This window comes from Squalius cephalus, assembly GCF_949319135.1.
Source record: "Squalius cephalus genome assembly, chromosome: 15".
Lineage (NCBI taxonomy): Eukaryota > Metazoa > Chordata > Actinopteri > Cypriniformes > Leuciscidae > Squalius > Squalius cephalus.
The window spans coordinates 15,432,106-15,504,194 of record NC_137136.1 but is presented as its reverse complement, the minus strand read 5'-3'; the positions used below and the strand labels follow the sequence as shown (position 1 = coordinate 15,504,194).

Here is a 72,089-nt window from a genome sequence, read left to right as displayed (position 1 = left end):
CAGCTTAAGGACCCAGAACCAGACATGATGAAAGAAGACCAGGAGTCGTGAGGATCAATCAAATAGAGAAAAATTTACTGAAGAATAGTTTGCAGTTTCATCGGTAGAGGGTCAGGGTCTCATGAGGAGGTCGCAGGCCAGACTCTACCTTACACAAAATCTCACACCAGTTATACCCTTTCCAAGGGCATGAATTACATCATTGCTAACAGGTTAGCTTCTTCTGATTGGCGAAGAGTCCATAAAATCAAAAACACATCTTCACACATGGATCGATGAGAGTAAACCACCATTAGTAAAGATTGTTGTCGTCAAATTCCTAGATTTAGTCCTGGGGATGACCTCGGAGGTCGTGGAAACGCGTCTCTGGGTCTGGTCTGTTGTTGCATACCGAAGTGTACCATAACTCCTAAACAGGACCTGCACAGAACATCCAACGTACGCACAAAGCACAAGGCAGTCACAGTTTCCTCAAGGTTGGAGAGGGCCTGAGCTCACTATCATCAGGACAGACTAACAAAACATACTGATAAAACATTCCCTCAGGAAGAAGTACAGATAATGTTCACTTTAATCATTAGAGAAATACACACAAAAGAAATACAATTCTGTAAATCAAATCAGGTGTCACATAGAGTCTGACCCCTGGAACCCTAACTAGTCAGCTAGAACAGATATATAGTCTACACGTGGTGAGGGTCTTCTCCAAACCCGAATTCTTCTTGTAGCTATTTTCCACTACAAAGAGCCTGTTCTCTCAAGGCCCTCTTTCAGGTCAACAAAGATTAGTCACAAACATCAGAGTGCACCTAGAAAGAAGCTGGTTAAACACTCACAGCAACATGTGGTTAATAGTATATATGAATCATTCATGGAATATAAAAAATTGATTAGTAATTTTTATAGGAATAATGTAAGCACTCAGAAGGATATATATATATTGAAGAGACAAGGGATTCTGACCCCAAGGGTTCTTGATTGCTCAAGCTGTAACGAGGATCGAATTCGTGACCCCAAGGCCAGTGTTCTAACCACTGAGCCTCAACTGTTTATTTCCTGTCCTATCTGTATCTGTAAGGGGTGTGTCGATCTTTTTTATGAGTTTGTGTTATTTACATTTGACTATCAACCCAGTACTATATGGTAGGTCTAGTGTGCCAAAAGGTCACTAATAGTAATTCACTAGTTTCTTTGCTTAGTTGCAGCCAGTATTGTGTTTGTTTTGTTTGATTGGTCAAGACATTGACACTGGTGTGAGCACAAATATAGTTATCGTATATCTTTATAGTTATCCCTCATGCATTTTAGAAGATTTCTTGCATTCTGCAGAGATCTTAGGCCCTGTTTACACCTAAGATGCTTTTTTTTGTTGTTGCAAGTGGACGATGCTAAATACAGGTGTAAACGTTATGAGCTTCTCCACTTTTGACCACTTTCAGAGGTAGTCGAAAACTTATTAAACCGGATTGCTTTTGTAGTGTAGATGCTCATGTGGTTGAATGTGTTTGAACAGCCACCAAAGACTGGCAACACACCAGTGTGTTTTGTAAAAGTGCAACAAAACTAACTGTCAAACTCCACTATGTTGTGCCAAACCACACGGATTATGTTCAAAATTGGCATCATCATTCTTATCCTTTCCATTCGCTTCATAGCTTCATTTTATAAATCGTATTTGTGTGCTGCACTAAGTGCTCCCGTGAAAGGGATGTAGAGTGAGATGAAATCATAAGGGAGACAGGAGACACATTTAAAATGTATGTTAATGGAATGCGTCTCGGCTGACCACTTGTGATTGGATCACTGAAAACATCTTAAAGTGAAACCATGAAATCAAAATGGACAATTCTTGTTTTGTTTTTATGGAATATTGCAGAATTTATTATAATTGATTTATCCATGCATATCATTTTTTTCATTCATGTGCCCTCTTAATCTTTAATCAAAATAACTTCCCCTCTCGTTCGCAGCAACATCTCTTCTTTTGTCTGATAATGTGTTTACTGGCAGGAGGGCGGTACAAGTCACTCACATGAGATCACACCAATAGCAACGACAATAATTTAATCAATTCCCAATGGACAGTCCCACCCTGAATTGTGACTTATTCATGAAGCCATTTCTCTTGGAAATACTTCACAATAGGGAAAAAAGACATTCAAAATTGCTGTGGAACAAAGTCACTTTGTTATTCTAATTGAATGGACCATTTGGTTCACACCTTTACAGACGCATACAGATAGTGCTGACTGCGTCTGAGGCAGTCACAATAATCTGATTAAAGACAACTCAAAATACACATAATCTTTAAGACATGGGTCCACATCACTAGTTTCCACTTGTGAGTCCTTTCTCCTGTATGATTGTATCTTTCCTAGTCATTGTTAGGAAATTCTTTTCTTTTTTTGATTGCTTAAATGTACCTTTCATGTATCATTCAGGCCACACACACTTATAGATTAAAGATTACAGTCAAAAAAATATGTTTACTAGTAACATTAACAGAGAAAATAAATAGGGTCAATGTTGATGTCAAGCTGACTTAAAAAGTTAAATTGATTTGCTATGCAATTTTCTTTTCTTTATATAATCACCCAGCCGTGGTGATGGAGAAAATTCATACACTCTTAAAAATAAAGTTATGTATTGGCATCTATGGTTCTGTGAAGAACCTTTAATGTCAAAATGTTCTGTATAGTTGAAAAAGGGTTAATTGGATTATTAAAATGTTCTTTACACTAAGAAAAAAAAATTGTTCTTTTAAGAACTGTTAACTGAAATGTTCTTTTGGGAATCCAAAATGTGTCTTCTACGACATCACTGTGAAACCCCCCCTTTAGAAACAGAGTGTGTACACTAAAATTCAAAACTTTAGGGTCAGTAGGATTTTTTTAAATGTTTAAAGTCTATTATGCTCACCAGGGCTACATTTATTCAATCAGCAAAAACATTAACATTGTGAAATACTATAATTTAAAATAACTGTTTTCTATTTTAATATATTTTAAAATGAAATGTATTCCTCAAATGGCATAGCTGAATTTTCAGCATCATAACAAGTTTTAAGTGTCACATGATCCTTCAAAAATCATTCTAATATGCTGCTTTGTTGCTCAGCAAAACATTTCCTATTAGCATCAATGTTGAAAACAGTTGTGCAGCTTAATATTTCGTTTTACATCATTATGCCATCTGACCAGATTGGGAAAGGGCCACATAAATAAAGTAGGTTGAGATATGAGCAATCTAAAATAGGTGTCTAGGACACGTGATAAAATATCATAAATCAGATTTTCTAGGACATTGCCACTACACTAACTAGTGATTTATTTTACTGGTTGCAACCAATTGTGTCTGTTTTGTTTGATGAGTCAAGACATTTCCCTGCAGCTTTAGGAAATGGCTACATTTGACCTCTCAGGATGGATGATGATCAGATTACTATCAGTGATGCTTCTCAACCTTTGTTTTTTTCTGATCCTGAGCAGGTTTGAGTTACAGACTATAGCAACTCTAGAATGAGCTTTGAAGAACCTAACAGATAACTAAGCAATCCACGTACGAAGAACAGGCCCCTGCTTGGTTCTTTTTTATTGCATCTGTAAACTTACTTTGATAACTACTCAAAAGTGTCCTTCAGATGTCTTTCAGGCCCCAGCGAGGATCGAACTCGCGACCCCTGGTTTACAAGACCAGTGCTCTAACCACTGAGCTATGGAGCCAGACCTGTTCTGGTACTGTCCTCATTACCATTTGAAAGGTAATGACACTGTGTGTGCGTTTGTAAGGGGTGTGTCTATTAGCATTGTATTATTATTATTCCCAAACTAGGTGAGAAACCATCTGATCTGTGGTTTCTCACTTTTTCCTTCTTCTTGCTCTCTGCTACAAGTAGTTGTAGTTTCTTTATTTCAACATTGTAGTCAATTATAAAAAAAATTACTATCATTTATTCATTATTGATTATACATTTTGTTAAACTTTTATTCTTCATTTAAAGAAATGAAATGATTTCCATCACACTGCTTTGTCTGTTTGGATCTCACTGCATCAGTAAAAATCATTTTTTAGACAACAAAAGTTACGTGTCATTCTGAGCAATCTATTCACTGTTTGTTTAGAAATAATATTGCAATGCTAATAGACACACCCCTGACAAACGCACACACAGTGTCATTACCTTTCAAATGGTAATGAGGACAGTACCAGAACAGGTCTGGCTCCATAGCTCAGTGGTTAGAGCACTGGTCTTGTAAACCAGGGGTCGCGAGTTCGATCCTCGCTGGGGCCTGAAAGACATCTGAAGGACACTTTTGAGTAGTTATCAAAGTAAGTTTACAGATGCAATAAAAAAGAACCAAGCAGGGGCCTGTTCTTCGTACGTGGATTGCTTAGTTATCTGTTAGGTTCTTCAAAGCTCATTCTAGAGTTGCTATAGTCTGTAACTCAAACCTGCTCAGGATCAGAAAAAAACAAAGGTTGAGAAGCATCACTGATAGTAATCTGATCATCATCCATCCTGAGAGGTCAAATGTAGCCATTTCCTAAAGCTGCAGGGAAATGTCTTGACTCATCAAACAAAACAGACACAATTGGTTGCAACCAGTAAAATAAATCACTAGTTAGTGTAGTGGCAATGTCCTAGAAAATCTGATTTATGATATTTTATCACGTGTCCTAGACACCTATTTTAGATTGCTCATATCTCAACCTACTTTATTTATGTGGCCCTTTCCCAATCTGGTCAGATGGCATAATGATGTAAACCGAAATATTAAGCTGCACAATGTCGTGGAAATTTCTTTATCCTAAGACTTTATCAAATAAGAGACACAGCGATACTTCTCAAAAGTGAATAAGCAATGCTTTATTTCTTGCAAGAAAGGCGTTCTACACACAGACAATGTCTAGCATGAGAAGACAAAGTGTCCTCCTCTTTTCAAAGTTAATATAGTACTTTCTTCAGCATCCACACCCTTCCTTAACACCTCTCGTCTTATTTGCTATTGGTGTATCAGCAAACATATTACCCTATATGGCATGTTCAATTCTGCTGATCCTGCTCTTATGCGTGAAAAAAAAAAAAAAACATAGAGTCTGATATGAAAAACAAGTTCGATATGAAAAACAAGTTTGATAAGAAAAACATAGAGTAATTATTCATTAGAACACAGCACACTTCCTTTCCTTTATGTGGGAACACAGCCCACTAGGGACAAGATATCCCACCATATTTCACTCAAGCCTACGTGTGTTATGCAGCTTATATCCATCAATGCATTCAAGATAAGCAAGAATAAAGTTTCCATTACAAAAGCATAAGTAAGAATAAAATTTCCATTACAACAACTCATCAATTCAACATTGATGATAATAGGAAATGAATTGTTGAGCAACAAAGCAGCATATTAGAATGATTTCTGAAGGATCATGTGACACTGGTTATGATGCTGAAAATTCAGCTATGCCATTTGAGGAATACATTTCATTTTAAAATATATTAAAATAGAAAACAGTTATTTTAAATTATAGTATTTCACAATGGTAATGTTTTTGCTGATTGAATAAATGTAGCCTTGGTGAGCATAATAGACTTTATTTAAAAAATCCTATTGACCCCAAAGTTTGGAATTTTAGTGTATTGTAAGGGGGGTACAGTTGTAAGACCCAGGACCAGATATGATGAAAGAAGACCAGGAGTCGTGAAGTTCAATCAAATAAGTAAAAATTTACTGAACAATAGTTTGCAGTTAAATTGGTAGAGCCAGTGTCAAAGTCTCACAAGGAGGTCGCAAGCTAACTCTACCTTACACAAAATCGTACACCAATTATACCATTTCCAAGGGCATTCATTACATATTTGCTACTTCTGATTGGCTAAGAGAACATAAAGTCTAAACAATTCTACACTTATAGATAGACAGTAGGGTACATTGACATTAATCAAGATAATTGTCGTCCGAGTCCCTGAAGGTTCGATGTTGACCTCGGAGGTCGTCGAGAAGGGTCCCGAGATCTGCTGCTACATATCACGAGACCTGCACAGAATATGCAACGCATACACAAAAGCACGAAGAGCATAACAGTTCTAACAAGGTTGTAGAGAGCCTGAGCTCATTGTTATCAGGACAGACTACCCAAAACATACTGATAACACCTTCCCTCCTCAGAAAGTACAGATAATATTCACTTTATTCTCTAGAGAAATACACATGAAAGAAATACAATTCTGTGAAATAGATCATATAAGTCACGTAGAAGTTGACCCCTGTAACCTTAACTTGGTCAGCAGAAAACAGACACAGAGCCATCTGATGGGCCTTCAGGCTTGCCCTCTTCTATTAGTTATTAGCTGTTTTCCCAATACAAAGGACCTGTTCTCAAGGACCTCGTTTAGGGCAATAAAGATTAGTCACAGACACCATAATGCACTTAAAAATATATGAGCAGAAATGCTGACAACAAAAGGATATTGATATAGAGAAGAGGCAAGGGATTCTGACCCCAACCCTTCAGTATGCACACTCTGTTTCTAAAGGGGGGTTTCACAGTGATGTCATAGAAGACACATTTTGGGTTCCCTAAAGAACATTTCAGTTAACAGTTCTTAAAAGAAAAAGAAAATTCTTAGTCTAAAGAACATTTTAATAATCAAATTAACCCTTTTTCAACTATACAGAACATTTTGACATTAAAGGTTCTTCACGGAACCATAGATGCCAATAAATAACTTTATTTTTCAGCTAGTATTTTTAATATAATATATAAATATAAATAATTTAGCATACTATATAACTATAAACCGAATAGTGCATGGTAGGCCGACAGTGAGCTAAAACGTTAAAAACTAGGTTGTAGTTTCAATATTTTATACATTCAATGATGAGGGGTAAAGCTTGGGCACATTTGAACTCAAATCAAAGCAAAGCCTATTAATTGTATTTAATTATATTAATCTGTAATCAATTAATATGTCCTTCACATTCATTAAACAGATTTATAAACCATAATCTATAGATATGTTTGACACCACCAACTTTGAAACTATCAACAAAAAGGCTGCATCTACCACTATTAAAGTATAAGCTAAGCTATATAAAATATCTTGAAAGACACTTTTAAAAACACTACTGCTTGAGTATTGTGTCAGATGAAACGTTTGTGTAATGAAATCCCTACCTGGCTTTGATTTATACAACCTCTAAACATCATATGTAGCATAGGCTATAGGTTATGACGGTATAGGGTTGGCCTAATAAGAAGAAGTGAGAAAAGTGCCCACAAAACAATGAAAATTAATATACGAATAGAAGTGATTTAGGCAATTAGCCTACTCTTCATTACCCGAACATTATTTGCCTTGAATAAAATATGTTTGCTAAGTACGACAATCGACTAATTAATCATTAATATTTATCGTTCATATGACTTTTATTTTGAAGTTACATCTCTCTCTCTCTCTCTCTCTCTCTCTCTCTCTCTCTCTCTCTCTCTCTCTCTCTCTCTCTCTCTCTCTCTCTCTCTCTCTCTCTCGCTCTCTCTCGCTCTCTCTCTCTCTCTCTCTCTCTCTCTCTCGCTCTCTCTCTCTCTCTCTCTCTCTCTGCACTTACTCCGTAAATGTGCCGAACACCGTGACAGGATAACAGCAAGTTGGTGAGTGAGGAGCTATTTGTAATTTAAAAAAATATATATATATTTACAATTTTTTTTTTTTATTACATATTTTACTACACAAGAGAAACTTAATTTAAGAATGGTATGTCTAGTAAATATTCAAAATCTATGTGATAGGCCTATTTCAAAACACAAAAACAAAAAGAGTACACTGTTGATTTTGTCATTCAAAGCTGTACATGATTATGTGATGTACAAGTATTACAGGATTTCAAAATTATTAATAGAAAAGTTCAAAGTTTAGCAAAAAAAAAAAAGTTTATTAGATTTAATTTTTATTTTTTAACTTTTATAATAAAATGGACTGGAAATAAGCTGTTCTAAAATGTACAAGAGCAGATGGAAGTGGTCGATAGCAGCTAAAATGTTCTCAAAATGCTTCAGTGCTTACTTTCTTTGGACATGTCTCTATAGTCTTAGACATGCCCACAGTTTCGATTTCCACACAAACCATATAATACCAACCGTTTTACTCTTGATAAAAGCAACGCTACTCTTTATTTAAATGCAAAGCTAAAGTTAAGTTTTGGCTGAGATCAATTTATTTAAATATTTTCACTGAATGTTACTTTGTTCCATTGTCAAAATGTGTTAATTGTAACTTGGCTTTTAGACACAAGGCAAACACATTTGTCAAAATAGGACAATAGCACTATCTTCTGATCTGAGTTTTGTTCTGTTTTGATAACTTTTTTTAATTTGGTTGCTATAAAAGAGTTGTCTTTTTTCATACATTTGTTGAAAAAATCTCTAAATTGGAGAATGCTAACATAATAAAATATGTAACATTTCTATTCATACAGTGCAACAAGCCATCACAGTCCAATTTCAGAAGTGATTTTCATCTCATTAACAGCTTTTCTCAACCTGAAAGAATGATTCGCAAAAATGAGAGAGGGTGTAATGAAATATCCTTTAAGGGGAAGCACCTGAAGCTTGAAGAGCTTAAACAGAATGATTTGCTCAAACGGAATGTTTACCTCTATAATTCGATTCGACCACAACCTGAGAAGGTGGAGATTGAAGTGTCATACCTTCGGCATAACACTAACCTCCAAGGATACCATGGCATCCGGGATTCTGAAGGGTTTAAAAAGCCGTCACGAAGCGACTCACCAACACGCGATCTGGTATGGTGGAGCCCAGACATTTCAAGACATGATATTTCTATCGCTGAGGAGCAATACTTGAATAGGCAAGACATTTACGATGATGTGAAACCTTTCCTGCACAAGTTTACCTCTTCCCCAGCCTTCCTGTCATCCTCTCGCATGGGGAACTTCCGTTTCAGCATGCCAATCAATGAGTTGTTAAAAAGCTACAAACAACAGTTCTGTGCAGGCCAGAAGCCCAACATTCGCGTTTTTGAGACTGTGGTCTATAAGCAGGAAGTGATGTATTCTATTGTGATTCATGCACCTCATGCACAAGACCTGTTCTCTGAGTATCCCCTGCTTCAGAATACCCAAGATGCAGTGTGTGAGTTCCGTAAAGACACCATTATATGGCGTCCACAGGCAATGAGTAAAACACATCGTTTCTATCTGTCTCGTAACAATCAAGCTATTCGGATACTTGTAAGAAACAGACAAAATTACATGTGGGATAACATCGGAGTGGCATTCCATGTCCCACATGGACAAATCTTCAGCTTCAGCGAGGCAATTCTGATCAAGAGTCTCAGACTCTGTGAGGGCGCTGAGCCAAAACTTAACTCAGAAGAGTTTGTGAAGTGTGAATTTGACCCCATCAGGCCTTAGAGTAAATATGACAAATGATCCATTACCTGCAGTCAGCTCATAAGTATTAAAAGTCCAATTTGGCAGAAGGTTTTTTTAATCACCAATAAGTGTGAAAGTTATGTGGAGGAAATATGTATTTTAACTGCTGTTTTACTATTTTGAGAACATGTCACTATGTATCTGTCCATGCTGTTTTAATAAAACGATGCTAAGGAAATGGATTGTGGCCTCTTTTGTTGTACATTAATGGTTGCTTTTTGATAGGAAGGGAGAGGCAGAAATGATGGTTCTTTATCAGTTTTGCTTTGCTCCCTGTGAATTCCTCTCTGTTTAGATCACACAGCTTACAAAACACAATCATATAGTTGACATTGAGATGTTTCCACTGCATAAAGAAACCAGAACACACTGCACTTTGATATGACTATGAAGGTTTGGCTAACCTTGAACATTTGCTATATATGTACATGTATGATTTACTTTTTGATTTGCGTACTTTTATTATTTTTTTAATTACATTTGTTATGCTGATTAGCTTCTATTTTTTTAGACTGCATTATGCAAATACAGTATCACTCTTAGTTCATTTTCACATGCTTATGAAGATAAGTCTGTATTCTTTGTACTCCAGAAATAATTTTACTGAATATGTTTTAGTCTTTCACTTTCTTTTCACCAGAGAAATTTACTTTTATTTTCCTCTTAAGTGTCACCGGCCCACCGGTGGGCCCAAAATCATTACATATTTAAAACAGTAATATCCTATAATAAACATAAACTAATCTTGACAAACTATATATCATTTGAAAGCTTACAAACTCTAGTTTTCATATTTGGTGAATGATTTCCAAAATAAATTAGAGAGGAGCTGTAATTTATCAATTTGCAACAATAATATTTTCATATTCCTAAGGCGTGTTCAGACCTTTATTTTGAAATAGCAATGAACATGAAAAATCATGAAAGAATGGATGAAACCTCAGTTTGTTTTCATGCCAAGAGTTCAAAAGATATCATCCATTAAATTATTTTAGAAAAAAATATACTAATATGTTTTTAATAACACATATGGAAATGAAGGCGCCCTTATATGGGCAGTAATGGAGTCTGGTTGTCACCTAGTGAAAATGTTTGGTACTGCGCCCAAACAAAATCTCACTGAAAGCTCATTTTTTGAGATATCAACCTAAAATTTGAAACACAACTTATTCAGATTTTTGGCTTTGATTTTCTAGCAGTTTTAGAGTCGGCCAGGTTTTAAAAATATATATTTTATATAAAATATGAATAATAAAATTTTTTAAATTGTACATTTTCATAAACACAAACTTATATAACTTTTTTTTTGTTTCACTTTCTTAATTTATTTCACTTCAACAAAAATCTGCCAAATGTCTTCTTTAAAACAAGACCAATTTTACGTCTATACTCCAAAGCATTCTTTAATTACAACCATTTAAAGTCGAAATGTGCATTTTCATGTATATTTAAAAAAAGGGGGGTGACACTTAAAGGGTTAAAGCAGAAAAAACAAATTGAATCAACGGTTGGAATTCCCCACATTGTGATGTGCAGACATGAGTGTGCACGGTACTTCCGGATATCATTGCATTAGAATTATTAACGACTCGCATATCGTTAGCCTCATAGCATAATTGCCTAAGTCATTTTTTGGCCAAATTGAGATATCTGCCTAACTTTACTGTCAAACCAATGCTGCATCATCCTGCCTTTCTGCCTATGTTCTTAGCCAATCACAACACTTATTAGAATCCAAAAACACTATCTGCCTTAGTCATCTCTTTGACTTAGGCAGTTTTGATACAAACAAAATGGCAGAAAACATGGGAAGACAGATGTCCAGAAGTGATGTTAGCTCTTCTGTTTGATTCGTTTTCATCTGGTAAGAGTTCATATTTCTTCAATTGTCTAGATACTAAATGTAATTTCAGTTAATGAAAGGGATTATAAACTGTATTTTAACTTGAAATCACATTTTTTGCAAGAAGATATGATGAAGTAGCTAGCCAACACTAGCAAAATATTACCTCATTTCTGGTCAGAACAAATCTTTACACTTAAGAAACGTCACCATAAAAAGACATTTAGGCAATTTTAGGCAAGTGAAGTAATTAAGCATTTACTTTTTATTTTAAGTGCAAATAGATTTTTTTTAGAAATTAGACATTTTGACTAGACATAAGTATTTGGTAAGATTTAGATTTTTTTGCAGTGAACCTATGAATGTAACATGATTTACTGTGTTAAAATACTCAACAGCATTTTCTGCTTTATTGTCAGGAAATAAAGATGATACCCTTGTAGTGGAGGAGTTAGAGGATTTAGATAAGAGTAGACCTAAGAAAGAAGGTCATGACGTGGACATGGGGCAACAGATAGAAGAGGAAACAGCCAGTAAAGCCTCCAGAGCTGAATCAGATCCTGATTTAGTGAAATCGATGACACTGTCTTGTCTAGGCACAGAGGCGCGGCCGGTAGTGAGAGGCGCAGAGGCGACAGGGCGAGGACTCCGGGTACGTCCTCCGGATTCTGGCGAGACTGACAGGTCCTCTTCCTCCTAAGTCGGCGAAGGGGCATTGTAGGAAGCAGTGACTTGACTGGCTCTGGATCAGCCGCGCACGCAGGCGTCTGGCCTGGCTCTGGATCAGCCGCGCAGGCGTCAGGCTCTGGATCAGCCGCGCAGGCGTCTGGCTCTGGATCAGCCGCGCAGGCGTCTGGCTCTGGATCAGCCGCGCAGGCGCCAGGCTCTGGATCAGCCGCGCAGGCGTCAGGCTCTGGATCAGCCGCTCAGGCGTCTGGCTCTGGATCAGCCGCGCAGGCGTCTGGCTCTGGATCAGCCGCGCAGGCGTCTGGTCTGGCTCTGGATCAGCCGCGCAGGCGTCTGGTCTGGCTCTGGATCAGCCGCGCAGGCGTCTGGTCTGGCTCTGGATCAGCCGCGCAGGCGTCTGGTCTGGCTCTGGATCAGCCGCGCAGGCGTCTGGTCTGGCTCTGGATCAGCCGCGCAGGCGTCTGGCTCTGGATCAGCCGCGCAGGCGTCAGGCTCTGGATCAGCCGCGCAGGCGTCAGGCTCTGGATCAGCCGCGCAGGCGTCAGGCTCTGGATCAGCCGCGCAGGCGACTGGCTCTGGATCAGCTGCGCAGGCGTCAGGCTCTGGATCAGCCGCGCAGGCGTCTGGCTCTGGATCAGCCGCGCAGGCGTCTGGTCTGGCTCTGGATCAGCCGCGCAGGCGTCTGGTCTGGCTCTGGATCAGCCGCGCAGGCGTCTGGTCTGGCTCTGGATCAGCCGCGCAGGCGTCTGGTCTGGCTCTGGATCAGCCGCGCAGGCGTCTGGTCTGGCTCTGGATCAGCCGCGCAGGCGTCTGGCTCTGGATCAGCCGCGCAGGCGTCAGGCTCTGGATCAGCTGCGCAGGCGTCAGGCTCTGGATCAGCCGCGCAGGCGACTGGCTCTGGATCAGCTGCGCAGGCGTCAGGCTCTGGATCAGCCGCGCAGGCGACTGGCTCTGGATCAGTTGGGCCGATGAGAGGAGGGATAGTAGACGAGGAATTTTTCCACATTCTCCTCCAAAGACAACTTCCCTTACTCTGTTTAGTTTTTTAGGTTGGGGCGTTTTTTAGTTAACAAAGACTCAAAGAAAACACATGGCTAAAATACACTGGGGAAACACATCCGGCAGATAAGACACAGCTGGGGCAAAATTAACGAGCTAATAAATGGGGTGATTAACAGGGCACAGGTGAGACAGATTAACTAATGGAACAGACAAGGGAAAACTAAATCAGAACTAAACTCAAACAGAGACGTGACAGCACCTGAGTGGAACTTCGATTAAGGGTGGAAAAGGAAAACAGTGGTTAAGGTTATACATTAAGAAACAACTTGGTTAAGGTTGGCAATTTACACATCTTGGTTATATTTAGGAAAGTAAAACAACTTTTGTTATGTTATGTTTGTATTTATATGTAAGAGAAAAATGCCTAAGTCATGGCATTTTCTGCCTAAGTCACTTTTATTTGTTAGGCAATTGATGATGGGTCTTTTTCTTTTTGCATACTTGTTCACACATCTGGTTGAATGTACTGTTATAATATCAATAAAAAATAACAATGTGATTTCTAAAAATTTAGTTTTTTCTTGTTTTCCAAAAACATTGAAATATGACTTAGGCAATTATGCTATGAGGCTAACGATATGCTAGAACAAGAACATTAGACACACAGTCGAGTGTTGCCTTTGAGACTGTAAGGTTTTGTTTCCTCACTTTAATCTGTAAAATAAATATATATTTTTTTGTGGGGCCTTTAATTAAAATAACGCACACGGAGCCTACATGGTGTTTATGTTCTTACCAGATATCTGGTATTCCTTTTTACCTTTCCTTGTATGCGCTGATTCATAAGCGACATTCATTTTTAACTTAATCTTCATCATTGTTTATTGTTTATTGTAAAAAGGATCCCCATTAGCTGTCACCAAAGTGAAACGAGCTAGTCTTCCTGGGGTCCACGACAAAAAAGAAATCACATAACAATGTTAATATAAAAACAGCATTATAACATATACATCAATACCACATCACATCATCATAAATTAGTCTGAATAAATTATTACAGTATTACATTCATAAAATAAATATGTCCTTTCCTTACTCACAAATTTAAAAAGTGCATTCTCAGATGGTACCTAAAAGAGTCTTTGCCATTCATTTTACGTATATACAATGGGCAATTATTCCAATGATTGATGGCACGATAAATAACAGTTCTCTTTAAAGCATTTGATTTTGGGCGTGGTAACATCATCAGGCCATCATCCGCAGACCTAGTCTCATGAGAATGTACCTGATCACACCTAACGATTTGGTTATATAAAAAAACTGGTTGAGAAGAATAGACAATGTTTCTAAAAAACTTAGTTGTATTAAAAACCAGCCTTTTCTCCACCGTTAACCATGAGAGCTGACAGTGCATACTAATAGTGTTTGTTCTAATGGGACAATGTAATACTAACCTGGCAGGCAGCTCTATTTTGGGTCGTTTGTAATTTCTTTAGTTGACCTTTAGATATAGATGACCATACAGGGGCACAATAATCCAAATGACATAAAATTAAAGATTTAGCCACCTGCTCCACAATGTCTGTAGGGACATAAGAAAGACACTTCCTCACCATAGAGATACTACCATCTTCTTATCAATATGTTCTTTGTCATTGTTGTTTGAACATCTTTACTCTCATGCACTTGGAGTTCTGCCATTGTTTGGTATCACTTGATGTATTGGCATATGCAGATGCAAGATATCCTGTATCTTTGTAACTGATTAGTAACTGATTTGCTACTTATTCATTTTTATATCCCTTTATCAACTGCTTTTATTGTTAGTTTTCTGCTTATAATTGATCACATGTAAGTTCTCTCTTATTCAGCTCTAATAAAGGTAATCTCAGCTTTATGTTAAAATATACAGTGGTGGTCAGAATTAATGGCACCCCTGGTAAATATGATCAAAAATGGCTGTAAAAAACTTCTAGTTTTATGGCCAGCGTGTTTTGGAGAAAGGCATTTATTTTATAATGTGATTTACCCCCCACTTTCAATTCTTTTACTTCAATGAAAGGTTAGATTTTTGCGAATTTTTTTAATGAAAGATCAAAATGATAAACAATTCAGATTTATTTTTTTACAGACATTTTTAATCATATTTACCATGGGTGCCATTAATTCTGACCACCACTGTATGTTGCCCTGACATTCTTGTGGGTGCCCATTAGGAAAACAGCTTATAATTCATATAAGTGATGTTTTTTGACAATGTAAAAATGCAGAAAGTTTTCTGTGATGGGTAGGTTTAGGTTTATGGGCAGGGTTACTGTAAGGGGATAGAAGATAGCGTACATTTGTACAGTGCAGAGTCCCCACAAAGATAGCGAAACCGAGTTCGCGTGTGTGTGTTTCTGAGGAGGAGATTCTCGCCTAAAAAAAACACCCATGCTTTCGGCGTTTCTCTCGTAGCAGAAGTGGAGAAGTGCGGTCTGAAAACAGCGTCCTCTGGTAGCAGGTAATATCGTTGTTTTTGCGTAAAAAATATTTAATATATGTTTTATGTAATTTTAAATTCATGCACGGGTTTAAACCTATTGTTTAAAGGGGAAAACGAGCGTTTTCTCAGTATCACAGTTTGGCCGTTATTTTTACGCAATGCGATCTAATCGAAACTTAAAATGTTTGCTAGTCATACAAATCTCTCAAATGTGTATTTAGGGTATTATTTGAAAAATTATTCACTTATTGTTGACAATGAGAGATGCGGGCAGTTGTGCAACTGTTAATAATTGCGTTTCCTTTTTAAAATGACTTTAATGAACTCGATTTGTCTTTGTCATGAGGAAACTATAGAGTTGGTGACGCGCAGACGTTCATTTTAAAACTTTCGTTCCTGGGGTTAAATGAGGGAAATAGTGCAATAGAAAACCATTGCACCCCTCGTTGATGACAATTGTATTATTTCATCGTTTTGAATGTAATAGGCTAAATAAATTACTTTTAAAAGCAGATCTGTTAAACAAGGATTTAACAGACCCGACTAAACCAAATCTAAGGTTTTGACTATATGGATTACATATTTTGTTTTAGCTGGAAAGCCAAACTAGTCCTATCACTAGTTAGCAAGAGGAAACACTGAGTGACCTTGTTAAACAGATGATGCTAACCCTACACTATCTGTTCCCCTGTTTCAGAAAGAAAATGAAGCGCAGAAATAACCGCGGTGTTACAGAGACATACTTTGAGGGACAACATTTAAGTCTGTCAGACCTAAAAAAAGAAAAGCCTAATATACAGAACGGGTATCTGTATAAGAACAACATTCCTGCTTATCCTGAATCTGTGGAGTTCCATGTCCAAAAAGTGTCTCATGTCACTGGAGAAGAAGGTCTTAGGGGTATTTTTCTCAATTCAGGCTTCAGACAGCCACCTGAGCTGGTGGCTAGTGATCAACATCATTTCCTCTGGTGGGATTTATCAGTCACATCTGATGACAGATCCTCGGCTGAAGAGCGTTTCCTTACATCATTGTTCCCTCATCGCAGTGCTGCCCAAATTTGCAAGCTGTCACCCATCCTTGAGCACTTCACCACCTCAAAGGCCTTCCAGAAAGAATCTTCCTATGGAAACTTTCGCTTCACCTTTTCATTTAGGCAGCTTCTCTGGCTCTATGGCAAGCAATTCTGTGGTGGCCAAAGTCCAGTTCTGCGTGTTTTTGAGACTGTGCTCTACCGGCGAGAGATTCTCTATAAGATCCTTGTGCACCCTCATGACATACATCTTTATGACCATTATCCTCGTCTTCCTGGTCAGGAGGACGGTGTGTGTGGATACCATGATGGTGCCCTGTGGTGGTGCTGTCAAGCCCCCTCTGAAACCTACAAGCTGAAGCTTGAGGTAAACAAGTTTAATTGTAGTGTTCGTGTGAACACCCACAGAGAAGAATACTATGTGTGGGATCATGTGTGTGTAGCTTTCCACATGGAGCCAGGGTGGGTGTTGCATGTGGACCAGAACAAGCTGTTAAAAAGTGTGAATGCATGTGAAATTTCTCAACCCTGTCTTCTGAGAGCTCCGGAGACTCCACTGAGTTTAAACGAGGCTGAGCATGTATTAGCTAATCTTAAGGCCAGTATGGTCTAAGCTGGTGCTTGAAGCTAAACTCACTGCAGTAGTAAATAAAGTCACTCATGTTAGTTTGATTGAAATTCTTAAAGTGCACAATTGTAAGAAATGTTTGTGAACTCTGTTGTGTACATTGTATTTCTGTTGCATTAATGGCTCCTATCAGGTATAGCATTGTACTTTGCTGTGAAATTAAAAGGTTTTTAACTAACAATTATCTTTAGTGGCATCTTTTTAAAGGACTGATATCTTTTATAACTGCTGGGAACTTTAATTGTTGGTCACAATCTTAATCAAACATTTTGTGTTACTGCTAATTAAACACTTCAGCAGTTATAGGAGGATTTACTTCCTTCTTGCTTATAGATTTCCTCTTGTTTGAAGATTTGAGAAATTAAACTTTGCACTAATCTTTGACTTTAAATGAAAAGATTGTCACATTCATGCAGGAACCCAGATAATGATACACAAGTATCACTTTAACACTTTAAGTGTCTCACATAGTTAATATTTACATTCTTTTTTCTTCATTCTTATTTACAAACCTTTCTAATTTCCACCAGCACACAGCTAAACTGCTAAATACAGATTTGATAGATTGTTTAAATTAGATTTACAGTTTACATTTTTTTTTATTAGGTCTGCAACACTTTTATGACTGTCTTTAATTTACTTTATTTACCATTATTTACACCAACATATTAACATTACTTCAAATAACTTAAATGTCAACTGTGTGTTGAGATGCTAAAGTTTTCCAGTGCATTATAAAGTTAATGTTGGGGTGTACTTTTTGATGCAGGAAACAAAATGAATTCACAATAGGCCTACTGAAAATGTCCTCATCTGCGATATTATCACAGGCTTCAATAAAATAGAACCGTAGTCAGGACCTTATGCTATATTTAATCTGATGTTAACTAAGCAAGACTGTAAAGGACAATACAATGTGTAAAATATCTTAAAGTTGCAGGTCTAATTATCTACTGTTTAAAACAGAATTAGCTTTTCCCAGTCTGGTTCCATTAAGTGTGTAATAGCAGGAGCTAAAATTAAATTATTATCTCTACTTTCCAAGTCCCCAGCTGTTGATCAGTGATCTATTACACAAACTAAAAGGCGCCATTTCAAGTTTCGAAAGTGCGTGGTTAGGTCCATTTTAAACCAGAAGGCGGGAACTGGGCGGAAGCTGCATGCATATTCCTTTCAGCAGAGCGGCAGAATAACAGAACTTGACGAGCGATAACTAAGGTATGGCAAATTTAAAAATGAAGTTGATACTTTATGTTTAAGAGATGTATTGTTCGTGAGTAAGCTGTAGCGCATTTGGTCTCGATTTAGCGCGACACAAGGCAAAGTCGGTTAGAGGCTGTTAAACCGAAACTAATCCCAATGTAACGTTAATTCTAAAGAGGTGAAATGACTCAAATCTCTCAAAAAGAAACACTCAAATAGTGATATTTATCTACTTTCTGAAAGCATTTGATGTTAACCATGACTGACTATGGCTTCTACTGTGTGTGAATGAAAGTATGAAAATTTGAACTATAATGTTCTATACAGAAAAGCCTAAACATAGGTCTGTTTTATTTTTAATGTTCCTTTAAATACGGCAGCTAATGGGCCGAATGACACCTAATGGATGAATCTCTTTTCAAAACCCGATTTGAAAAGAACTCTTAACATAATGACTAGCCTATTTATTTTTAAAGATGCAATATTTCAAGAAGCATCGTGTCTATTTAAACTGAGATTTTTTTTTCAATCTTTGATATCTGTATGTGACGTTTAAGATAATTGTAATAAAGAATCATCAGAATTTAAGTGTTAGAAGTTAAGGCGAGACACGGCAGGCAAAAACATCGATTTTCATGCAGTGGTCAATTTTGAGATTTTGGGCTAGTTTACTCCTTCAATATGTGTTCTTTCAAGCTGTTATAAAGAAAACGTTGAAAATATACATTAAGATGTTATTTTATTACATTTTGTTTACTTGCGGCTGTAAGTTTCTCCCGAATTTACCAGGAAGTTAGCATTACAACGCGACACGCCGAGCTCCGTGAGCCTCCGTCTGTTTACTGAAGTCTGTCATGACCGGTATCACTGTGAAGCTCTGAGTCTCCTGCACAACGCTATGTAACCCAAATATGGGCATTTCCTTTCTATCAGTAACCAATCGTGAATGTCCAAAGGGGGATTTAAAGCTACGACGATTTCTCATTTAGAGCTTTTTAAATCTTTAACTGCCGTTTTCTCAAAATGAGTTTTTGTCATTCTCCAGTAGAAATATCTCAGCCTATGTAGCACCTATGTACACCAAACTTTCCAGTTATATACTTAGCAGTATTCTGAAGATATTTTCAGAGGGATTTGTTAATAAATCATTCCTGGCCTGATTTATGTGACATTTTAATCAAAAAAATATGGTGAAAATCTATTTTTTATGGCTATGGACAGTATATTTTGATTCCCTAGGTAATGAAAGCATATATCCTGAAATCCCTCTGAGTTTTTATTTTCATCTTGTGTGTAAACAAAATGAAAAAATAATTTTTCACCTGGCTTTATCATATGTTCAGATCTATCTACCGAAAATATATGCAAAATCGTGCATATTTAATGAGATAATGCCTAATTTGCATAATTAAACATACAAATTTCTAAAACTTGTAATACATTTTTTTTATATACTTGTGAAAGTAATCAACTGAGGAAGTTTCATGGTGATATCTATTATTTTAAAATTTTACCCTATTCACCTGTAGTGTCTCGCCTTAACTGAGCAAAGTAGCAACTTTGCTTCCACCTAGAGGCGAAATAAGAGCAAGACAGGAATTGCAATAAATTACACCGTGTTCTCCTCCATACATTATTCGAACTTTATTTATTTAACTAAAGTATATTTTCGGGATGTTTTTTTTTTGATACTGTGTGACCTTTTATAACAGATGATAAACTAATCCTCATCTTTTCTTTGGTTTCAGAAATAAGATGATGCGTCAAAATGCACGAGGATGTTTTGGGACACATTTTGAAGGACAGCATTTGAGTCTGTCAGACCTAAAAGAAAACCCTAATATACAGAACGAGTACCTGTATAAAAACAACATTCCTGCTTATCTGTGGAGTTCCATGTCCAGAAAGTGTCTCATGTCACTGGAGAAGAAGGTCTTAGGGGTATTTTTCTCAATTCAGGCTTCAGACAGCCATCTGAGCTGGTGGCTAGTGATGATCAACATCATTTCCTCTGGTGGGCTTTATCAGTCACATCTGATGACAGATCCTTGGCTGAAGAGCGTTTCCTTACATCCTTGTTCCCTCATCGCAGTGCTGCCCAAATTTGCAACCAGTCGCCCATCCTTGAGCACTTCACCACCTCAAAGGCCTTCCAGAAAGAATCTTCCTATGGAAACTTTTGCTTCACCTTTTCACTTAAAGAGCTTCTTTGGCACTATGGCGAGCAATTCTGTGGTGACCAAAGTCCAGTTCTGCGTGTTTATGAGACGGCGCTTTACCAAAAAGAGATTCAATATACGGTTGTAGTGCATCCTCCTTACATAAATATTTATGACCATTGTCCTCGACTTCCAAAACATGGTGATGGTGTTTGTGGATACAATGGTGGGGCCATGTGGTGGCGCTGTCAATCCCCCTCTGAAGCCTACGAGAATAAGCTTGAGGTGAACATCTTCGATAGAAGTGTTAGTGTGAGCCCTCATCACAATAAATACTATGTCTGGGATCATGTGTGTGTAGCTTTCCACATGGAGCCAGGGTGGGTGTTGCATGTGGACCGGAACAAGCTGTTAAAAAGAGTGAATGTGTGTGAAATGTGTAAGCCTTATCTTCTGAGACCCCTAGACCGTAAATTGAATTTACATGAAGCTGAGAGTATACTAACTGATCTTAAGGCCAGTATGGGTTGAGGTTTGGAGTGTGGTGGTTCACATGGAATTACAAAAAAGAATGATGCGACACACAGTTAGCAAACTTTTGCAACAGTTATCCTAAATATGTTTAACTAGATGAAAATTAATCTCTTTAGTGTTTTATTGTCTTGTTTGATGATTTATTAATGCACCTTTGCACTGATCTTCATAATTAAGTGAAGAATGGAGCACATTTTAGCTTTCATGCAGAAACCTAAGCAATGATTTAATATAACTTTTTGCAATATAATAAACTTTTCTGTATTGGATGTATGTTCACATTGGATTTAGAGCTTCTATAAGCTATTGTATAGAGTTAAAAATGTACTTTTATATGTAATGTAACTGAAATCTGGCTTTATTGCTTCATTGCTGGGTAGTAACCGATGACGTAATCTGGATTACGTAATCAGATTCCAAAAAAATATGCATTTATTAGATTTTATTATGTTTTAAAATACTCATCAGACTACAGTAACTTTTTTACTGATTACATAATTACGTATTATTCATATGGCATTAATTCATAATTTATTTATTCTTTTTAAAGTTAAAAAATGTCCTTTCTTAAAAAGCATATCATTTATATATTCAGAAAATCTTCTAGTTTTGTGAAATTGCACACACAAACCAGACACGTGTCTACACTTACTGGGAAAATTGACAGGGCACAAAGCATTTGATCACTAGGTGAACAGATAGGGAAAGATACATTTTTTTTTCTTTCTCTTTGTATTTTTATATGGTACAAGATAATCCTATTCAAGTCATTGTGATAAATGAGTTAGGTCAAAATTAATCAAAATGTGGTATACAAGCTAAAATGTGTAATGTAATAGATTATGTTGCTAACTACATTTTTTGTCATGTAATCTGGAATCAGTAACGGACTACAATTTGTAAGTAATCTACCAGCGCTGTTCATCCAATCAGTAATTTGTCACATTTCTTTAAACCAAAACCTGTATTTTTTTTAAATTACTTTAATTTTTAAATGTCTTTTTTCTTTAATGTTTTATCATGTTTCAAAAATGTCATATTATACTTAAATCAAATGTCTTACATTAAATGTGTCTTATTGCACTAAAATCTCTTCATTGAATCTCTTAATCCCTTTTTGAATCTGATCTTACAGAACATTGATCAGGGATGTAACTTGATGTCAAATTGTTCTATTGCTAATCAAATAAATATGACTACACCTCAGACAGTAGTTCACTTGCTAGTGTTTCAGTAGTTCACTAAGCAAGAGTCATACATCGACAATCATATTATTATGGCACAATGTCCAAACCCTTTGGCACTTTCATGTTTCTTTAAAATAGTGAATAATAATAAAAGAAATGCAATGCAAAGGTCAGGGACACACTCTAAATAGATAATGACAGTCATAACCAATAAAAACAGACCAGATTTATGATTTATTAACAGACTTTGGACTGGGCTTCACAGACAGGACTAGGTCTTAGTTTAATTAGGACATTAATGTAGCTTTAATAAACATGCCTTAGAAAAAACATTATTAGTGTGCATCTTGAGACAAAACAATGGCACTGACATATTTTAAGATAAGTCAGTGCAAGTTGCTTTCAGTTAAAAGAGCTCAAACTTGCCGTTTAGTCTGGGACTACTGTATCTTAAGCCTTGTCTGTGAAACTGGGCATTTGTCCACTATCACACTTCACCAGTTAAAAAATAGGAGCCGAACTTACATTTTTTATTTCAGATAATAATCTATCACTCTTTCACCTAAGGATTGTTTTTCAATATTTTAACATCTTGTGCAGCACTTGCATGCTCTTGGTTTGTATGTGGTTTAACCATAGACTATAAACAGGGTTTAACTCAAGTGTGTGCTCTTTCTTGGGCTTGGTTTCAGCTCAGTGCTTCCAGCTGAAAGCAGCAATGGCAACACCATATAAGGCCACTTGGCTCATACAGATGATGTCATCACCAGTCCTGAGTGGAGAATCTCCTTTCCTTTGCCATGCACACAGTGTGTGAGAGATAGAAAGGGAAGGAGGTGTGGTGAAGAGGAAAGAGAAAGAAAAGAAGATACATTCACAGAGAATGATATAAAGAAGTGAACTGAAGCTTGTTTGTAACCTGTTTACGTGCTGTTTCAGGGCTTCCAGAGCATGAAGAATTAGATGCTACTGGAAGAAAAAAAAGAAAAACACAGGAGAGAAAGAGGCAGAGATTGAGAGTGAACAAAGAGTGAAGTATTGTAACAGCTGGCAGGACAACTGTGACAGTGAGGGAGCTTCGCTTAGAGGAGTCTTCTTACCATGGGGAAGTCAGGTAAATGCACAATTCACTTCTAAATTCATGTCTCGCTTTAGCATCTGTGATGTTGTCAAATACATAGTTTCTTTAGTCTGTCACTGCCATTCTCTGCTGTTGAATGATGTTTTGTCAGCACAGGTTGAGTATATGCCAGGTTTATCATGCTGAGTGTGTGTGTGTGTGTGCTGGGGATTGTTAGCTACTCAATCCTTGCTTTGTTTGAGCAATTGCATCATGTAGCTGGATTTATGCCTCTGCAATAGTGGCAAGCACAATTGTTTGGCAACATTTGTCCAGACTAAAAGTTGTTGCGAATAGAGCGTAGTTTTTGCCATCATTTAAAGCATTATCTGAATGTTCAGTCACTTTGTTAAAACTACATTTAGTTGACAAAAGTTCTAAAATATATTCTATATACATTTTTTGTTTGTTTAAAACAATTAAAGTTATTTAAAACATTTCAGTTTATTAAATTGTTAGCAGTAAAGCAAAAATAGACTAAAATGAAACCCTTTAACATTTTATTCTTATAGTGAAATATTACTTACAGACCACTAAAATCAGACACATATAATTAGACTTTAATTTTGCAACTCAAGCACAAAAGACATGTGGATATATCTTGGTGATTTGTGAAAAATAATAGAGGATACAAGCATTAACAGGCTACAAAGTTAATAGCTTATTTTCCCTTCTATTCCAACTTTTCACCCTGAAGGACCAAAAATCAAACCTGATTTAGGGCTATGAGCTGAAAGTAAATGTTGCATTATATCCAATGTTATATTAAAATGTACATAAAAAAAAAATCTCTACATTTCAATGCAAAAATAAAACATAAAATTATCTTTTGTTAAATCAGAACTTTGTTAAAACAAATCAAAACTGAAGATATGCTTCAGTGGCGTGTTTTTTCCTCCACTCTTTCGATATGGCATGGCGGGCCAAATCAAAGGACATCATGGGCCAACTTTGGCTCAAGTCAATTCAAGTCACCTTTATTTATATAGCGATTTTTACAAAACAGATTGTTTCAAAGCAGCTTTACAGTGATAACAGGAAAATAATGCAAAAAAGTTTGTTTCTGCTGTACAGCAGATCTAGAAGAAAATAGCATCATAGTCCAGCTGATGGTAAATTTTTGTAGTAAAAAAAGTTATCAATTTAGTTAATTTATATATAGCCGCTCTAGAGAAAACAGTGATGTCATCGTCCAGCTCAGTTCAGTTCTCATATAATGGTGTCAATGCAGGCAGATCAATAATATTGTTGAATATTAAATGTCCCCAACTAAGCAAGCCAAAAGATAAAAAGGCGACAGTGGGCACTTACTTCATGGGAAGTAGTTTGTGCATCTCTGTTCTATAGTCAAGTTAGTACTAGCTTTGAGTAATATATAATTTAGGCTGTATCTGTTGAGTTTTAGCAAAGACTAAATAGTGGCCCTGTTTTCCATTTTCATTTCATTTTGCAGCCTCCAGGCTTTTTTGTGAGGAGGTGCTGAAGACTCATAATGATTACAGGAGGAAACATCAAGCCCCACCTTTAAAACTCAGCAGTAAACTGAGCCGTGATGCAGCAAGGTGAGGCATTTTCTCCCATTCTTGCTCTGCTCTTTGCTATTCATTTCTTGTCTTTCTTCTAAATCCGCCCGTTTCTTTTCTTTGACATTACTTTCATCTTTACTACAGTTTAATGCCCTTCAATTCAGCTGAATGCATTTCTTGCAGATATGCTGAGAGCCTTGCTAGCACCAGGATTCTGAAGCACAGTGCTGAGTCTAGTAGAGGAAACTGTGGAGAAAATTTAGCATGGGCATCTTATGATCAAACAGGTACAAATCCTTGTCTTCTGCCTCAAAGTGTCCATCTGACACATATTTACATAGATAGAATAGCACAGACAGATAGTGCTCTCCTTTTCTCAACAGCTGGAACTCATTATGAATTGACTACCTCCCTGTTCAGTCTAAAGTTGATTACTAAGTGGGATGGAATGTCTGGCCAGTCTGGTGTGATTTGTAAAGTGTCACTAAACATATAGTGGGTCATATTAAGTTTAGTTTCAAGTTGTTACTTGGAATAAATTTAACTTGAAATTCATCATAACTGAATTTTTGGGCCCTGTCTGTTTCACATTATAATCTCTGTGTATGTATGTGTGCATGTGCCGACAGGTAAAGATGTGTCTGATCGCTGGTATAATGAAGTGAACCAGTACAACTTCAACCAGCCAGGATTCTCTTCTGCAACTGGTAAGAGTATTTACAGCACTGCTGCTCTTGGAGATCAACCTACCTGCAAAGTTTAGTTCTGATTTTTATCAAACACACCTAAACCAACAACTTAATGTTTTTCTGTGTAGTCATAGAACTTTGCATTTTATTCACTCCCATTCCATGCATCCTGAGCAGCTGAAAACTGCCTAAAACCCCTCTAAAATGACCAGAAACCGCAACAACTAAGACAAGAAAACCAGCTTTGTTTGGTTTAAGATGTTCTTTTTAGTAGGGAAAGAATGTAAATGCCATTTATTGACCTCTTGGCTCAGTACACAGAAATACAAAAGTTAAATCTAAATGGTCTGCAGTGTTGCAGGAAAGTGGAGTGGATTGCGTGATATCTCTGCACCCAAGTAGCAGTGCTTCTCCTGTGCTTCACCCCAATATAGTCCCAAGTCAATATCTGCCTAGGAAATCGACTAGTCTTGCTATTTGTACTCGTTGTGAAAACGCAGGCCACAAGAAGTAATGAGGTTTTTTATTTATTAATCACTTTTACTCACGACATGATAGCTGGCAACAAAGGATTCCATTCATTATGCTAAGCTAAGCTAGTGGCGGCGCTGCCAAACTAAAACAATGCATGCACTGAGAATGCGTTTGCCCACCTATCTAAATGCAGGAAAGACGGTGAATAAGCCCCATTTCAAAAAACGGTGGAGTGTTCCTTTAAACGCTGGAGAAGGTGAAGAGGTGAACTAAAATCAGGCCCTGCCGTCTATTTTTTCTTTTTCAATATTACATTTTCACTCTGAAATAAGTCACATAGGTCCAGTTCAGAAAGACTTTAACATTTCAAATGTATTATTTATTTAAAACAGAATCACTAGGGCATGACATCATATCCTGCTGCTTATATTTGTTGTAGTGTCCAAAGTAATTTTACATTAAACTAAACTTTGCATGAATGTTGATTTCCATTAACAGGATTGAGCACCCTTGGTTTATTGCAAGCAAATACAATACAAACACATACAGTAGATAAGTTTAGTTTGGCCCAGTCAGTGTAATACTATATTCTGAAATATTTTAAGTCCTCATATGTGACTCATCCTTTAGGAATGAAGCTTTATAAAGCCCTCCCAGGCACAGGAAATTCCCCATAAAATTCAGTGATGAAAAGTATCTTAATAGTGCGATGTCTTGCTTGCAGATGTTAACTCACCCCTTCAGTTTTTATTCACCTTGCCTGTCATCAACTTCAACCAGCAGGAAATACTGGTTATACTACTCACCACCTCAAGAGGGCAGAACATATTTGAAAGATTCCCAATTTTACAGTAGTTGATGCAAAATCCTCTGGGCCCAGTTGTTTGAAAGTAATCTGATCAGATTTCAGCTATCGGATTGGAACAAATCTTGAAAATGATGTGTAAAAAAAAAAAAAAAAAAGGATTCTGAAATCAGATTAGATCACAAAATCCAATCTTGGTTTTGATCTAGATCAAATCATCAGTTTGTGTTGTCTTACTTTTTTAGAAAGATTGGGATACCTTTTGATACAAAAATCTGGATTTCACAGACAAAAATGTATTAACTTTAAAACTGGTAAAAAACAAACAAAATACAATGTAATGCACACACACATATTTTTTTTATTTTGATCTTGATTAGTTTACCTGTTTAAGTAATAAATTGGAAGTAGGCATTAGGCTACCTATTCAGTACAGTAAAATAAAAGAAGAGATGTTGGCGCTATAAAATAATCCCCCAAACTGCTGTAAATATCAAACAAAAATATTATATTTAATTTAAAGTGTTTTTTTTTTCTAATCACTGTTTGTAAACTACATTGGCACAATCATAAGAGATGAAACAGTCAAAAGTTATTTGCAAGCAAAAGTTTCTCGGGAGAACGTTCCATGACCATGTCACTAGTAATCCAGATTTGAAAAAGTTTTTAATCTGGATCAGGCTGATCCAATAGGCTTTATGCCCAGCTCCACTACTTCCTGAACTTCAGCCAGCTCCTTTGTTTCCTGTCTGCCATTATTGGACAAACTGATTAATCCAGGTGTGTCTGATTATTCTTACTGAGGTCAGGCACACCTGGATTAATCAGTTTGTCCAATAATGGCAGACAGGAAACAAAGGAGCTGGCTGAAGTTCAGGAAGTAGTGGAGCTGGGCATAAAGCCTATTCAATTTTGCTTTGAAAAACCGGCACAAAAGTAAGATGGATTACCTGATCCTGGATAGCAAAACATGGGATTTCCAAATCCAGATAATTCTGGTCCAGATGAAACTTTTTGAACAACTGGGCCCTGAAGTGACTATATAGATAGTGGATAACATCTGTACTGACCAGTGTTGCCAAGTCTGCAGTTTTCCCGCAGAATTGGGATACTTTTCCACAGGTCGTTTTGTAGTCCGCTGGTTGAAGCAACCCCCACCCAGATTTTTTTTGTTTTGTTTTACCGGGGGACACAACCTCCCAGCCTGGAATACGATTGGGCTAGTTTTGATTAGCAAATGGGTGGGTTTTGTTGTGCAGATCTGGCAACCCTGGTGCTGGCTCTAAATCTGTAAATATGTGGTTGGGAATCTAGGAACGGGTGTTCCTGTAGCTGAGTTGGTTGAGTATGGTGCGGTCAAATCCAAAACCATGGGTTTGATTCTCAGGGAAAACAAAGTGATGTAATCACCAGTAATTAGCTTCGAATAAGCATCTGCCAAATGAATAAAACGTACTAGAGTCCCTCATTTCACTCAAATGTTTCCACTCTGTCTCTCAGGGTATAAATATTTAACTGAACACTAACACAACCACCACATGGTTTATGTGAGTCAAACATGCATAAACACTTTGTGACAACCACACAGGCATCCCGATCCTTGCTACAATACACACCAATTGATGTAAGAATCATCTATTTGTTCTAGGTCACTTCACTGCAGTAGTGTGGAAAAGCTCGAAGAAACTCGGTGTGGGTAAAGCTGTGGCCTCGGATGGTTCTACCTTCGTAGTGGCACGTTATTTCCCTGCTGGCAACATTACCAATCAGGGCCACTTCCAGGCCAATGTCCTGCCCCCTAAAAGCTGATCCAAATGTAGCTGGACACAATGAGAACAAAGGTAGGGAGAGGAAAAGAAAGAGGACAGGGAACAGCTGAAATTGGAGAGACTTTCACCTGGAGGATCAAACAGCGACTGCACAGCGCAGACTTTGGTTGCCTTCAATAACAGGTCTTACTTGAATAAAGAGCATAACTTTTCATTTTTAGGCTTTTATTAACTTGAATACGAAGAGGCTTATGTTAAACCTAAAGTGTTATAGCTAATGCTAGTTATACAGTTATGTCAAAACTATACTTTCATTGTGGGCCACATACTTGGGTATGTGGATGTCAGCATTAGAAATTATTTTTATGAATCAAGTGAATGCATATCTAATCAGTTTTGGTAACATTCATCCCTTTATGGCCATTCCAGTATTTGTTTGATTATTCTTATGTGTTTGTATATTAATATGAATTAAAATCGAAAGTGTTATCAGATGTCATAGTGGATGTTTACACAATTTGTACAATTTGCTCAAAGAATTACAACTTTGGGGAGCTAAAACACTTCTATAATCAAGTTAGTGCCATATGCACAATTTCTGCAAGATAAGATAAATGCATATACCCCAGGGGAGAGTTCTAAAAGAAAATATTCAGGTCAGATTCAAAACATCAATTTTGAGGACATAAGCTTTTATTTCTACATTCCTCTGATCTACCATCTGTACCATTAAGGCAATATTAAAAGTGTGTATGTTCAAAATGTATGGCTATACATTTTTGTCTGTAAGGTGCATTTATGTGATTTGTAGATAATGTTGGGAAACGAACAGCTCTGGTTGTAACAGATTTATTTCAGCAGGAGGGTGCAGTATAGCAGCATTATTTGGGAAAGAAAACACGCAAGGGTTGGGGAAGATGTCTTTTCCTTTCTTACATGGTCAGCTCCTAAGAACAGACAGAAAAGGTGAAATATCAATAGCAATCACAGGGTGTGTTTGTGAACTATCGCTGTATTTAAAACGTGTAAACCGTATCACTGATTTAATAAGAGACTAAATTATGTCTTCACAGTTAAAAATGCCAAAAGGAGGGTTCAGGATGGTTTAATTTAGGCACAAAAGAAGTTCATGGGAGGTCCAAAAGAAGCATAATACACGTAAGAGGGACTCTCTTATAGTGCAGTTTTATGGGATTTTGAACTGGAGGAAATCTAGTGTAAATTAAGTATAACACTAGATGTACAAATGCTGAATGTTTAATACAAAAGCAATCGCTTACCATAATGGCATTGACGATGTCATTCTTGTTGTGGCGCAGTGCACGGACTGCTTTAGCTCGAGATACATTGGCCTGTGCCATCACCAGCTCGATATCTCTCTGCTCCAGCCCACCTTCATCCAGCTTACAAACAGAAAGAGAATGTTGTTCACCTTAATTCATTCAAGCATACAGGTTCGCCCAAAAAAATAAATTCTGTCATTATTTACTTCTGGTATTATTTCATCCATAGAGGAGAGAAACTCATAAAGGTTTGAAATGAATGAAGGTGAGTAAATAATGACTAAATGTTTCCTTTCATGGAGGAAATGAAGGATTCATACCTCCTCTTCTTCCTCACTCTCTTCTTTTATGGTCAGGCTTGGAGTGATATCTGATGGCAGAGGTGAGGGGTCAAGAGGAACCTTAAATTTCTCTGCCGCAGCCTTGTGTACCTGCTGTGAGAGGTCCTCGATCTTACAAAGAGAAGAAGAGACAGACCGGAAGCCCAGATTAATGAACACAGATCAAGATATAAATATTTAAACATTCATTTTGCAAGGAATTCTGTAGGAATTTGTAGCCAGCTTTTTATTGCATTGTTTTTTTTTTTATAGAGAAGACCAACCTTGGCCTCTCCAAAGACTATGTAAATATCTGAGGCAGGGCTTTTGAACACATCTGGACGTGTAATAACAAAGAGAATGTTCTTGGACTTCCGAATAGTGATGCGTGTCACTCCGTGAATCTGTTTCAGCCCAAGCTTTGACATCGCCTTGTTATAACAACCACATGGAGAAAAAGAGAGTATGTCAGAGATTTTGTGCACAGTACAGTGAGTTTTAAAGTTGAATGAAATGTGCTTGTAGATGTGCAGTCCCACCTTTCGTGCTTTTTTCTCACTTCGACTCTGCTTGGCTCTGCTGACAGACTCATCGGCAGGAGAATGTGATAACTATAAGAGAAAAAATGAAAATATGAAGTATAAAGAGAGCATGGTAGGTCCTAACATTGTTCATACAGTACACTCAACTAGATAGAAACATTGAATAAAATGCTGCATAATTTTACTTTGCAATGACACATACAAGATAAAGTATGCAATGCATGTTGCTTTACTCAAAAAGCAAATTACAGTACAATCATTTTTCGTTACATTACATATGGTTAAAACTAATAAAAATGAGTATGCTAACATGCGCTTCTATTTTAGCTAATTGGCTAAAACTAATAAAAATGAGTATGCTAACATGCGCTTCTCCTATTTTAGCTAATTGTTCACTAAGATACTCAGCTGGGATAGTTTGATGTGTAATTTTATTGAGTTGAATGAAGTTAAGCCAAATAATTGTTTTGGTGTGTGGGTTACATCTGTACTGCAGTTTAAGGTGGTGGTGGGTCATCAATCTACAGTTCACCTGTGGATTTGAGGTTCTCTGCAATGTCCCACTGGGTTCCTCAAGCTCAGGCACTGAACCATCACTGTCTGTTTCATTACCTGAACCTACTAAAAGACAGAACAAATTAAACACTAAAACTGCTTTGCTTTACTAGAAGCCATAAAGATACTTGAGAGAGATGCTTAATGCCTTATGGCTAAACAGATGATGCACATACTGTTGTTTTTGAAGGGGTGATCCACGTCCTCTGGGCCTTTTGATCTGTAGCTATTTGGGTATATAACTTGCTCTATACTCTGTCGCTCAGCTTGGTTTTGCCGAGTTTTTACCAAGGAGTCTGGTCTTGGACTGATGCAGGTTAGGGTCTCTCTTTCATCTGACTGATTCAGTGTTCTTTGGGCAGGGGTACTGTCATTCTTTCCAATGGATGTTGTGGGCTGGCACTGTTCTGTTTGGTGTCCCATACATACTAAAGACAAACACATGACATGTATATAGTTAAATACTAGGAATTCCTAGGATGAAAAAAAAAACCTAAAGAAAAAAGAAAAAAAGTTTACCTGGAGGGTTCTCACGTCTGCATGGTTTTGCTGTCATGGCTGTTCTCTGACTTTCATGATGGCACGCATCTTGAATAAGAAGCAAAGTCTGTGTTTGTTCCACAGATTCCCATGCAGCTAATTCCATACTGCATATTCCAGTGGTTGGAAGGGGACTTTCAGAGTTAGGCTGGCTGGGTTTGTTGTCTGGAGCTGGTTGAATATGTGAGAAGATAGCAGATGTTTGGGAAATGTTATGGACAGGCTGTGACTCCTGAATGGGGGTAGAGAGATCCTCCTCCTGGATAACTGTGTATGAACATGTGGGAGAGACCCTGTCTTGTTCTGAGCTGTCCACCCTGAGGGATGAATTGCCCCTTACGTGATTGTCATTGATGTCTCTTGTGCTTTCTGTCAAACTTACACTGCTCAAAGAACTGTCTGAAAGTTCTTTCTGCCCATCTGGTCTTGTAAGGTCTGTCGTCTGAGTTGCAACCACTGGCTCTGTATGAACAGACTCATTTGGATCAATACAGCTAGGGTCAGGAGAGTTAAAAATTGACTGTTCTGGTGTTTGAACAGGTTCAGTGTTCTCTGCTTTAGAGACATCCTCTTTACGCTGGGTTTCACCAAATTCCTCTCTCATTGAATATATATCAAAGCTTGCCGCTTGATTACCTGTAGTCTCTATTTCCTTTCCTTGGCACTGGATCTTTTTATTATCCGTTGAGGCTAAAACAGCAATGCTGGTTTTAAGGGGATCAATTACCTTTGGTTTTGTGGCATGCCCTGAATTAGCATTCTGTGCTGTTTTTAGTGTTGCCTCATCACTTTCAGCTTGAGAAAGTCCTGATTTATCTGAATCACCAAACTTTTTGTTCTGTTCCAGAAATGAAAGAGTCTCTGTAAAATCTTGTGCCTCTCTCTTTTGACATGTTTTTGTTCCTTTTTCTGTCCTCTCAAGTGAGTCAATTTTCTCTCTCTCCTGATCCAGAGGGCCAGTTGTGGTCTCTTGTTCAAGTTGTTGTCTGTCAGTGCGTTTAGGTTCATCTTTTACGGTTTCATTTTTGATGTTTGCTCTCAATTGAAATACTTTCTCAACCATAACCTCAATTGAAGCCCCATCATTGGAATTTGCTGTTCCTTTATGTGAGACAGAACTCTGTTGGAGAACTGTTGCTTCTGAGGAGTCAACAGTCTTTATATCAGTTGGTTTCTTTCTGAATGTGAAGGTGCCAAACGATCCCCCTTGCAAATTGAATGCAAGCTTGTTTTGCGAGTCAGTGTTTGTTTGGGTAATTTGTTGAGAATTTGAATGGCCTTGGTTTGAAACTAGGCCAAGATTATCTGATTGGTTGGAAAGGTGTGTTTTTGAAGAAGATCCACAGAGATCATGGGAAATGGTTGATGATAATGCGATATTATCATGTTCTTGACAAGATTCCAGATCCTGAGGCTGTTCAGAAGTTATTTCAGCACGTTCCCTCCTTATTGTGTCTGAAGAGAAATCCTCTGGAATGTTGAAGTCTGTATTTGGAGTTTGATCTTTCACATCTTTCCCATCATCTGAAAGCATATTCAATGCAAGTTCTGATGGACCACTCAAAATTAGGGGTATGCAAGTTTTTTCTGGATCATTCCACGATGACACCAGACCCTTATCAGAACTGCAGTGTATGAGTGGATTGCTCTCTGGATTTTGAAGGTTATTTGCATCATCCTCACCCCCTCCTGCCTCTGAAAGATCTTGAATCGATCTCCAGCTGGCAATGTTTGACTCAACCACACCAACATCAATGTCAGTCATCTTCTCTTGGAGGTCACAATATCGGTTGTTGTCCTCATCGTCACCCATGATGTCTTCTCCAGTGGCAATATTATGAGCCACAGACAAACCCTTACTGTGCACTGATCTTGCCATCTCACACATGAGCAGGTTTTCAGCCTCAAAGTCACAGCATTCACCTAAAGACAAGGGATCCCTTGATGTCCAACTCTCAGAGGAAAGTTCCCTTTCTGTAATGCTGCTCTCAGAGTTCTCTTTCTTTGGTGAAATTACAAGTCTGCTGTATGTGGAGCAGGACATATTTTGAGAGCTATGGTTTACATCATCATTGCTAGGTTGATTCTCTGTCAGATTATCTTGATTTATGGAACCTTCAAATGGTAAAACATCAGCTGAAGTTAAGTTATCAGGTACCTCACACAGTTCAGGATAGGCACAAACTGGAATGTTTGTGGGGCTGCATTCATCCAGGTATGTTAATTGGGGGACTCCCTTATTTAGGTCATTGGTTGCAGTTTCAGCTAGCTGCAATGATGTGTCAATCAACTCCAAGCTATTTCCATTTTTATGATCCAGTTCCTGGCTATCACCTACGTTAGTCTCGTAGCACATGTCAGCAGCTGCAGCACCTGCACCACAGGATTCATTTGTACTATAATCTTGCTTTACATTGTCTTGATCAACAGATGATGTTGGATTATCTGTGGGGATCTGCTGTCCTGTCTCTGATGTTACCATGACTGTTGAGGGATCTGTACTCAATTTGCCTTGCTCATCCATTGTTTTGATCTGTACAGTCAATCCTTTTGAAAGCTCACCCTTCAACAACTTTTTTTCTGAAATTTGTTGTGCAATTACACTTTCATCATGCACATTACAGTCTGGCAGAATCTCTTGCAATTCTACATGTAGAAGCTCAGATGATTCGGAGGATATCTCCATTTCGCTCTCACTGCCAGAGGATTCAGGTTTTGCATGGCTTACTGACTGCACAGGTTCATCTGGCCCAGGGAACTGTTGGGAGAGTTCAGCATGCTTCTCTGTGCAGTACAGATGGTCATCTTCATCCCCGTTATAAGATGTGGAATCAATTGACTCCTCAGTGTCATCTGGATAAGCAAAGGACTCATCTACACCCTCATTTATTGAGTTCTCTGAAAGGGAATTTAGAAAAGATGCAGAGGTGTCATCTTCATTTGGGTCTTCCACTCCTCTTTCACCCCTTAAAGCTGCCTCTTTCTGCTCAGCATCATCGACATTATTCACATCTTCATTATCACACTCATCTTCATCATCCTCATCCTCATCATCATACTCATCTACATCGGCTTCCTCCTCTCCAGCAGCATATGCATCCACGTCATTTCCCTGCTCGTCATCTGTGGGGAACAGGGTTATATCCATGGAATCTGCCTGGAATATCAGGCTTCCATGGAAAGGCAACATAGAAGCAGGAATCATTGCATCACTCTCGGGCCCATCCTCCCTAGAGTAGCCATGGAACAGAGGGGCAGAGGATCCTATCTCAAGATATACACTATTACTGTCTACGTCTACAGTCTCTGGAGAGTGGGTGACAGGGGTTTTGTTTTCTGCATCAAGTGCAGAAGTTGCATTATCCTCTGGTGTTAGATGGGGATCCAGGCTCAAAGATGGCTCTGAGAAACAGGCATTGAAATTCATTTCAAGACTGTAATGTGGATCATTAAAGCCTTGAGTTGCATCAGGGGCTCTCTGGAAATCTCTAGGCCTCAGAGAGCCCTCGGGCATCCCTGTGTCCTGTTGGTAGTCTGTGTTTCTCTTGCTGCTGCTGCTGCTCTCTTGTATAGAAACTTGTTCTGTCACCCAATGAGGTCTACATGTGTCTCTTGTTAGTATATCCACCTCACAGGCCACATCTTCCAGCAACTCTGGCATATCAGGTTTATCCAGGCATATATCTCTCTCGTTACCAGTTCGCTCATCTCCAAGCTCATCGCCTATCTCTGAGAGGGACCCAACGTAGCAAGCAGGAGCTTCTTGCAACTCTGTCTCAGCTGTTAAGTTTGGGGAGCAGGAGTGGGAGGTGCTGGAGGTGTACGAGGTCCAGCTGCCTCCCTCAGCAGTCATGTAGGAGCCAGAGGGAGAGGTAGGAGGGGAGCACAGATCAGACTCATCAGTTGGAGAGCCCGGACTTTGGCTCGGGCTCCCTGGGCGCCATTGTTGCTTGAGATGTGAGCAGTAAGCCATCTTAATGGGGGTGGAAGGGGCTGTATAGTAGCGATCAGGATCCAGTCCTGGAAGGACACCAATGCGTTGTGGGTCAACAACATAGGGAGGCTCGGAAAATGACAAGGAAGGCACTTCACCCTGAGATAAAGACAATGGCTCTCCCTCATTGTCTGGGAAAAGAGTACTGCTGTCTGTCAATTCGGCATCTCTCACTTTGGACTCTAGGACTTGACTTTCAAGTGTCTGACCTATGGTTTTCTCCTGTTCTGGGACTGAAGTAAAACTCTTACCCTGATCTACAATAGAACTCACCTGACCAGTGTCTAGTTTTGCCTTTTCATCCAGCCCGATATGACCTTTCTTGGAGGGTTCTGAGGGCTGGTGTCCTGAACTAGACATTTCTTGACCTATCTGTTTTCCTAGCAGCATTCCACTCTGTGTCTCCATGTTTCTAAGCAAAGCCTCTTGCCCCATTACCACCCTTGAGTCCATGGTCTCTGGCTCTTGAAAGTCACTTTCTATTTCTGATCCAGTTAGGACTTTGATCCGTTCCATTTTCATAGGACCTCGTCTACAGCCTCCTCTCCCAAACCGCCCCATTGGTCGGCCGAAAGTTCCAGAATGCCCTTCTAATTCAAAGCTTGCACCCTCAGGCTGTGGGCGAGGAGAAGTGGTTGGTTTGGCCATTACCAGACGGGGTCCAAAAGGAGTACATAGTGGGGAGAGTTTTGGAGGGGTGCTGGGAGAAGGACTGGAGGCACTGTCTGTTGGAGTTGAGGCTGAAGAGCTGGATGTTTGACCAGAGAGATCTAAGATTGGATGAAAAATAATTATTACATTTAGCTGCAAATATGAAAACATGCATAGATTTATTGAATTTGACATTTCTGCATGGATCTATTCTATCTAAAATATTTACACTGTTTACAGCAAACAGAAACATTTTGATAATTTGATAAAATCTTTCTTTGAAAATGCCTAATAAAATCACTTCAAACTGGACACATCCAACTGATTTTTTTAATCCATCTATGTTGCCCCAAACATGAATCCTCTCTTAGTAGTCCCACTTAAATGTCACTGTATGAAATATTCAATACAGTATTGCAAAAGGTCATCTGAACTGCAGCTATAAAGTGTTTTAAAGTGGACTGTATGCAATAAATCCAGCAAAACAAATTAATTCCAGTTTTCTAAGGTATGACAACTAGCAGCTCTATCCAAAAGTAGTGTAATATAGGGTGGGATAACAGTACAGGCCAAAAAATACTTAACCCTCATTTGTCCTTTGGGGTCAATATGACCCCAAGCGACTTTTCTTTCATTAAAAAAAATGGTTCCCTTCATCTCAGTGGAGTAAAATTAGGTGACTTTTCCTACATTATCTATCTATACACACACAAAAAAACTGGGCTTGATTCGGTTGTTCTAAAGGCATGTAAAAAAAAAAGTCACACTCATGACCTTTGGGGTCAATATGACCCCACATTGAAATGAATGGGAAAATCGGGAAAAAATGGGTTTTTATTTTTCATTTGTCAAAAAAAATCTATAAATCCAGAATAAATCTGAAAATTTTAATACCACAATGAAGTCCTGGTACTCGAGCACAAATGCAATGTGGAACGAACATGATCACTTGCACACACACATGCTCGCGCACACAAACACACACACAGGTGTGACTCCAATAGAAAGCATTTTTATAGAAATTGACAAATAAAATCAATAATTCCAGCATAAATCTGAAAATTCTCACACATAAATGAAGGCCTGGTACTAGAGCACTAATGCAATGTGGAATGAACATTATCACACACACATATGCGCCCACACACACACAGACACAAATACACACACAGACAGAGAGAGGTGTGACTGCAATAGAGAGCATTTTTATAGAAATTGGGAAATAAAATCAATAATTTCTGCATAAATCTAAAAAATTTCACACATAAATGAAGGTATGGTATGGGAGCACAAATGCAGCGTGGAAAGAACATGACTACACACAGATCACATACACAGAGAGACAAACACAAACAAACAAGTGTGACTGCAAAAGAGAGCATTTTTATTGAAATTGGTAAATAAAATCAATAATTCCAGCATGAATCTAAAAATGTTAACACATAAATGAAGGCCTGGTACTAGAGAAAAAAAAAATGTGGAATGAGCATGATTACACACACACACATGCACGTGCATGCACACAAACACACACAGACACACAGTGTGTTTACTTTCACTCCTATTCCTATCCGCCTATAGCTGTTTTTTTTGTTTTTTTACTGTTTTTTTATTTATTTATTTTTTTATTATTATTTATTTCTTATTCTAAAGTTAATCATTTTATACATTTCTATTATTGAAATAATATGCAATTGCAATCAAGTAGTTTCTTTTAGTGGCAACTTATGTGACATTATTGCAAATTTATATAGCATTATTGCAATAACAAGACACTTCAAAAGACCTCAAACAACAAAAAAAAAATTCTAAACTTTGACACAATACTGATTTAATGTATTTTAAAATGTTTAAATATATAATTCATCAAAAAAGTTGTTATAAGAGCAATAAGTCACATCCAGAAAAATGAATGGATCTCTATGGGGCCTCTGCTGGAAGTATATGGTAATTACACTTTGTGGCTAAAACTATATTATCTACAAAAAAACATCTAACCACCAGATGGCAGAATTCTGCATCTAACACCTAGATCAATATCCAGAAACAACTCATATTTAAATTTGATCATCATAAATGTGTTTTTTTCATAAAAATGTTATATTTCATACGTATGCTAATGGTGTAGTTGAGGAATTTTGCAGTAAATAGGTAAAAAAGTACTTCATATCCCCCAAAACACAGCATAAAAATATAGATGAGAAGTAAACGAAAAAAATGATATATAATTTGTATTATTAAAATGTATATTTCTTGTACAAAAGCTCTGTGCATCTTTGGGGTCATATAGACCCCAAATGCACTGAGTGTAAACAGGAAACTAAGGTCATATAAGGGTTAAGTTGTGATGGATATCCATTTGGCAGTGCTTGAAGTGGGCTGGTACACACCAGTACGCAGTACCGGCACATCTGTATTTTAACCTGTAGTGTTCCCTCACTTTTTCTTGCATACCAGAACTTCTCGCATGTTGCCGGTACTCTGGCAAGCCACACCAAAATATTGAATCAGGCTATTAATGAATTGTATACATTGCGCGTTCTGAGCTTTTATAAGCTGTATGAACTAAACAGATCAATTATCTGCGCAAATGACTGTAACTTGACTGAAGCCCAATTGTTTAATTTTGCACGCGAATCACTGTAGGCACGTTCACCAGCGTGCTCCAAAAGTGCGATAAGATTTGCACAAGCCGTTCATATCGCGACACTGATAATAAATGTGCAACCCATTCCAATTCTATTGAGAATGTAAAACGCTACAGAGAAAGTTGAACATGATCTAAAAACAGCCACTAAAAAGACTGACGAAAACATCATCCTGCACCAACTTAAATTAGAAAGCTTTTTAAACTACTCATGACCTACTTTACTAGAATTGATCACATTCTATTGTATTTATTGTGGTAAATTTTGACTAACTTGTAGAATTCAGGCTATAATGGCTAGATAATCTGTAAGGGAAATAGATTTTTCACTAAAGATATACAACTGTGGTATGTCGTAACTATAGTTTCTAACGGTGTAGGTTGCTATTTTTCGTAAACATCCCATAGATAAAAGTAAAGTTAACATTGCCCTAAGCATGGTAATAAGGAGCCATCAATGGCCTTACCTGCATTATATTCTTATTGTAACAATGCTATATTTAAACAATTAGAAGAACTATATTACTTTTTCATAAGGCCAAGTACAAGTTAGAATCAAGAGCTTTAAAGTATGGACCTTCTTGAATTACTGACTAAACAATTGGTTTTCCCCGTGTGTAAAATGTTTTCTGCTAATGATGACAGATATTAGGAAAAACCTGGCTTTCCAAGAGACGACAGGAAATTAACATGTTCAGTATAAGAAAATGTTAAGTAAAGATAGTTTGTCTTCCCATAGCACTTTGTAAACAAATGATTGGTTCACCCCTTTGATGAGTAACAACTAGGGATGTCCCGATCCGATCACATGATCGGAAATCGGGCCCGATCACGTGTTTTCAGACTCGATCGGAATCGGACGTTACCTCCCGATCAGGACTCGGATATATATATTCTCATTATTTTTTAACACATCAATATTTATGCGGTGGCACAGAGTTACGCCGGTTTCACACTGCACGCGTTATGGGCCTTTCACACAGGACGCGGTATGCGCGGCGCTGCGCTATAAAACCCATTCATTTCAATGGCCTGCGCCGCGCAAGGACGTTTTGTTGCTGCGTCGACCAAAGCGCAAGCGCAGCGGTGCGCATCATTGGCGTGCTCACGCGCACGCCGCGGTCAAAGTTCAAAATAGTTCAACTTTTGCCGCTGCGCTCTGTGACGATTACCAGCGCGGCCAATAGAATCGGGGGATCCAAACAAGCACGGAAATCAAAATGGATGAACGGCTAGTAGTGTGTATATATATAATTTGTTTTTTAGTTTCAGGTTTAATGTTTGAATAAATGTTTTATTCTAAAAAAGAGCTGACTTCATGATTCTTGTTTTGATTCAGATATTAAAGTATATAAAATCGCGTTGTATCTGAAGGGCAACGCTGAACCCAGCGGCAAGCGCCGCGCATACCGCGTCCTGTGTGAAAGGCCCATTAGTAAGCAGCGCAGGAGCAGTGCGTATGGTGAGCAGGAGCAGGACACGTGCGTTTTGCTTTCACACTGGCAGCGTTTGTCACGCGCGGCTGAACCGCGGGTTGTGTAGGCTACAGAGTCAGACAGAGTACTCCATAATGGATAAGTTGGCATTGCTTTTTTTCGTTTTCAAATACATTTAAGAGAAAAGACTTGTCAAGAAGCTTATTTTATTAATAATTTCATTTATATAACTTTTGTTTCATCTTTGATTTTATTGTTATGGCAACAAGTTTGTTTTTGGACATTTGTTTTCTTTTTAAATTGCTGTTGGTCATTTGATTGACTTTTTAAAACACAATAGATATCATCAATGCACTTTTTGGATAAAACTGTGGTGTATTTTGGCCATGATCAATGTATTATCACTTTAATTCAGCAAAAGCGGCGCAGCAAAAATAGACTCGGCGCCGAAACGATCGCGGCACTCCTGCTCTGCTCTGCTCTGCTATACGCACTGCCGCGCCGCCTCTGCGCGCGGTGTGAATGCTCTAAAGCCTGGTTTAATCTGGTAACATGGGGGCGAAAAAAATACGCACTGCACGCTCTGCTAACAGTGCAGTGTGAAACCGGTGTAAGAGTTAGGAGTGCAGTTCCTAAAAGCACATTACTGGCTTTGCAAACACTGTAGCACTTTTATTTTTTATTTGTTTACATGCCTGCCGGGTATTTTAAGTTGAGGTGCTATTTGTTTATATATTAGACTTTTTTTATATTTACTGTTGCACTAAGTCCAAAAGTGAAGAATTTATGTATTACTTGATTGTTCAAGCTACCTCACAGAAGTGCTCTGTTTGTTAACAGAGTTGTTGAATGTTAAAATAAGGTGAATTAAATAAAAAATAAGGAACATCCTGGATCTGTTTTTTCGCTCTTCTTTATTCTTTTTTTATGTATTAAGTATCGGATCGGGACTCGGTATCGGCAGATACTCAAAATCAAATGACTCGGACTCGAGGGCAAAAAAACCTGATCGGGACATCCCTAGTAACAACACTTTATTTTTTCCACTTCAAGCACTGACATTTGGTATCAGTGTTTCTACATAAGCTTTTCCACTAAGATTGATCAAACTTAAAGATATCATGAACTGTCTGTAATATAAACTATTATACTTCTATTCAGGACAGTGAGGGTTTTTGGTGGGGGTGTGAAGAGGCCTGAACTGTCAGCTCCGTGGGGAGCATTTTAATGTCCATGGAGTAATTGGACGTCTTTGGGAAACAAGGCTCTTTTTTGCCTGCATGGTAAACTCAGAGTGACAGCATGGATTTTAAAAAGAGCAAAATAAGCAGCAGTGTCAGCAGAAATCTCTTTTTCCTCTCTAGATTTCTAACATCGCTGCGATACACACACAATGTATTTACATGAAGGATGGAAAAGTTAAAAAAGACAATTAGAATAGGATGCTGAAAAAAATCCAGGCTGGTTTATACTGCTTAGAGCTGTCATAGTGATGGTCTGACTGGTGGAGCAGCATAATCATACTGTTCTCAAGTCAGTCTCAAACTCAGTTTGTGTAGTTGGTCCACCAGCACTTTCGCTTCCCATGATGGGGACCAGCAACCAGCATCCCATACTAGTCCCAACATGCAAAACATACCGTATGCTACATTTTTTAACAAGGAAGTGTAAGTGTGAGTACATGTACTAAGATAATTGATTGAGGATAATTGTTTAAAAATATCTTAACACTTTGTTGAAGAGCATGGGAATGTCAGCTTTCATAGCTGCAACAGGCTGTGATAGTCATGTTGCTCATTACACTCAACCAATGCATGACATTCAGTGCATTTTATTTGTATGTGTTGAATTTTTCTAACATGATTATCACAGAGTAGTTCCTGTCTTCACCCACTGCACTATTATCTGACAGGTTTGTCGGTAGAAAAATGGAGCCGTTATTAGCTCCATTATTATTATTTCCTCCTTCTCGCTTTAATCTCCTAAATTCTCCCAGCATTACAATAACCTTACAACAGACTAAATGTGGATTATCACCAAAACCTTCTCATTTGGCCATTGTCTTTTTTGCCCTTCTCATGACGTGTCTCACTCTCTTCACTCCTCTCTCTGTTTTTCCTCTCTGTATCACCATCTTACTTACCCTCCCACTCATCTCTCCTTCTGTGTCCTAAAAACATCACCACAGGCCAGATCCATCTTATTGGGCCATAATAATGTATATCATTGTGTATACACATCACCTAAACCATTTGAGCTAAATCGCACATTTATGTGCATACTTAAAGGGGGGGGTGAAATGCTCATTTTCACTCAATCTCCTGTTAATCTTGAGTACCTATAGAGTAATATTGCATCCTTCATATCTCCAAAAAGTCTTTTGTTTTATTAAATTTTTAACAGAAAGATAGACTGTACCGAGTCTTTCCGGAAAAAACCGAGCGGCTGGGGGCGGGCCCTGTGGGCGAAGCTTAGCTGTGCTAACGCGCCAAGCTAGTGACAACACACAGAGACATTTGTTCAACAAACAGTTTTACTCACCGTCCGGTTCCAACGCACGACCGCGAACCTTTATCATTGTGACTGCTCGATTAGACGATCTGCAAATCCGTCGATATGGGCTTTGTTTATAAAACAATCATCGTCGAAATGCAGGGAACAAACAGTTACACAACTCCGTTTATGCTCAGGAAAACAAACTCCATCCACGGGTTCCTTAACGCTGGGTTCTTTTGGGAATCTGTGCAGGGTTGTCTTGCCCTGGCAACCAAAAACACACTTCTTTGGTGACATTGACTTCCCAAAAGCCGGGCAGGGCGCTTTGATGGCGAACTGCTTTCACTCTCTTGCTCTAGTCTACGAGTGCGCGCGCGGCCGCGATCTTACCGGAGAAGTGCCCTTAGAACCCATATAAGGAAATTCCGCTCTATCTTACGTAAGACAGAGCCATACTCGAAAAAAACTTTCCGAAACTTGTGACAAACCGGAAGGAGTATTTTTGGAACAAATATACTCCTTCAAACGTACAACTTAGTTTTTGAAACTTTGTCCATGTTTAGCATGGGAATCCAACTCTTTACCAGTGTAAAAAACTCAGTATGCATGAAATAGCATTTCACCCCCCCTTTAACAGTATGTTTGTGTGAGACTATAGGCTGATTGTTCTGCTTAGTCACGATTCAAAAAGATAACGTCATGCCTTGTGTTTTCTGCACAAGGCAGCACTGTTTTGGAGCTGTATGCAAAGCAGTCATTGTGTGTGTGTGTGTGTGTGTGTGTGTGTGTGTGTGTGTGTGTGTGTGTGTGTGTGCCAAGTGAGAGGGGCCTTTGTTGCCTCAAAACGTCATTTGCACAGCAAAATCATTTATGGGCACAGCTTAATTTGTAAATTAATAATTTCCGGATACAAAACAAAAATGTAAAGGTGCTGTTACCGACCCTGACCTTTCAATTTCAGTTTTTCCGTAACATACAATGACATCACTAAAAGGTGATGGCACAAGTATAATAACATCATTCACAAGTTTCTGCATGGCCCTACACCCTAGTGTATTATTCTATCACGTATTTTGTTTACATTGAGACCAAATATCATTCAGTTGATCAGTGATATTCTCTCACCAACAACGTTGTTGCATCTTTCATTACAGCGATTTCTGATCTAACTCCTGTTGCTTGTGTCTTCAGCTATCCTGATTGGTATTAGTTGTAAGGGTGCAGTTCCGTCTTCTCTGGATCTCTCGGGATCAGCTTTACTCGCAGATATGAACAATGAAAATATGCTTGAATGTCTTTGACATTTTTCCGATATTAACATTTCTTATTAAAAAAAATTTGGCAGGTATATAGCTACACTCTCTCCAAACTTTCTGCTGCACACGCACAAAATAATTAGTAAGCACAAACCAATGAGAGTGATTTTGAACTTGATTGGTTCAAGCTGATTGGTCAAAAATATATGTTGAGAGCCAATAGCAAAACATAACCTCCAAATACATCTGCAAAAAACTTGCGCTCAGTCTGTCTCACACGTGTGCGCGCACTGTCATCATGTAATGCACTTGCTAATGCCGGATCGTTTAAAAACAATACCGGAATGCAAAAATATGACATTTTCTGAAACAGGATCCAGCTCAAATTAAGCTTTTTTTTGTTTGTTTGCGTGTATGTTTCCAGAGCAAGTTTTGCACACGTTGTCCTATTCCAAGTTACACCTGCTCGAGGCCCTCCTCAAATGAAACAACAGATGGAGTTATGTTTCTGTATGTGTGTCTGACCTCTTTCTTGAGTGCCCTTCACTCTCAAACCCCTGCTGTATGCCAGGTAGATGAGCAAGGTGGTGCTAAAGTTGACCTCTTTGGATCCAAAATCTAAAAATCTGTGATTTTACTGGTATACATGAACTGGAACCATGGAAGTGAGTAAACATCATCAACATTCCAAACACAGTTTCAAATGCCATGCTCTTACATTGTACATAATACTGCAAGTCGGGTGAGGAATATCTGATGCAAGAGGGGCATTCTATAAAATGTTTCCTTTTCCATTGCTTTCAATATACGTCAAACATTAAATTCTATGCACTGACAATTATTATGCTGAAGAATGAGATGCATTGTTTAGATTTAAAACAAAATGGTAATGAGGCTTTATGAAGCAGTGGCTGACTGAACAATGCATTGTCCTTAGAGACAAGTGAATCTAAATGATGAAACATCCATGTTATCTTAACAATAGATCCCCCGATGGCAGATCTCTAGTGTCGGGTGCAATATGCTACTTGTCAACAAATAAGGCTTTGATTATATTTTCATAAAAACGTTGAAGTTTCAAAGTGGGTTATATGTATGGAACTGGCCTTGTTGACACACATTAACCCCAATTGTCTGACGATCTAATGTCTATCCTATCTGATTCCTTGGTATGTGCTTGTGATGTAATTGAGAGGGACTGAATAGAAGCAGGCCAAGCAAACCCGATCAACATCCACTTAGCTTATCTAGCTCTTACACTGTGCCAACGCATTATTCAATTAAAAGAACATGTCTGGTACTTTCACAGTGCCTTCAAATATTAATGTGAATAAAGCGATAAATCAGAAATGGAAAGCACTTGCTTTTGTAACAAAAGTGTGTGTATCATAGCTGATGCACGGATTCTTTTTTTGAGCACAAAAAAGTAAATTTTAATTCTGACAATAGAAATTACACACAGAACAGCAACATCGCCTGGCAGGCCTAAAAAATGCTGTCATATTCCACACAGCTATTGAATACCACACCCTTATCACCACTAAACAAACATTATTGTCCCATCGTGCCTCATACTGTTTTGTGATGCCCAGTTCAACACACATCTGATTTAGAGACGGAGTTGACTGAGACAACTACAGATTTTACTAGCCCGTTGTCCCAGGTCTCCTCCTTATTAGTTCAGTTATCTAAAGATAGTGCCGACAAACTGTCACACATGAGGGTTCTCTTTTTTAGGGCAATCTTTCCACTCATTCAAACACACGCATACACGTGCCCGTCTGTGTGCTTACTGGAAAATTCCATGCCTTTTTGCAGATTGTACTTTCTTTGCCAATTAATCAATGTTGAAGGTGAAGATAGTATTCATTTAAGCATACTAACTTTGGTGCATTCACTGCACCAAGACATTTAACTTTACTGATTGGTGATAAATCAAGGACCATGTGCCCAAAATGTCACCACCTACCATTATCACAAAATAGAATGATAAATACTGTTTATGTTAATGCTCGGTTTAATGTAGTTCAAATATACACACACAATCAGGAAAGTCAACTGTCTTCTCTGACGATGATATTTGTTATTTTTCGTACATAACATATGGGTGTCATTCCCTCGACAAATAGACAAACAAATAGCATCAATATCTTATCTCAAAGTAACATGTTACATCAGATCAGTGTTATTCCATGCAGGCATGTTATGGACACCTATGCACTTGTCCTAAACAGCCTTGATTGCAACTGATGTTGGGGTCCTGAGAGTGATGCTGTGTCATGCTCTTGTAATTACAGGCAGGAAGGAGGAGTGTTTGTGTGTGTGTGTGTGTGTGTGTGTGTGTGTGTTTGTACTACAACCACTTATCGCACACAATTCTCTTTTCGGACAATGCTGGATGATGTTTCTAGGTGTGGCTCACTATTCTATCAGATAAATATATTAGACACATGCTTTCAGCTGAGCATCCTTCGTGTATGTCCTTCTCTGACCCTCATGTAGCATGCAGTGAGGTGTACATTTGCTTACCTGGTCCTGGCAGCTCTGATTGTGGGTCTCCAGAGTCCAGAAGGCCCTGCGTGGGGCCGCTCCGATGCGCAGTCTCACCGGGCATATCCGTGTAGCACAGTCTCTGACGCACTGCCTAAAAAACAGGAGCCAGCAAACTGAGGACAGAGAAAACGAGTATAGGATGTTGTCTCCTCAGTGCAGAGATACAGATCCGTGTTCACTGCGTGTGCATTTATGTCAGTGTGCATGTAAGAAAGAGAGAGAGGGACTGCAGAGACACGCCGGTAACAGCATGGGAAATCTGAGCGTGAGCTGCAGTATTCTCTCTGATTACGAGAGCGCCCGCCCCATTCGGACTCTCTGTCGCTCTCATTACCCCTCCCTTCCTCACTGCTGTGCTGCCTCATAACCTCGCTCTCCCCCTCCCTCTCTCTTTTTCTCTCCTTTCCTCATGCTCTCCCTTCAGCAAGTGGGTCTTGGACAATGATGTCAGCAGATTTCTGTATCTCTTGGAGGCTGCATGGGAGATAGTAATACAAAGCACAGCAAGCAAACAGATAGAGATGCTGTGCGATGAAAATAAAATGTATCTTATCACGCTAGAAAAAAACAACATTTAAACCAGCATAAGCTGGTTGGTTTTAGCTGGTTTAAGCTGGTCCTTCAGCCTGGCTAAGATGGTGTGTGGCTGATTTAAAAAAACAACTCTAAAACCATCAAAGCAGACCTGTTGGAGGACCGTTAAAACCCCCATGAACATTTTTATTAGGAAAATTTTATTTTTAATTGGAATATTGCAGTGTTTATAGCAAAATGATTCATCCGTGCACATCATTTTTTAATTAGCTTGCCCTCATAATTTTTCATCAAAAAATATGAATGTCCCCACCACTTCGCAACAACATCACTTCTCCGATGATGTGTGCACCAACATGAGGGCGGGATAGTAATCCCTCCCCTCCAGTAACCTGTCACTCACATGAGATCACAGCAATAGCAAACCACAGCCATCCAATCAATTCCCGATGAACAAAATCAAGTCCCACCCTACATTTTTTTTTCACTTAGATATATGTTGCAGTAGGGAAGAAAAGACAAAAGAGAAGACTCTAATTTCCATTTCATGGTGACTTTAAAGTCGGCATGAAAAGAAAGTTACGATAGTCTTTTTTTCTCTATTGTGACGTATATCCGAGTGAAACAGCTTCTCAAAAAAACAAACAAAGACGACTTCAGTGAAGTCATTGCAAGAGGGAGTGAATGCCTTGAATTAAAAAAATAAATAAACTATGTGTGTGGATAAATCATTTATAATAAAAACGCAATATATGATGAAGATAATTGTCAATTTTGATTTCATGGTGACTTTTTCCAGCAAGAAGCAGTTACATGATAGCAATACTGCAGAGAAACAATAAAATCTCATTCTCCACTTCCCTCTCTCTTTTAAGAGTGTACGACATGTAAATCGCTCCCTGGCATTAGTTTTAGCATCAGGAGTTTGAAAAACGTTTTTCCCATACAGACACATATGTCTGTTTGAGTTTGACAGGTTGTTAGAGTGAGATACTGTTGTAACTACAATATATTGTGTTAGATGATGTGTTATATTGATAATGAATTCATAAAACAGTTTTGGAGTATCTTAAAATGACAAAAGTATGGCAGTAGAAATACGCTTTTTGTGTTTTAAAACAACAAGAGATAAAACCCACATCTTAAATCAATGAAACTGAGCTTCATGGAAGTGAGAGTGAGGGATACTGCAGTAAATTTAGCTACAGAGTACAGAGCTATGTTTCCACGGCAACTGTGAGGGAGAACTCATGGATGCTTTAGAAAGGGAATCCAATATTCAACAGACTGGCAAGACTTGGGGACTTTCCTGAGTTTTTCTTTTCTTTCTGCATCTCACTTTCTTTTTCAAACATCCAGACCTTTTGCTGGAATTTTAGGGGAACTGGATAGCTTTCTTTATTACTGAAACAGTCAGACAATGATGATTCAATTCTCTCAATACATGCATATTAAAAGTGAAAGTGAAGAAGAAAAACAGATACATAAAAATGGCTCTCTAACTTGAATAAAAGGTGAAAAAAGGTGAAACCAGTGAAAAAAGGGTCACAGGTTTTCTTAGTAAAATTATGGATCAGTTTACTCAGAAATGCACTTTCAAAACCATTGTGTATTAATAGGGAGTTGATTCTGTCTTTACTGCTATTACAGTATCACAAAACAGTTTTGTTAAAGCCAGTCAAGTTCTTTGACACCAGACTCAATAAAACATTCTAAAAGGATTGAAATGGTTCCTGATTTTGAAAAAAATAGAATGAGATATGCATGATGAGGAAGAATAGCTACTCATCTGCTACCCTAGCCTGCAGAGAGGTCAGTTTTCCTTCATTCTTCAAGGCTCTTCAGAGGCACCCCTGCATAATGCAATCTGACTGAACTAACCCAAGCTGGGTCAACCTGCCCTTCAAGGTAAGGAAGACAGAAGGGCCAAAACAAAAAACTTGTTTTCTCTTGCACTGATGTCACTCATTGCCTGGCCATAAAACATTCAATAAAAGCCTTTCCAAAAAAAAAAAAAAAAAAAAAAAGGTCATCGCTAGACATAAATGACATGGACTGAGCTCATTAATGCCATATCATTAAGCTACCATGAGTAATGAAGTAGCCTAAATCGAACCAGAGTTCTATTTTTTCATAATTTAATTTGGCTATCACTACTTCTCATAATATAATAAAAATGAACATTAAACTAAATTATTAAAATTAAGAATCCTAAAAATATCAATGACACATGGCCCATTGGTACGGTGGTATTATTTCCGCTGGTAGGGTAGACAGCGTACAGTTGAAACAGAGGGACAGTTAAATCATATTAAATAACTTGCGTATGCATCAAACCTGATCCATGATTTTTGCTCCACACATGCTTAGAAGTGTCCTATTCAATTGGGAAAAATTTAAAGGACATACGGTTCTCTAATCTGAAGATAAGTCTATTTTTAGGAGAAAGATTTTCACTTCACTACCTCCCTTCAACATTGAATATAGCTTCTTGTCCATTTATGACCGTGAAACTGAACTTTGATGTTTGTGATTTTCTAAAATGTACATAATTCATAACATGATTTTAAGTCTGTCCTCTAAAATTTACATAAATCATAACATGGTGCCCTTCAGTGTTATCGTGCAATTTAGGGAAAAGTGCTAGTTGAAACACACTGTACCTGCTGTAGAATCCTATTGTCTCGGATGCTGTTAAGGCCTAGACATTTGGGAAGAACAACTGCATCTAACACCACAATTAGTAACTGAATAAGAGTAAGCTGATTAGTGAGTATGTGAATGAGTGAGTACTTACTGAGTGAATGTTATTACAGTTCTGGCATGAAACTCTGAATGGTGCAGGCTGATAGGTCTTTAACTGATTGGTAGCAATCATGTCATTATCTACATAGCACAGCTGATTGGTTGCTGTGGCATCAGCAGCCAATGAGCTTGCTGCTCAAACATTCAAATACTTGCCATTGTTTGCTGTTAACAGTCTGCAGCTCGCTTTCAGAACCCTCTCTATTCCCCACCTGTTTAGATCTACTGCGGGGTAAATGTACATGTCACATGTGCAACAGCAATGTCTGTGAATGTATTTGCAGTAGCAAGTCTTGGTACATGCTCTGCAGCAGCAGAGCGTTGTCATGACAGAATTTATTTTGTTTTTACAGTTGTACAGGTTTTAATTGCTTCATATTTTTGTAATTTAAAACTGTTGTTCAAAGTTTTACAGATGAACTATTACTAATTTGAACTCTTAATCTTAATTGTTAAGTGATTTACTGATGGGCTATTTAAAGGTGCAGTCTGTAAGAATGACAACTAGTGGTCGAAATAGGTACTGCAGTCCAATTCAAAATATTGGAAATCAACGTTTTTCCCGCCTCCTGCTCCTGAGACTGGACAGCACTCACACGGGTTGCCAGCACACGCAATAGGAACGAGCACAATGGACAATGAAAGTTGGCAAATTGGCAATGTGCAGTATCACAGACCAAAACAAAAACAAACATTCCAGCCTGGAAACGCACATTTCAAAGTAAAACAACTGGCTGTAGAAGTGTTTTTCAGAGAAACGAGTATGTGAACTTAGCATGTTTCCTCAATATATGCAAACATATTATGGTATTTTTATGCTTTAGTAGAGTGAAAAAGTTACCTTTAACTCTTGGATGTTCTGCTGTTAAAAAGCAAACTATCCACTGTATAGCCGACAATAAAGAATAGGAATTCAATGAAGATCTGAAATGAAATTATTTTTGTAGAAACAAAAATAGTTTTCTGTTCATGCCTTTGTTCAATTCTTGTTTCCCTTGTTGTCTTGCCTGCCTTATGTTACCATAGTTACCCTGATTAGTTCCTGATTGTTCCCAGGTGTGTCTTGTTTGCCAATCACTGTTGTGTATTTATACCCGTGTTTCTCATGGTCTTTGTCTGGTGTTGTCCCTCTATGGATGTGATAGATTTGTTTGCCTTCCTTGCCCGTGTCTGGATTTATCAGTTTTTCCTGCATTTACTTTTATGTTTCTTTGAATAATTGTTTGCTGCAACTGGATCCTATTCTTGTTGCTCCGAAACAGCCACCGTTACACATGTTAGCATTTGAAATTAGTTGATTAGGTCAGTTTACTTTAGAGTATTAAAAATGTGTTTTAACTGTATAAGAGAATAGGTTCAACTGTCCCTAACATTGGACCAAAAGTACTTCATGTCTTTATGAACTAAAATGTGAACTATTTATATGCATTACTGACCATAATTTATTTAGTAGACAAATAAAAGAAATATCACATGAAAAAAATGTAGTAGCATAATGTTAAAAGCAAAAGGTTTTCCAAACTGTATTCTTCCATACAGTGGTGTTATTTTGCACCGGGCACATTTTATCTTGTGATTTGTTCCTAAACAGTAATGTACGGCATTAAATAATGTCCATCCCTTGCCAATTTTTAGATTTTTAGCAGGTGAACAGATTTTAAAATTAAAAAAGAAATTAAAATGGATGTTGAAGTTTAGCACAATTTGGCACATTTGGAAAAAACTTACCCAGATTTAATGAGAGGGATATGGGCAGGGTGCAAAGAGAAAATGTACAATCCCGTGAATTATGTCCTACGGTCCTACCTGCCTGTCAACATATTTTTTTTTTTCATTTTTTATTAAATGCTTGCAGAAATGAAAACAAACAAACAAACAACAACAAAAAAACAAAAACATTAACAACATATTCCATACCTCCACGCACCCTGCTCGCGTAGACAACACGTCATCAGCGTGTTCCATCCATGAGGCCATAACTGAGCTCTGCAAAGGAGCAGCAGCCACCTTTTACAGTTCCTCCTGAACCAAAACATCAAGTTTATGCTGCGTTTATGCCATGCCGTAATCGTAATTACAAGATGGCAACCCATGACGTTTTACCCGGCTGTTCCCGTCCTCAGACTCGGATTTGTGTTTCAACACTATCAACGGAAAAATGAATCTGCAGCAGTCAGGTGGTACAAGTCAAGAGTTCTGTAAGTTGTTTACGTTCAATATTATTGTAATGTTATCTGCTTTGAGACATGAGGTTATTTGACACATTGACCTTCTCTCGTGAAGCTTTGCAAACTCTGTTGTGAGCGTTCACGTGTTTCGAAGGAGGCGTGGCTTTGGAGACTATGAAGAGCTGGTAAGTCCCGCCCATCCGTAAAACCCCAAGTGGACCTCTAGGTTGAAAAATCGTCAATGCAAGTGAATGGGAGAAAATAATTATTTTCTGAAATCTGAAAATAATTATTTTCTGATCCCGTTTGAATGGTGCCATGAATGTGAACATATGTTGTCTGTGAATTTTTTATATAATTTTTCGTGTGAAGAATGCTACAATTTAGCGGGTAGAAGTTTGATGCGGTTAGACTTTGTGTAAGAGCACTTTGTGGACTACAACTCTTCGCTGCTTTCAACGCGTTTGAAACGTCACCACCATTCGCACACGGACACTAGCTCACGGATCCCGCTAAACATGGCTGTGTCTTTGGTGCACTTCACCGCCTTCTTTCAGGGAGAGGACAAAATCATTGAGGTTGGTGAAAACCACGGGTAAGTCAACTTTATGGGGTGACGTCACATAGGCGACATGTAGTCTTTCTCGTTATGTCTTTTCCACAACTGCTAGCCGAAGAATCATACCATATACTGTCAAACTCGTAACATGAAAAATTATATAAAAAATTCACAGACAACATATGTTCACATTCATGGCACAATTCAAACGGGACCAGAAAATAATTATTTTCTCCCATACACTTGCATTGACGATTTTTCAACCTAGAGGTCCAGCGGGGTTTGATGGGCAGGACTTACCAGCTCTTATAGAGGCCTACCCCAAAGGTACACACAGCATCATATCTGAGCAAACATTTGACAGATTTCAGTATTTATTGTTAATTGATAGTCAACTCATTGTTAAAAACACGTTTATTAGACTAGATTTTGATCCATATCAGGACATTTGCTCAGCACAACAGCAAACCAAACCTGTGTCTTTTGATGCAATCAATCTGTATACAAACCAGCGAAATAAATTAAGACCAGATTAACCTTTCATTAGAATGTTATTTTCATTACACAAAACATCACAGCATGACTACTGACAGACAGCCAACATTAGCAAACCACATTGGGCAAAATACAGCAATGAGTCATCATATGCTCTTTGATGAAAATACGAGATTAGTTTTATTGATACCACACATTGCAAACACTGAGGTGCTTGAGGTGAGAGTCTAAATGGAAAAATCCATTCTTTGTACAAAATCTTTTCAAGATTTCAAGAGAGAGGTCCACTAAGACTGACCAGAGTGACATGTAACTCCAGGCTTAGCAGCAAATAACAGTGCAATGATGGCCTTTCCAAAATAAATATTTAAGGCAAACACTGTCATCCTATATGTATTCTTACATACAACCATATTTTTCATATATTTAATTAAATCACAAGCACATTTGCAAATGTACAGATATCAGGTGAGGCAAGTAGAGTTGGTATCATTTTACTTTTTCATTAATAAGCAATAATAGAGTGGCGCTCTCTAAGTGTAATGAAAGTATCTCTAAGTACTGAACTCTCAATCCCTTTCTCCATAAATATTTCCATCCTAACAACTGTCTCCTTGGAAACAAGGAAAGCCCCATGTGTTGTCTAGGCAACCACATCAAAAACAGAAGGTGTATGTATTTATTAAGAAGTAGAGAGTGTGAACGTCCAGTTGTGTTGAGGATGTGGAGGATTAACACAACGCCCTGATAATTTAGTGTAGTTGATGTGGAGTTGTTTCCCCCTGTGGTGAACATTGCTTATGCCCTTCAGATCAGTCACACTTTCATTTCACAACATATGTCTAGCTCTTTGGCTCAGTTTCCTTTTTGGGAAGGCAGCGGATACACAACTCTGTTGTTTCCGAGCATTTGCTGCTTTCTGGAGGCTCTGCTTTCTGTTCCTGCGGAGATGGATCACAGCTCCCAGTCGCATTTGAGTTCCACTCTGATGTTTGGGTGGATCATGGAACTTAAGGATGCTGTAACAGTCTCTCTCTGTGTGTGTATCTAATACTCAATATCTGTATCCTTACTTCACCTGTAAGTCCTGTTATTGTCTGGCCCTGTTGATGTCTATAAGCTGCCTGTGTCCAAAACATTCAAAGTTATCGACAGGCTTGATGGCTCACTTAGCCATGTCCTCAGCCACTGCCTTCCCTAATTTGTCTTTCAAGTAAGCCACTTTCTGCCAATCAGATTTCAGCTCTAGCCATTCAAAGTACGGCACCTGTAGGGTGGAATAACAAAATGAGTGTGGTTGTGACAAATCAATATACTCAAGAGTAAAATTGCAGTCACATTTGTAATTGTTTAGCAAATTTTCACAGGAGAAATAAGTATTTTCAATAGGAATCCATGCAATGTAGAATTTCGCAACTTTCACAGATTTCGCAACAGGTTCAAGCTGCATTGACCAACAGAATTCTGCTTGGTTTGAAAGTGATGGTTTTGTGTGGCAATGTATAAAGCAGTTTACACAGTTGAAAATAGACAATGGGTGAATTTTGCTAATGTATGTGACCACAAAATCAGTCTCAGAAAATGGAGAAATGTTACGAACTCTTGCCTTTTAAAATGGCTTGTGTCAGGTAGCGCATCAAATGGCAGGAGCATTATGTCAGCCTTGTGCTCAGTTGGAAGTCAAGACAAGTCCAGCCAACTCTATTAAACTGTACCCCAGGAGGCAGAAGGCTAACAGGATTGGCCTACATGCTGCAGACAGAGCCTGAGTCCTTTTCCGCAGTTCTGTCTTTACTGCCGCTATTTATAACCCAAAGTCAAGGGGGACTGCCTGCCATGTAATAGCTATTACAATAGGAATAGAACTAATCAGGCTAACAACACTGGTACTATAAAAAGGAGAGAACTTTTTTGTATCATATAAGAACTGTTATTGCGTGTTGGAGTACCATCAGCAGTCTAGATTTCTTTTATCACGTGACGAGAGTGAGAAGACGATGGCGGAAGATTTGGTTTCAAAGCGAAATGTTAAAGCGCCTATTTGGCAATATTTTGAATAAACCCAATGCTAATAGTGAACCTGCAAACATAATCATAAATAATAATGATGAACCCAGTATTCAAGCAATTGCTGCCCCGAATTGACGTTAATTCGAAAGCTTTACAAGCGAAAGTAAAATGTGCACGGCTGCATGGGCATTCATAAGCAATTTAAAAAGTGAGGTGGAAAAGAGGGGAAAAACTCCAAACTCTCCAACATAATTGCAGCGTGCACTTATTATGAATAAAATGTTATCTGTTAATATGGATGTTAATAAGTATGTTTTAGCTTACCTCAAGGGCATCCAAGATGTAGGTGTCTTTTTTTCCGCAGTAGTTTCAATTTTGATATTTTTAGGTCAAACCGTTCTTGTCTGTCAGTCATTTAATGCAGGTCTGTGGTCACTGTCTCAAAGAGCATGCACAGAGTCCAAATTAAAACAATTCCCCATCGTCCAAATTAAACAATTCCCCATCGTAAGTACACATTGATGGCCTAAGACACGAAACGAGCGGTTTGTGTGAGAAAACGAGCAGTATTTATATCGTTTTTTAACTCTTGTACACAACCACGTCCAAGTGATCTGAGGGCGCTCGAGCATCCTGGTGTGTGACGTGTACGCAGACTGTTGCATAGATATTTACACTAGATGTCACCTTGGCTACGGCAGTTCATTGGAACAAATGCCGTAGGCAAGGCGGCATCTATTCTAGTGTATATATATCTATGCACCAGTCTGCGCACACGTCACACAGCAGGATGCGCGAGCACCCTCAGATCACTTGGACGTGGTTGTGTACAAGAGTTAAAAAACGATATAAATACTGTTCGTTTTCTCACACAAACCGCTCGTTTCGTGTCTTAGGCCATCAATGTGTACTTACGATGGGGAATTGTTTAATTTGGACGATGGGGAATTGTTTAATTTGGACTCTGTGCATGCTCTTTGAGGTGGTGACCATAGACCTGCATTAAATGACTGACAGACAAGAACGGTTTGACCTAAAAATATCAAAATTGAAACTACTGCGGAAAAAAAGACACCTACATCTTGGATGCCCTTGAGGTAAGCTAAAACATACCAAAATTTAATTTCAAAGTGAACTATCCCTTTAATATGTTTTCATCTCCTATGCTTGTATTTCACTGTCTCACCTCCACCACTATAAATCCAGCCAGCTGTAGGTGGCGTTTCTGCATGGCAAAGCGGCCCAGAAGATCCTTGCTCTTGAGGCAGAAGTTAGAAAACTCCCAAGACACAAATGCTATTCTGCAAATAGACACAAATAGACACATTGACACAATCAGAAATCATCTCTGTATGTGATCTTAGAACAAAGCTTTCACATGAGTACTCACCGTCGTGCCCCTGCAGGTAAGGCATCAGGTCCACCGCCTCCAGGTAAATGAGGGGCTTTCAAGTTCTCCAAATCAATAGGTTTATTTTCTGAATTTACCACAAGCTCTCCATCTGTGGTGAACATAGATCAACAGATATACAAATTATCAGGAGGTTCTGTTAGACCCATGAATGGAACTCAAACCTATGACGTTTATTACCTTGTAGTTGCTACTCACCTATTGTCCAGCCGTATACAGTTTTGACAGCAGTGCGGAGGGCCTGTGTCCGGCTGTTGGTCAGACTCTGAAGGGTTGTGTGTAGGCTGCTCTGCATAGGGGTGTTGGTCTCCACTTTCCCCTGGGCAGCTGGCAGCAGGACAGCAGGGGATTTAATAGTGATTCCTAGAGGCTCCAGCTGAGCAAAAGCAGAGATATGCAGCAATTTCAGCCGATAGTTCTCAGTCCGATCCACAAAGCCACCTGTTGGATGAGTCAGGAAACATCACAATTACACAAAAACATGATATGACTGCAGACTGACTTGAAATATGATGCACAGCTGGACAGCCTATGAAAAAGAAGCGTGTGACAATTCTGCAATTTATTCTTTTGTGTTCCATGGAAAAATTAACTGCATACATTAAAATAGACATGAGGGTGAAATAATGACAGATTTTCATTTCTAGGTCCTTAAACTATTCCTTAAAATACACTACCATTCAAAGGTTTGTGGTTGATAAGATTTTTAAATGTTTTTGAAAGATTTATGCTCACCATGCCTGCGTCTACTTGATCAAAAATACAGTATAAACAGTAATATTGTGGAATATTACAAATTAAAATAACTGTTTGATGTATTTGGCAGAGACTGTATGCTGATTTGGTGCTCAAGAAACATTTCTTCTTATTATCAATGTTGAAAACTTAATGCTTAATAACCACTTAATATTTTTGTGGAAAACGTGATTGTTTTGTGAAGAAGTCTTTTGTTATAATGGGATAGTCTTTTTGGGTCACCTTTGTTCAATTTAATGCATCCTTGCTGAATAATAGTATTAATTTCTTTAAAAAACAAAACAAAAAAAACAACTGACTCCAAACTTCTGAAAGGTAGTGTAGGTTAGATCTGCCTACAATCGGTCATGAAAGTAAAGACAGACATTGGACAATGCTCCTATACTGCCACCGTGTGTTTTGATTGAGAACAGCAAATTATATTAATCACATTGATACACAAGAAATATAAATTCAGCAGTTTTCCCAAAATGAGAGTGTATATTCTTTTCTGAATATTTTTAGCACATTCATTCCATCGCACCTGAAAGTTTCTTCTGAAAGTCATGCTTTGTAACAGAAGAGATGTAATCAGGATTGGCCTGGTTCAGCACACACAACGACCAGACCACATCTGTTTTCAGGAAAGGCTCTAAATTTTGAAAGGACCTTTCCAAAGCTTTGTGTACCTGTAGCCATACAATAAAACCTATTACATACATACATAAATATACAGTGCATTGCAGTTAATCAAGGATAATAACAATATATTACCACTTGGATTGGTTACCTTATGGTAAAACTCCTCTCCTCTGCCAAGTTGGAAGTTGAGTTTGGCGAAAGACATGAGAAGATTACAGACCTGAAGAGTGCTGTAGCTTTCACTATAATTCACATAGTGCTGAAAAACAACAGAGAGGGGGAAACAAAAGAAAGTATGTGTATGTAGATGGAGACTGGCGATGGAGAGACTATCACAATCAAAAAAAAAAAGACTCTAACCTGAGCAAAGCCTTCAAACAGAGGCAGGTGGAGCCACTTGAGGAAGGCTAGAGACTTGGCACAGCGGGTGACATCTAGGGAACTCAGATCTGATAACCTAGGCAATAGCTCTGTCGCTATTCTCTGAAGAACCTGTGCCTGGTGAAAATTCAGCTTACCTTTTATTCAAAGAAAGATGAGAGGATAATTAGATTTTAACAGTTATTTATGGAAGTCTAGGCCAAAAACCCAAGCTATCACAATTTCTCACTGACCGTAAGTGAACGCGATGTCAAGCAGCAATGGCGTTTTCAGTTCAAAGGAGGATTTTTGGTTCAGGTGGTATGAGAGAGCCCGTAACAAAGAAACGGCCCTCCTGTTTTGAGAGGCCAGTGCTAATGCCACCTTCCGGATATCATCTGCGCTAAAGCTCTCTGCCAACTCCAGAGCCTGGAAAGCACAAGATACAGTTCAGCGTTGGTTACATAAGCCTAATACAATATAATGCAAAGTGTTCAAATATGTTTGGTTGGCTAGGTGGCTAAAGGTGTATTAAAGTGTGTGCACTCACTTTGTCCTCCAGTTTGTCCATTAGAGTGGGGGAGAAAAGCAAAGCACGGCCCATGAGAATGGTGATGGTACGACTGTCACTTAGCTCTGTCCAGCGCAGCTCCAGTTGTTTCAGCAGGATTGTGGTGAGCGCTTCGTTTTCATACCTATCACAACACAAGCAGCAACATTACAAGAACAAATCAGCTACCAACTACAGCATCAAGAACTTTAGAAACTTGTTTAAAAAAAGTGAATTTCTTTTTTTTTCATTTTGTTGCAGGATTATTGACGTATACAAATCAGTTCATTCAATGCAGGCACATACAAATTCTCTATTGATATACAATATTGTTCAAAAGTTTGGGGTCGATAGGATTTTTAAAAATGTTTTGAAATGTGTCTTTTATGCTCACCAAGGCTGCTTTTATTTGATGAAAAAATTGAGTAAAACCAATAATATTATGTAAAAGATTACAACTCAAAATAACATTTTTATTTTAAAATTGATTTTATTCCTGTGATGCAAAGCTGAATTTTCAGTAACATTACTCCGACTTCAGTGTCACATGATCCTTCAGAAATTATTCTAACATGTTGATTTGGTGCTCAAGAAACATGTCTTATTATTATCACTGTTGGATACAGTTGTGCTTCTTAATATTTTTGGGAAACCAAGACACAACCAGAGGTCGCTTTAACCGAATATTTTCCGTCATTGACTGTTCTCTTCATAAACAAAAAACTGCATAATCTACCGTATATGCTTGTCCTGTAAGCGCATGATAGAAACTGAAGATTTATTTTATTTAAAAGGGACAACGCACATTAATCAACATGAGGACAAAGTCCAAAATGTAAATGTGCCAGATTAACCATACAGGCTAATTTTCATCTGCAGTCCCAAGATGTGAATGAAAAGCCATCAAGTCTTGAAAATTAAAATGATGGGTAATAATCATATGACCCTGTCCGTCAAAATGACGGATAATGAGAAAGTCTAATGCAACCTCTGGTCACGAGACAAAAATGTTGAATTATTTTGAATTAGTCTGTCTGCATGTATATTAACTAGTTGACTACCACACTAATCAACTAGTTCATTCAACAACTGACTAGTCAACCCTTATAGGTCTATTTTTAAATTGTCAATTGTGCTAATGTCTATGACTGTCAAGCATGTGAATCTCACCCTCTTTTGCGCTGAAAGGCTACCCAGTCCACCAGGTAGGCCAGCTGACGGTAGGTAAGGCGCCGGATCCTCCAAAGCACTTCATTCTGGATGGAGTGGAGTACAGGGGCATCAGAAGGGACACCCAGCATAGTGAGCGTACGCAGAAGAGCCACCAGAGATCCATTCCAAACTGAGGACACCTGTGCGAGAACAACAAGATAATCGTCCACCGGCCCAATACATCATTATCAGTGACAAGTGACTTTCAATTCAAGCTGCTACTCAGACTGGTTGTCATGGTTACCTGAGTGTTTACAGTCTCCAGCATGTGCTCGAAGCGCGGGTCCTGCAGAATTTCTTTGCCGCCCTTCTCCATGATCCGCAGGTTCAGCTGGACCAGACACCTGGCAGCATCGCTGGCAGATCTGCCTTGCTCTGCCCACAACTGAAGCACTTCCTGTGGAGTGGACGCCTTTTCAACAAGTTTGACAAGTTCTGTACATTCATATGGAAATGGCATCTCCTCCATCCTGGCCAGTTCATTGCCCTGACAGAAGTGCCTAGCAGAAGGTCGGATTGAAGACACGGACATCGGGCACAGCGGCTCTGTATGGTGAACTGTGGAAGTCTGTGGTCGGGCTGAGGCCACGGCAACCTGAGAGCAGTGAGGAAACCGTCGCGCCCATCTGCACAGCAGCCTGGTGGTCATTTTGGAAAGGGGACTTCCTCTATTCAACAACCAATCAAAACATTTGCACCCACATCTCACCTGAGCACCTAAGAATCAACCAGACAGCACATATAAGAAAAGTAATAGTTGTGAGCCAAATTATGTAAAAAAAATAACACCAGTCAGATGTCGATACATATGATGTTTCGTCGATGTGAACAATTAAATTATTTATTTAACTAATTCTATTTTACTAGTACTCAAAAAAATAATCTTGAGCTTCGACACTTTTCAATTATACTGCATGTAAACAGCATGCAAAGATCTGTCAGATGTCTGAATTACCTAGCTGCTATCTGTCATGGGCAGAAGTCTATTCTGACCTTGCCGATTTGGGCAGGCGCAGCAATAAGCTTATGAAACTGTCAACGTTATCAACAAATTTACAGCAACTCAGTAAACATTGATACAGTTTAATAAACATGTTTTATCATACGGTTGTGGCGATACAACAAATACTGCTTTCTTACCTTGTCAAATTAGCTTTTATAAGACTGGCGACGACATTCACATGGAGGGACTATCGGTCGCGGAAGTTCTGCGTCAGTGTGAACCGGCAACACGTGATTTCGACAGCATATCGTGATTGGTCGGTATATCTTTGAGTTAGAATAAGTTAGATAACAAACCATTATTATTATTTGCATTGAATCCAAATAGTAGGACGATCTCTTCAGCATCTGAAAAAATCCGTAAAACGCTCAGTGTAAGGTTAACTTAATATATATATATATATACTTTTAGTAATTATTAATTGGCAATAATAAATAATGTGTAAAAAATAATTAAAAAAAGAGTTTTGAGAGAGGTCAGACATTAGGAGAAGATTTATCCGTAGGCACGGAATTCTTACAAATTCCTACATTGCCTTTCAGAATCAGAACCTATAGATTTGAAGCTCAATGACTGCACTCTTGCTTTAATATGATCTAGCTTCTGTAAAATAACAACATTACACATTTTAGTACAATTACAGGGCTGAACTGTGCTGCCATTTGAGTTGGAGGTGGTGGGTTTACAATATGCTAAATAATAGTTTTTTCTTTTCAGATACCCCCAAGCTAATGCGTCATAATGTTATTGTTCACTAAATATTGATTAATTAATTTAAAAAGACTAGTTTTGCCATATAGCGAAGGAGAGAACAAATTTTAGTCGGGTATACTATAAGAAGCTGTTCATAAGACGACCAGCAGATGGCGACATTGATTCATTCATAGCGCAGTTCTCACTTAGTTGGCTAGACATTGCCTAAAATAATTTTGACTTTATTTTTTTGATGATAAAAATAGGCATACTTACTACTTTCTCTAAAAGCTGTCTTAATTGAAGTAATATTTGAGCTGATTGGTAAGCTCAGCTATAAAGCTCCAGGTTTTCGGAAACGAACAATGTACATGAGTTTATCAAATCCTTCATTAACTGTTCCAGTTGTAGCCTATTATTCTCTAATGGAAACAGGGTGCACAGATGCAGAATAGCGGTCTATTCTGGGTTCAGTAATAGCATGAATGCAGGAAACAAAAATAACATTTTGCGTCATTTTGTAGAGGATGATTTTGTCTGAATCAGCCTAATCTTTTGTGACATGCATGCTCAAATGTTAAGAGTATTTAGGAAAGTATATAACCTAATTTAATAAATATTCCCCCAGTTTCACAGACAAGTCTTAAAATTAGTCCCAGACTAAAATGCATGTTTGAGCTATTTTAACTGAAAGCAACTTGCACTGACATATCTTAAAATACGTTTAAATATGTTTGTCTCAAGATGCACACCATAAGGCACATTTATAAAAGCTACTTAAATGTACTAATTGAACAAACGCCTAATCTTGGCTTAATCTAATTCCTGTCTGTGAAACCAGGCAATAATCTAATATAATAGCCTTCATTTTGATTGGATGCTGGATTAGGGTTCAAAAGAGATGGACTCTTGAATTTGGTAAATGAACAATGCCGTTTGGATTGGAATATATAATGTAAGATTAGATGGTGTGCCAGCGTTCAGTAGCATCTCAAGGAAGTTCAGCCATCTTTCAAAGGAGAAGGGAGATGGTTCGATCTTGTACAAGGCTGTTCTTTTTTATATTGAATTTACGAGAAGAAAAGGGCAAGTGAAACATTTTTCAGTAATGAGGCGACTCAACCGGAGGTGAATGGAGAGGATAAACTTTTAGAGGCAGTGCAAAACTTCCTTTTTCAAGTGGCACTTTGGAAAGATAGAGTGAAAGTGAGACACAAAGAGAAAAGGGGAGAGTTACAGTCAGTCACTGATTGAACCCTTGGTGATTTATGCTTCATTCCATCAGCTCTCTGTGGCGTACATAGTCATCTGGTTAATGGTGTGATTTACATTAACGACACAGAGAGGTGCAGCCCGTTTTACAGTCTTTAATGCACACATCAGAACTTTGACATGCTTTGCGATAAGTCAGGTTGATTCGCATATGATTCCAATATGTACCTCAAGGTGCTTTGAGTCAGTCACCATAAGCCTTTGAGATAGATTTGTGTAATGTTTTATGCCGTTTGAAGAAAGACATATTAAAACCGAGCCTTTAAAACTCAATCCAATCTTCTTGTAAAACTGAGATGCATTTGAAGAGCAGAGGAGTAGTTAGTGGGCCGGGTTAAGTGAAGTTAAGTATCTGTCAGTCACACTCATGATAGTTTAACAGTGATGAGCTGTGAGCTCTGGCCTCCTCTTAGGATCTTATTTTAGAGCTCTCTTAGTACAGATGTCATATTTGATTTTTTATTGCAAATGTATATTTCAGAAATCAAGAGGGTTAGGCTTTGGGGATCTGTTTAAATAACCAGACTGAGCTGAGTTCACACTGAAGCACAGTTATATGAACACTTCTGTTCTGTTGAACTGTTTGTTCTAGTCATTAGTGGTGAGGATTTTTCAATGACTCTTTCGTTACTCATTGTTACGCTAGAAGGTATTGACAAGTGATTGGCTGCATCTGAAATCACATACATTCCTACTATATTTAACCGTTTGTGACAAAATAAATATATCAGAATTCACAGTTTTCATAAAAGAATAGGCAAAAAGTTCCAAGATACTTCTTCTGGCGAGATTCTGAAGTGAGCATACGATAAACAATTTACGATCCCATGAGGCCACGGGAGAGGATTTGTGAAGGGCGGTGACTCGATAGCCTGGCTAACGTCAGACCTCTTCTCATTGAGACGTGGTCTGGGAACCACATGTTCATTTTCTCGTATTTTAGGTGTGGTTTACGAATGCCCAGAGCCGTTTATTGGGCGCTACGAATGTCTATCAAATGCGCCTGTACGTAGCTCATAGCCAATCGTTTCAATTATACCAGATGACATATGAAGAGTGACAGAAATTCGACGAGGAAGAAGACGAAATAAACTTGCGTTCTAAACTGCTTAGAACACTATCTAAGGCTGCATCGAAAGGTAACTTCGCGTCTGATGCCATGTTGGATCCATAGATATAAACAAACTGCTTCGGTGTGTCGCATAGACGTCGTCATCGTCTTGCTGCTCCCTCCCCGTTCTGTGATTGGTTCCCTTTTTGAGGGGGAAATCTGGTCCATGGTGTCCAGGCTGCCTAGCAGCGTGAATAAAATCGCGCTGCGCGCAAGGCAGCATGGGGAAACCCAGGCTAGTGACTCGACGCAACTGATGCTGATAGGTCACGTTGTAAGGGCAACATGGCGAATGGAGTGTCTAGTTTACATTCATACTATATAGAACATACTTTTTTAGCTTTTCTTTTAAATAAATACCTACTCAAGAGAGTATGCCATTTTGGGCACAGCCATTGTCTTTATGAGTAAATTACTGAATCATTATTCAACAGATTTGTGAACACTGAGTAATTCAGGAACAAAACAAATGTCTTCTATCTTTATGAGTGAGTCATTGAATCATCCACTCAACAGACAACTCATCACAACTGTGGTGTCGACAACACCCTTGCTCGTATGATATTAATTAGAACATATTATGAAGTGTTATTTTGACCTTAAAATAGTATTCCATATAATATGTAAAAACAAATATAAGCAATTTGTATATGGATTTTTCCCTGAAAAGTGTAAACTGTGGTGGTATGAAGACATCTAGTTCTTTAAACGTCATGATCAGCCTCAAATACCAATGTTGGGAGACGGAGTTGTGCACCAAGAGCTTTTCATCTTATGTGTGCACATCAGTATTATTTGGTGTCTTTGTCCAGGTATGGTGACCAAACACACTCTCACACCCCCTGATTGCTTTTCTTGGGTAACATAAAAGAAATGTATACATCTCCACTGAAGCGAATCAGACCCCCTTCTTTTCATCTTCTTTTACCCCTATATCTTTTCACTCGCTCTCCCTGTTGTATTGTTCTTTTACCACCTATCTGACTGTAAGGTTGCTATGCCTGTCTTTCTCTGCCTGGTGTTTGCAAGTTCCATTATGACATGATGATGACTCTGAGAGCCTGTCTGAAGTGTGTCTCGCCGTTGGCTCAAAAGTTTGTTGGTTTTGTTTATCTTTCATTTTTCTTTCATCACAGCCTTATTTTTCTGTTCTTCAACTGCAATGCTCTTTGTGACCTGTCTGGCGAGAATGGAGACAGGAAGACATCAGCTCTGAATTCCAATTACTCTGGGATAGCATACTCTCACTATGTGTCCACTCGAATCAAAAGTTATTACTGCTGTTATTTTCGGCTGCTATCAAGCTGCTAATAACACTTTAACATAACACTTTCACACAGTCATAGTCTTGCACATGTCTGCTGCTTTTCTTACGTAATTGAAAGTATCACTGTAAAATTTAACAGTTGTTCTTACTAAGACTTTTTAGTTAACTTTACTTAATGTCCAAAAATTTGTTGAACTTACTTAAACAGTTTAGTAATCTGTGGAGGGTGCTCCGGGCGTATGGGGTCCGGGGTCCTTTGCTAAGGGCTGTCCGGTCCCTGTACGACCGAAGCAGGAGCTTGGTTCGCATTGCCGGCAGTAAGTCAGACTTCTTCCCGGTGCATGTTGGACTCCGGCAGGGCTGCCCTTTGTCGCCGGTTCTGTTCATAATTTTTATGGACAGAATTTCTGGGCGCAGCCAGGGGCCGGAGGGTGTCAGGTTTGGAGACAACACGATTTCGTCTCTGCTCTTTGCGGATGATGTTGTCGTGTTGGCCCCTTCAGATCAGGACCATCAGCATGCACTGGGACGGTTTGCAGCCGAGTGTGAAGCGGCTGGGATGAGAATCAGCACCTCCAAATCCGAGGCCAATGTCCTTGGTCGGAAAAGGGTGGCTTGCCCACTTCAGGTTGGTGGAGAGTTCCTGCCTCAAGTGGAGGAGTTTAAGTATCTTGGGGTCTTGTTCACGAGTGAGGGAAGGATGGAACGGGAGATTGACAGACGGATCGGTGCAGCTTCTGCAGTAATGCGGTCGATGTACCGTTCTGTCGTGGTGAAGAAAGATCTGAGCTGCAAGGCGAAGCTCTCGATTTACCGGTCAATCTACGTTCCTACTCTCACCTATGGTCATGAGCTTTGGGTCATGACCGAAAGGACAAGATCCCGGATACAAGCGGCCGAAATAAGCTTTCTCCGCAGGGTGGCTGGGCGATCCCTTAGAGATAGGGTGAGAAGCTCGGTCACTCGGGAGGAGCTCAGAGCAGAGCCGCTGCTCCTCCACATCGAGAGGGGTCAGCTGAGGTGGCTCGGGGATCTGTTCCGGATGCCTCCTGGACGCCTTCCCGGGAAGGTGTTCCGGGCGCGTCCCACTGGGAGGAGACCCCGGGGAAGACCTAGGACACGCTGGAGAGACTATGTCTCCCGGCTGGTCTGGGAACGCCTCGGTGTCCCCCCGGAAGAGCTAGAGGAAGTGTCTAGGGAGAGGGAAGTCTGGGCATCTCTGCTTAGACTGCTGCCCCCGCGACCCGGCCCCGGATAAGCGGAAGAAGATGGAGGGATGGATGGATGGATGGATAATCTGTACTGTTTGCATGCTATGCCTTCGTTACTCAGAAAACCCAAGTAAACATTACTTTACTGGTTTGAGTACCATTTTGCCAAAGCAAAAAACAACAACAACAACAACAACAACAAAAAACGCTGGGCAAATGGTTTTTGAGTCGGGGCAATTCTTAATAGACTTTTTTCACTCATTTCTTCCACTTCTGCAGTCATCATTCTTCTTAGTTGCATTTGCTCATTTTCCAGTCATCTTAAATGTTATTGTCAATACAACAAAAATTTTTGGAAGAACTTCACATAAGTTGACTTCATAAATTCATGTTGATTTCCTAAAATTTCGAACCATTATTGTGATTAGTGTTCCCTTTGTTTGGGCTCTTGGAACTTCATTTATATCATTGTAATTCTCTTCCAATTGATGCAGTGATGCAACATGAAACCAGTTATTTGATTTCAAAGGAAGTGAAGAAATAAATATTATATATATTTACTTAAATTATTCCATGTTTTGAATGAATGTATTAATGATATATATAATAACTATATTTCATGTATAATAATGATCTTTTAACATTTTATTGCTAACACTTAAGGCATAAACTTTTAATTGGGTTTATATAATCCCTCTATATTCGTGACAATATCTTGCAATTTAGCTTGAGTCACACAAATACTTCAACATTCAGCATGCAAACCACAACAATGGTAACAAGTTATTTTTTTTTAATTAATTTAATTATGTAGACCATTACAATTTTATTTGCTGTCTCTTGTCAGTATAACAAAAACAATAGCAAATAAAATAGTAATGGTAAAATAAAGCCAAAAATAGTAAAACAAAGCAATTAATTTATTCATGCCTTAATGAACTCTGGGAGTACACTTCCTCAGATCACAGATAGAATTAAGTTGACAAAACTTAAATGGAAATCTTAAAAAAAGAACTTGATGCAATTAAGTTATGCATACTTAATTAAATTAAGGCCACGAGATTGCACAATTGAATGAATTAAACTGAACAAATTTGTTTTTACGGTGTATTCATGGGGGTTTATGTGTGAATCTGTTCTCAAATAAATTATTCTGACCAAGCCATAGGAGTTCAAAAGAGTGATTCTTTGAAGGTTTAGTTCTCCTAGAAATTAGGATTTTGTCATCACTTACTCACCAGTACTAACCTATTCCATTTTTTTTTTCTGGAAAGTACAAAAGGAGACATTTGAGGAATGTCACTGGTCACTCTTTTCATTACAATAAATGGGTATTGAGGTGTTCGAACTTCACAAGGGACACAAAAGCATCATAAAAATGGCCTAAATGACTTGTGAACTTTATTCTGGTGACGAAACAAAGCTTTGCATAGCATTGTGGCTTTTCAACACAGAGTACGTTGATGAATTGCACTTACCAAAATATTGTGTCCCGCTAATTTCAGATCTGCTTCTGCAATTGATTAGAATAAATAAATAAAAGTCAATTTTAAAATGATTAAAATGAATGAAAGAAATGAAACAAACTCATAAATGAAACTGTGCTCTGCCTTTTTTCACAGTCTTATTTCATAGGCAGGGTTCATATGGGCTATAATCTGGTTCTCAGGAGAATGAAGCTTTGGAAGTCATGGATCACATGATTTTAGCAAAAACAACTCAAGTTTCAATATGGTGCATCAATCTTCAAATCTTCTGAAGTCACACGATAGGTATGTTTGAGGTAAATTTAGGTTGTTACTCCCTGATAATCTTCCTCTTCAGTGATCTTTTAACCTCTGCAATCTGATCACTGTATTAATGTGATTTGTGAATGAATCATTCAAACTTTTATTTTAGAGATGTGTATAACAACATGGTTACTAACAGCACAGCTTCAGTTACAGGACATGTGATTCATCTGTGTCACTTGTTCTGTTTGTGGTTAATGTTCTCCCTTTTAGCTGTCACCATGTCGATAATGGTCTTAAATTGAAGAAAATGGGTTCTGGATGAACATGCTGTGTGCTATTGTGATTTTTCAATTTTTCAAACCATCATTAATTCAATTGGCCAGCACCAAAATAACTTTAAAAACAGAATCTGGGGAAGAAATCCATTTTGTGACTTCAGCATGATCATAAACACACTGTGGCCAGTTAAAAAAAAAAAAAGACCTGCATGTTATAAAGATGCCTTCGAGACATAAAACAATGACGTGTATGACCTCTTTGTAAACTTTTCACTCACACACATGTGGATGGTTGTATAAATCTGGTAAATCTGTTTTGTAGTGCAGCCTGAAGAACACGGATTACACCACAGAGGTGTGATTACTGAGTGTGAGACCTCTTTCCCTCACACACATGTATTTGTGCACATACCCTAACACAAAAACGTCCTACACGTCCTCTTTCAAACGAGCTTAAGCCTTTGGAGACGTGACCTTCAACTCCACTCCTTGAAAAAGTGAAGGAAATAACTGTTTGAAATAAAGTAAGTCTGAGAGGAAGACGGACCAGGGGGACATTGTGAGGAGCGTGACCTCTAAATGTGAGACTCCCTGTGTGTGTGGTTGTCATGCACATGATTTCACTTCCTCTTAACTTTTTCAGACGAGTTTTTCACAGCTGTTAAAAATTTCTTGTGATATTTTGGCTGTCGGCAGTCTTGTACATGTGCTTGAGGATTTGCTTGTTTCTGTTCTCTGATTGGTGCCCTGCACACCAATTTGCCTACTTGTACTATGCCCTAAAATTATGTACATTTTTTGTGAAGAAAAATACATACTTTTGAGTGTGTATAGCAGAATAGTAGGCAAGCTTTGGGACGTAATACCGAAGTCCATTTAAGACAAGTAATTTTACTTGGTGGCCATCTTTGAAACGCTTCTCTGGCATTTAAGTGCAGCAATTGAAATCACCAATTAAATCTGACAACAACAGTCTCATAAATTTTGTTTCTAAACAGAAACTGAGGCTGGACCAGCTAATGCGCATGCACAGTACTGACTGTGACCGTTCCTCAATATGCGTTCTTAAGCGATCTTGCACCCTTGTTCAATTCCAATACTCAAGAATGCAAGTACATAGGACGCATGAAAGTACCCGGATGTGTTCTTGATGTGTTCAGACTCGAACCGTTAGAAATCCCAGAAGACACTGCAGGCGGTCGTTGTACGGAAGCCTGTAAGTTTTAAACTTCTCGTTCTCACTTGAGAGATTAAGTTAATACATATAAAAACACAAACCAAACCATTCTCACCTGTGAAAAGTTATCCCATTTCTTCAGGAATGCAAACCTCGGCAGTTTCACAATCAGAAGCTCTGCAATGTTGTGGCATTATTCATTCTTAAGTCCTGGAGGCCAACAAGGGTGAGGCCTAGCGGGACAGGAGGCCTCCAGGGCGACACCAACAGTTCAGGGGGCCAGAGAGGCGCCGACAGTTCAGGGGGCCAGAGGGGATCGGCCTTCGCGGCCTTGCCATCAGGGCTAGGGTTGGCCACTACGGCCGGGGACCCATAGCCCCCCCCCAGCCATGACGGGACGAGGCTCTGGAAGGGCGGCCATGACGGGACGAGACTCGGGTACGCGGCCATCTTCGGACTCTGGTAAGGGGCTTGAGCCATCACTGGGGTGATGGTGATGCGGAGACCTCTCTCGATCAGGACTCTGATGAGGTAGTCATTCAGGTCATGGCCAGCCAAGTCCATTTTTACTGCTGCTAGATCCAATGTTTGTCAGTTATTCTGTTACAATCGGTTGCAGAGATGGAGGAAGCAGGATCTACGTGCAGCAGCTTTATTAAACAAAAAACAAACTCAAACTTTAACAAACGGATCCTCAGAGACAAGATCGTGAACAGAACAACCAAAACAAGTAATGTTAATAACTGACAAAGAACCAGACAGAACACAGGGTTTATATAGACAGAGCTGAAGAGCAAATTAACAAGACACACCTGAACTGAACTAAGAATCAATCAAACACCATAGAAACAAAAGCAACTGCAGAGAGAGATAGAGCTCTGCCATGCACAACTGCACTTGAACAGCACGCAGAGAAAAATGACCCCACATCCAATCAATGTCACTTTCAGTTTCTTGTGCTCATGCAGACAGACAAAAAAAGTCTTTTGGTGTTATCTGTTCTTTTCACACTGCATATTTTTTGGGTGAAGGACAAAATGGTGCTGTTTTGAGTAGCTGACAATCCATTGAAAATGTCATCTTTTTTAGATGTGAAAAAGTATGAGAAGAGCAAACTGGGGGTTGTGATGCATTGTGATAACCTTGGGTGAAAGAAAGGTAACTGATAAGAGACAGACACGAGTTTGGTTACGTGTGGGGCAGGGGACAAAGTCCTTCCCTTGAGAAAATAAGATGTGTGAAATGGATAAGGGCTGCGCTTCAAATAAAAAAGAGAGACAATGGAAGGGTGAGAGAGAGAGAGAAAGTGATAAGAAATGGAAAAAAAATTCCAAAGGCCTGAGCGACATCTGTGACCCTGAGCTGATGACAGAGGGGAGATAATCAGAATAAAACAAAACATGAAGGACAGCTAAGTTTCTCTCTACAAAAGATGGAATAAATACAAGCATGTTGCAAGAAGAATATTGAGCATTGAATGAAATTGGAGAACTTTGGACAAGCTGTTAGGAACCATACACTCACCCACACATACAATAGCATCCAAGCTAATATTCATAAGAGAAAAGACAAACTGTCAAGGGAAAGGACAGTGCCAAAGTGATCCATGTTTCCTCTGCTCATTAAAAGATATCTGTTACATGTCATTTCCCTTATTAAATTGCTTTAAACAGGCTCAAGAGGCTGTTGACCATCTGGGTAATGTTCTCTATGACCTAGCTCAAATGTCTAATCAAGAAGCTTATAGCCTTTGGGTCATTCTCAAAATATGGTGACAAACATGTCTCTTGACTGTTCAGTCATAAAAACCTTTTAAATATTAAAGAAATAAAATTATATAATATTTTATTAAATGTATGCTATTTCTATCTATCTCTATATATAGTATAATAATGTAAATCATTTAAGAAGAACGTAAAGGCACACTATGTAATTTTTTGCCACTAGAGGTCACTTATTCAAACCAAAGGCTTGATGGAGCTTTGATT

General features: G+C 38.6%; 4 protein-coding genes across 9 annotated transcripts; 2 read left to right on the top strand and 2 right to left on the bottom strand.

The window, feature by feature from the left end:
- Positions 1 to 15,415: 15,415 nt before the first annotated feature.
- LOC307172965 (uncharacterized protein) lies at positions 15,416 to 17,312 on the top strand. 2 transcript variants are annotated; one of them, XM_079895741.1, is made up of 2 exons: positions 15,416 to 15,493; positions 16,173 to 17,312. In XM_079895741.1, exon 2 carries the CDS (start codon positions 16,180 to 16,182, stop codon positions 17,119 to 17,121), a length of 942 nt encoding a protein of 313 aa, XP_079751867.1. In that variant the 5' UTR covers positions 15,416 to 15,493; positions 16,173 to 16,179; the 3' UTR covers positions 17,122 to 17,312. The 2 variants fall into 2 exon arrangements, with proteins under 2 accessions (XP_079751867.1, XP_079751868.1); XM_079895742.1 differs by having other exon boundaries at positions 15,432 to 15,501; positions 16,177 to 17,306.
- A 5,685-nt stretch (positions 17,313 to 22,997) lies between these two features.
- glipr2l (GLI pathogenesis-related 2, like) lies at positions 22,998 to 28,642 on the top strand (the record flags this gene model as incomplete). 2 transcript variants are annotated; one of them, XM_079894143.1, is made up of 6 exons in its annotated part: positions 23,037 to 23,055; positions 23,159 to 23,333; positions 24,793 to 24,901; positions 25,049 to 25,152; positions 25,495 to 25,572; positions 28,482 to 28,642. In XM_079894143.1, the coding sequence occupies exons 2-6, from the start codon at positions 23,321 to 23,323 to the stop codon at positions 28,640 to 28,642; spliced, it is 465 nt and encodes a 154-aa protein (XP_079750269.1). In that variant the 5' UTR covers positions 23,037 to 23,055; positions 23,159 to 23,320. The 2 variants fall into 2 exon arrangements, with proteins under 2 accessions (XP_079750268.1, XP_079750269.1); XM_079894142.1 differs by having other exon boundaries at positions 22,998 to 23,333.
- An 828-nt stretch (positions 28,643 to 29,470) lies between these two features.
- Positions 29,471 to 52,499, bottom strand: nacad (NAC alpha domain containing). Of its 4 annotated transcripts, none has more exons than XM_079894139.1 (10): positions 52,132 to 52,499; positions 46,852 to 46,966; positions 31,822 to 36,606; positions 31,479 to 31,730; positions 31,280 to 31,365; positions 30,745 to 30,816; positions 30,490 to 30,636; positions 30,206 to 30,337; positions 29,883 to 30,005; positions 29,471 to 29,549 (listed from the first exon to the last, which is right to left on the bottom strand). In XM_079894139.1, the coding sequence occupies exons 1-10, from the start codon at positions 52,189 to 52,191 to the stop codon at positions 29,535 to 29,537; spliced, it is 5,787 nt and encodes a 1,928-aa protein (XP_079750265.1). In that variant the 5' UTR covers positions 52,192 to 52,499; the 3' UTR covers positions 29,471 to 29,534. The 4 variants fall into 4 exon arrangements, with proteins under 4 accessions (XP_079750265.1, XP_079750264.1, XP_079750267.1 ...); XM_079894138.1 differs by having other exon boundaries at positions 31,280 to 31,368; positions 52,132 to 52,498; XM_079894141.1 differs by lacking the exon at positions 52,132 to 52,499 and adding an exon at positions 50,207 to 50,249 and having other exon boundaries at positions 31,280 to 31,368.
- Positions 52,500 to 53,300: 801 nt separating this feature from the next.
- tbrg4 (transforming growth factor beta regulator 4) lies at positions 53,301 to 61,576 on the bottom strand. Its single transcript, XM_079895788.1, has 12 exons — positions 61,497 to 61,576; positions 60,601 to 61,073; positions 60,315 to 60,496; positions 59,145 to 59,289; positions 58,849 to 59,023; positions 58,595 to 58,752; positions 58,383 to 58,493; positions 58,137 to 58,281; positions 57,056 to 57,298; positions 56,837 to 56,948; positions 56,633 to 56,747; positions 53,301 to 54,703 (listed from the first exon to the last, which is right to left on the bottom strand). The coding sequence occupies exons 2-12, from the start codon at positions 61,003 to 61,005 to the stop codon at positions 54,602 to 54,604; spliced, it is 1,893 nt and encodes a 630-aa protein (XP_079751914.1). The 5' UTR covers positions 61,006 to 61,073; positions 61,497 to 61,576; the 3' UTR covers positions 53,301 to 54,601.
- Positions 61,577 to 72,089: the final 10,513 nt, after the last annotated feature.

Excerpts from the sequence above, each read along its gene's own strand:
- LOC307172965 (XM_079895741.1), top strand. The coding sequence starts at position 16,180 with ATGAAGCGCAGAAATAACCGCGGTGTTACAGAGACATACTTTGAGGGA.
- nacad (XM_079894138.1), bottom strand. The coding sequence starts at position 52,191 with ATGGCCTCATGGATGGAACACGCTGATGACGTGTTGTCTACGCGAGCA. Across the intron at positions 46,967-52,131 it reads CGCGAGCAGGGTGCGTGGAG|GCAGTGCGTCAGAGACTGTG; the intron begins GTATGGAATATG and ends CCTGTTTTTTAG. Across the intron at positions 31,731-31,821 it reads CAGACGTGAGAACCCTCCAG|TATGTATGGGACACCAAACA; the intron begins GTAAACTTTTTT and ends GTTTGTCTTTAG.
- tbrg4 (XM_079895788.1), bottom strand. The coding sequence starts at position 61,005 with ATGACCACCAGGCTGCTGTGCAGATGGGCGCGACGGTTTCCTCACTGC. Across the intron at positions 60,497-60,600 it reads TGGAGACTGTAAACACTCAG|GTGTCCTCAGTTTGGAATGG; the intron begins GTAACCATGACA and ends GTTCTCGCACAG. Across the intron at positions 54,704-56,632 it reads CTGGATTTATAGTGGTGGAG|GTGCCGTACTTTGAATGGCT; the intron begins GTGAGACAGTGA and ends TCCACCCTACAG.